At 42.4% G+C, this 72,089-nt stretch overlaps 1 pseudogene; it reads left to right on the top strand.

Annotated features, from left to right (window-relative positions):
- Positions 1–26,594: 26,594 nt before the first annotated feature.
- On the top strand, positions 26,595–55,657 carry LOC143817721 (uncharacterized; annotated as a pseudogene).
- Positions 55,658–72,089: the final 16,432 nt, after the last annotated feature.

The following is a 72,089-nucleotide window of genomic DNA, read 5'->3' as shown; positions in this document are numbered from 1 at the left end:
TCATGGCAGTTTTAAATCGGTTACATGGATACACAGGCAGCATTGTGGTCAGCGGAGGAGGATTGCAAGGAGGGACAGCAGACAGGCTAACGAAGGCCTAAAATAACAAAAATTAGTCTCATGGCAGTTTTAAATCGGTTACATGGATACACAGGCAGCATTGTGGTCAGCGGAGGAGGATTGCAAGGAGTGTCTGACACAGTTAGTACTCTCAAAAAATAAATAGATGTTAATGTCTCGCAAAACAACAAAAAAAAAAAGTGGGGCATACTTAGGTACAGGGGTGGGCTCATCTGCTGAGTTTCTGACAAAGTAATTTGGCAGTAAGTATTTACTGGTGTCAATATAGGACACTGACCCAGACTACTTTAACTAGCATCATAGATGTCAACAAATTGGTATTGTCAGTGCCAGGCATTGAATGATGTCAGCGCATAGACTAAACATTGGTGGAGCTGAGTGAGATAATTTTGCACGTGGTAGAGCTCAGTTTGAGCTTGGGGGGGAGGGGAACTCTCTTGTGGCCGGCGGTACCATCCCAGGGCCCCTCATGTTACAACGGTGTGTCTGACGTTGGGTGCGTGCCACCACCGCCAGAGACACTTCATTGTACTATGAGGGATCCAGTGGCAGTGCTGTCGACCAAAAGCGGGCACACCCACCTCTTCAGACGAACAGCACTGTAACGGGTGCTTGCGCCAAGTGGCGAGACCACAGCCCCGTGGGGGGAGTTTTCCCATTGAGGGAGGTGTAAACATGTCGTATGCTGGACAAACAGCTGCTGCAAATTAAGAGATTGGAACACTCAGTAAAGGCCCCGTCTCACATAGCGATTTACCAACGATCACGACCAGCGATACGACCTGGCCGTGATCGTTGGTAAGTCGTTGTGTGGTCGCTGGGGAGCTGTCACACAGACAGCTCTCTCCAGCAACCAACGATCAGGGGAACGACTTCGGCATCGTTGAAACTGTCTTCAACGATGCCGAAGTCCCCCTGCAGCACCCGGGTAACCAGGGTAAACATCGGGTTACTAAGCGCAGGGCCGCGCTTAGTAACCCGATGTTTACCCTGGTTACCAAAAAAAACAAACACTACATACTCACCATCTGATGTCCGTCAGGTCCCTTGCCATCTGCTTCCCGCTCTGACTGAGTGCAGCCGTACAGTGAGAGCAGAGCACAGCGGTGACGTCACTGCTGTGCTGTGCTCTCACTGTACGGCCGGATCTCAGTCAGAGCAGGAAGCGGACGGCAAGGGACCTGACGGACATCAGATGGTGAGTATGTACTGTTTGGTTTTTTTTACATTTACGCTGGTAACCAGGGTAAACATCGGGTTACTAAGCGCGGCCCTGCGCTTAGTAACCCGATGTTTACCCTGGTTACCAGTGAAGACATCGCTGGATCGGTGTCACACACACCGATTCAGCGATGTCAGCGGGACCTCAACGACCAAAAAATGGTCCAGGCCATTCCGACACGACCAGCGATCTCACAGCAGGGGCCTGATTGCTGGTACGTGTCACACATAGCGAGATTGCTACTGAGGTCGCTGTTGCATCACAAAACTTGTGACTCAGCAGCGATCTCGCTAGCGATCTCGCTATGTGAGACGGGGCCTTTAGACCAGTCCACAAGCAAGACCTTTTTATAGGAAAGCTAGGTGTCAGCCGGGAAAGGTGGGGCAAAATAATTTGAAATCCAGGAGTGGTTCATTTTAATGAAGGTGAGATTATCCACATTTTGGGTAGCCAGACGAGTCCTTTTTTCGGTTAATATTGAACCAGCAGCACTGAATACTCTTTCTGATAGCACACTAGCTGCTGGGCAAGCAAGCTCCTGCAATCCATATTCTGCCAATTCAGGCCAGGTGTCTAATTTGGATGCCCAGTAATCAAATGGGAATGACGGTTGAGATGGAACATCGATAAGGGATGAAAAATAGTTAGTAACCATACTGGACAAATGTTGTCTTCTGTCACTTTGAATAGATGCTGCAGTACCTGTCCTGTCTGCGGTCATTGCGAAATCACTCCACAACCTGGTCAGAAAACCCCTCTGTCCAATGCCACTTCTGATCTGTGCACCTCTAACACCTCTGCCCTGTAGCCCCCTGCAGCTTGTGTGAGAACCATCACCGGCGCTGTGTGCTGGGAATGCCTGAATCAAACGGTCTACAAGAGTAGCTTGTTTGGTTGCTAATATTTGTTCGAGGTTCTCATGTGGCATAATATTTTGCAATTTGCCTTTATAGCGAGGGTCAAGGATGCAGGCCAACCAGTAATCGTCATCGCTCATCATTTTAATAATGCGTGGGTCCTTTATGAGGATACGTAAGGCATAATCCGCCATGTTGGCCAAAGTTCCAGTTGGCAAATCTGCGGTTGTGCTGGTTTGAGGGGCAGTTACAGGCAAATCTACGTCACTTGTCTCCCTTAAAAAAACAGAACCCGGCCTTGCAACGTCACTAATTTCTGTTGGCCCAGGAGAAGCATCCTCATTAAAAAAGTACTCATCCCCATCATCCTCCTCGTTTTCGTCCTCCTCTTCGCCCGCTACCGTGTCCTCTACACGGCCCTGACCAGACAATGACTGACTGTCATCAAGGCTTTTCTCTTCCTCGGCTGCAGACGCCTGCTCCTTTATGTGCGTCAAACTTTGCATCAGCAGATGCATTAGGGGGATGCTCATGCTTATTATGGCATTGTCTGCACTAACCAGCCGTGTGCATTCCTCAAAACACTGAAGGACTTGACACAGGTCTTGTAGCTTCGACCACTGCACACCTGACAACTCCATGTCTGCCATCCAACTGCCTGCCCGTGTATGTGTATCCTCCCACAAAAACATAACAGCACGCCTCTGTTCGCACAGTCTCTGAAGCATGTGCAGTGTGGAGTTCCACCTTGTTGCAACGTCGATGATTAGGCGATGCTGAGGAAGGTTCAAAGAACGCTGATAGTTCTGCATACGGCTGGAGTGTACGGGCGAATGGCGGATATGCAAGCAAAGTCTGCGCACTTTGAGGAGCAGGTCGGGTAACCCCGGATAACTTTTCAGGAAGCACTGCACCACCAGGTTTAAGGTGTGAGCCAGGCAAGGAATGTGTTTCAGTTGGGAAAGGGCTATGGCAGCCATAAAATTCCTTCCGTTATCACTCACTACCTTGCCTGCCTCAAGATGTACAGTGCCCAGCCATGACTGAGTTTCTTTCTGCAAGAACTTGGACAGAACTTCCACGGTGTGTCTGTTGTCGCCCAAACACTTAATTGCCAATACAGCCTGCTGACGCTTGCCACTAGCTGTCCCATAATGGCACACCTGGTGTGCAACAGTGGCATCTGCGGATGGAGTGGATGTGCGACTGCGGTCTGTGGACGAGCTCTCACTTCTGCAGGAGGATGAGGAAGAGGAGGAGGGGGGGCGAACGCCTACAGCCAACTCTTTCCTTGACCGTGGGCTAGGCAGAACTGTCCCAATATTGCTGTCCCCTGTGGATCCTGCATCCACCACATTCACCCAGTGTGCCGTGATGGACACGTAACGTCCCTGGCCATGCCTACTGGTCCATGCATCTGTTGTCAGGTGCACCTTTGTAGTCACAGACTGCCTGAGTGCATGGACGATGCGGTCTTTAACATGCTGTTGGAGGGCTGGGATGGCTTTTCTAGAAAAGAAGTGCCGACTGGGTAGCTCGTAGCGTGGTACAGCGTAGTCCATCAGCGCTTTGAAAGCTTTGCTTTCAACTAACCGGTAGGGCATCATCTCTAATGAGATTAGTCTAGCAATGTGGGCGTTCAAACCCTGTGTACGCGGATGCGAGGATGAGTACTTCCTTTTCCTAACAAGAGTCTCATGTAGGGTGAGCTGGACTGGAGAGCTGGAGATCGTGGAACTAGCGGTGGTGCCGGTGGACATGGGTGACTGAGAGAGGGTTGGAGATGGTATTCTTGCCGGTGCCCTACATGCAGTGTTTCCTACTGCAAACCTGGTGATTCCCTGACTGCTTTGGCCTGGCGACGAAAGCTGCACAGATACTGCAGGTGGTGCGGGAAATGGTGGGTTGACAGTGAGAGAAGGGATGTAGCGTTGCTGACTAGCTTCATTGGCCGAGGGTGCTGCAACCTTTAGGGACGTTTGGTAGTTAGTCCAGGCTTGCAAATGCATGGTGGATAAGTGTCTATGCATGCAACTTGTATTTAGACTTTTAAGATTCTGACCTCTGCTTAAGGTAGTTGAACATTTTTGACAGATGACTTTGCGCTGATCATTTGGATGTTGTTTAAAAAAATGCCAGACTGCACTCTTTCTACTATCAGATACCTTTTCAGGCATTGCAGACTGAGCTTCTTTAACCAGATGGCCACGCTGTCCTCCAACTGCTTTTGGTTTTGCCACGCGTTTTTTGCCAGATACGGGCCCGGCAGATGGAACCTGTTGTGATGTTGATGCCTGCTGCGGCTCCTCCTCCTCCGCTTCAGAACTACTGCCGCCTGCACCCTGTTCCCCCAATGGCTGCCAATCGGGGTCAACAACTGGGTCATCTATGACCTCCTCTTCTATGTCGTGTGCAACTTCATCTGTGTCACCGTGTAAGCCGGTGGTATTGCGTTCGTGACGGGGCACCATAGTCTCCGCTGGTTTTGATTCTGCCTCAGTACACTGCGAGGGCAATGTTCTGGTCTGAGTCAAAGGAACAGCATAGTAATCTGGCTGTGGCTGTGCATCTGTGCACTCCATGTCCGATTCAACTTCGAATGGGCATGGCCTGTTAACTGTTTCACTGTCTAACCCAGGAACAATATGTGTAAAGAGCTCCATGGAGTAACCTGTTCTGTTGACTGACGCATCCTTCACTGTTGTTCTGGGTGAAGGACACAAGGAAGCGACTTGTTCCTGACCGGGAGCATCCACTGACGATGCACTGCTCTGACATTTTGCACTTTCCGAGGAGGAGGCGAAAGAGCTAGAGGCAGAGGCAGCAATGAAAGCCAATACTTGTTCCTCCTGCTCCGGCTTCAAAAGTGGTTTTCCTACTCCCAGAAAAGAGAGCGTTCGAGGCCTTGTGTAGCCAGACAACGAACGTGGCTCAACAACTCGAGACTTAGGTGCTGTACTGCTTTTACCACGACCACCTGATGCTCCACCACCACTACCATCATTACCAGCTGACAATGACCGCCCACGGCCACGACCTCTTCCACTAGACTTCCTCATTGTTTGCAAAACGTAACCAAAGTAACGGTATTTGTTACTGTAAAACAACTTATAAGGTGAACTAAAACTTCTGTTGTATTTATATATACCTTTATAGGTGCCTGACACTGAAAGGAAAATCAGGCCCAATGTTACACACTAGGTTTTCTGTGCCCCAATAATTTGAGACAGATGGCACACACAGGACCAGCACTCAAGCAGAAATGCCAATCTTAATCTCCCACTATTTTTTTTTCTATGGGAGAATGTAAAAAAAACAAACAAAAAAAAACAATATTACACACTAGGTTTTCGGTGGCACACAATGAGAGACAGATGCCACACACAGGACTGGCACAGCGGCAGACTTGCCAATCTTTATCTCCCACTAATTATTTTTTTTTAAAAGAGAGAATTTAGAAAAAAAAAAAAAAGGCCAGTATTACACAGTGGTTTTCAGTGGCACACAATGAGAGACAGATGCCACACACAGGACTGGCACAGAGGCAGACTTGCCAATCTTTATCTCCCACTAATTATTTTTTTTTTAAAAGGGAGAATTTACCCAAAAAAATAAATGGCCAAGTATTACACAGTGGTTTTCGGTGGCACACAATGAGAGACAGATGCCACACACAGGACTGGCACAGCGGCAGACTTGCCAATCTTTATCTCCCAACTAATTATTTTTTTTTTTTAAAAGGGAGAATTTAGAAAAAAAAAAAAGGCCAGTATTACACAGTGGTTTTCGGTGGCACACAATGAGAGACAGATGCCACACACAGGACTGGCACAGAGGCAGACTTGCCAATCTTTATCTTCCACTAATTTTTTTTTTTTTAAAAGGGAGAATTTAGAAAAAAAAAAAATGGCCAAGTATTACACAGTGGTTTTCGGTGGCACACAATGAGAGACAGATGCCACACACAGGACAGGCACAGCGGCAGACTTGCCAATCTTTATCTCCAACTAATTATTTTTTTTTTAAAAGGGAGAATTTAGAAAAAAAAAAGGCCAGTATTACACAGTGGTTTTCGGTGGCACACAATGAGAGACAGATGCCAGACACAGGACTGGCACAGAGGCAGACTTGCCAATCTTTATCTCCCACTAATTATTATTTTTTTTTACAGGGAGAATTTACCCCCCCCAAAAAAATGGCCAAGTATTACACAGTGGTTTTCGGTGGCACACAATGAGAGACAGATGCCACACACAGGACTGGCACAGAGGCAGACTTGCCAATCTTTATCTCGCACTAATTATTTTTTTTTAAAAGGGAGAATTTACCCAAAAAAATAAATGGCCAAGTATTACACACTGGTTTTCGGTGGCACACAATGAGAGACAGATGCCACACACAGGACTGGCACAGCGGCAGACTTGCCAATCTTTATCTCCCACTAATTTTTTTTTTTACAGGGAGAATTTACTCCCCCCAAAAAAATGGCCAAGTATTACACAGTGGTTTTCGGTGGCACACAATGAGAGACAGATGCCACACACAGGACTGGCACAGCGGCAGACTTGCCAATCTTTATCTCCCACTAATTTTTTTTTTTTACAGGGAGAATTTACCCCAAATAATTATTTTTTTTTTAAAAGGGAGAATTTAGAAAAAAGAAAAAAAAGGCCAGTATTACACAGTGGTTTTCGGTGGCACACAATGAGAGACAGATGCCACACACAGGACTGGCACAGAGGCAGACTTGCCAATCTATCTCCCTGCAGTAATCTCAGGAAAGTATGGCAGGCAGCTATAAAAAGGACTGCTGCACACAAAAGTGGGGACAAACACACAAGATAGCTGTGCAGAAAGGAAGGAACAACAGGATTTGTGCTTTGAAAAAAGCAGTTGGTTTGCACAGCGCACGGCGTACACACACAGCAACGCAGCTATCAGGGAGCCTTCTAGGGCAGCCCAATGAGCTACAGCGCTGAGGAAAAAAAAATGTAGCTTCCACTGTCCCTGCAAACAAAAGGTGGTGTTGGACAGTGGAAATCGCTACAGCACAAGCGGTTTGTGGCTTTATGTACCCTGCCTATCACTATCCCTGCTTCTGAAGAAGCGGCAGCAACCTCTCCCTACGCTCAGATCAGCAGCAGTAAGATGGCAGTCGGCGGGAACGCCCCTTTATAGCCCCTGTGACGTGGCAGAAAGCAAGCCAATCACTGCAATGCCCTTCTCTAAGATGGTGGGGACTGAGATCTATGTCATCCCGCTGCCCACACTCTGCGTCCACCTTCATTGGCTGAGAAATGGTGCTTTTAGCGTCATTGAAACGCGACTTTGGCGCGAAAGTCGCGTACCGCATGGCAGACCCCACACAGGGATCGGGTCGGTTTCATGAGACGCCGACTTTGACAAAAGTCAGCGACTTATGAAAATGAACGATCCGTTTCTCTCAACCCTAGTCCCGACCTAGTATGAGAAGCCTTTAGATTTCAGCATGAGTGGCAGTGCACAAAAGATGCAACAAGGACGAGATGGATGATGGTGAAGAACCGAGGGGCCAGAGAGGTGAGCAGTGAAGTGAGCATAAGGATATTATTTATATTTTACATCTTACATTTATTATGTTCTGGAATCTTCAGAGGCTCTAGATCATAATAAGGCACATTAAATTTGTGGAAAATAACTTCTCTACAAATGAAATTCCCAGGGAAAATATGCACAGGCACGCGGTTTTGAGTTTTGCCTTATCGGCTCATCTCTAGTGTAAACAAGGCCTAAGCATCTCTAGTGCAGAAAATACAGAAGATCCTCAATGTATACATAGAGCATATAATTGTGGAATAAATTTGTACCAGATAAGTAGAATGTGTCATGAAAAAAATCAAATATAATACAAATATCGACATTTCATTTTGTAGATACTATTGGAACTGGAAAAGTTGCTGCATACTTTGTCACTTTAATTTACTATTCTACAGTATGGTAATACTGGGAAACTTTGCTTAATCAATGTAAATTTACTGTTAGATTAACACAGAATTTAAAAATGCCATTTTATTCATTTATTCAAAAAGCAAATTATATTTTAAAATTAAGTGTAAAATTAATTCTTTTGGGTATAGGCATTTTTTAAAGTAAAATTATTTTATTATCCTGAGTAAACTAATGATTCTATTTTGCAACTTGATTACAGTATATAAATATGAAATAATAAAATTAAAATAATAAATCTTTTTATTTTGCTTTTGTAAAACTCTATGATATTGCTCATATTTTATCTTTGGCTCTATCCAAGTTGAATTATTTGAAAATGTAATAAATATAGTGACTGAAACAAATGTATAACAAAAACATTTTTAACCTCATTGAAACTGCTCACCATACACCTGGCCTGGGAGTTCTAGAAAATAACTTTGGAGAATGCATTGATAAGTCTTTCTTCATTATATTTTCCTTTGATCGCAGGAGCTACTCTTGCAGGCAATTATATTGACAGCTACAACCACTGTGCTAGATTGGAGAATGGCCCAAAGCCCAATTCTTAGCAAATGAATATATAAAAATCACATGGCCCTATAATAAAACTTAAAATTTCCTCTGCCCATCTATGGAGACACGGGGAATAGGTGGGTGCCCAGGTCCACTAGCCGAAATCGCATGGACCAGAAATCACCCCGACAAACACCAGCTCTTCTTTTAATGTGGGCAGAACACTACTCAGACAACACAGGGTGAGGGTAAAACAGTGTGGCAATAATTTATTGAACTAGCAACACAGAATGGCATAAAGAACTGTCTCAGCCAATACCCCAGATGGTGCAAATTACAAATTCTCACCTTTCTGTTGACTCGCTGGGATTAGAGCTGCTTACAGTGTTGCATACCCCCACCAGTGGCTCCCCACTTTTGGCAGGTACCCACAGTGACGAGGTAACAAGAAGTTTAGGAAGCTAACCAAGAGCAGTGAGGTAAGTGGCCAGGTGAACCGATTGTCCCAATCTGGATTCTTTAAGATGTCCTTGGGTTTCAGTGATGGTCAGTGAAGCAGTACTGTGTTCTACCAGCCAGGTCCATAGTACCCTAAGCTGAGATCCTGAAGTGTCATACCTACCAGAAGAAAATGTGGCATGTAATTTATTTTTAGATTTACCAAGTATCTTTTAGTCTAGCATCACAGATAAGGAGGGGAATGGTGGTTAGATCAAGTAGCATTACTTGATTATTTAACTATTTGCATCATTTTTCCCTCCCTGCTTTCAAAGTCAACAAACTGGCTCAGTAACACAATGCATAATTAGCATATCAGCAAACATCATTGTTCAGTGGCCATGCCTTAAGGTACCATCACACTCAGCAACTTTGCAAAGAGAACGACAACAATCCGTGACGTTGCAGCATCCTGGATAGCAATCTCGTTGTGTTAGACACACAGCAGCGATCTGGATCCTGCTGTGCCATCGCTGGTCGGAGCTAGAAGTCCAGAACTTTATTTCATCGCCAGGTCGGCGTGTATCGTAATGTTTGACATCAAAAGCAACGACGCCAGCAACGAGCATAGGGGGCATCGCAGCGTCTCCTTCTAGCCAGTCGGTACACTCTGGCTGTTTGACATGGAGCTAATAACCAGCGAGAACGAGAAGTGAGTTGCCGTTATGTCACTGGATCGCTCCTGCATCGTTCTGGAGTTGCTGTGTTTGACGTCTCTACAGCAACCTAAACAGTGACACTCCAGCAATCTAGTTTAGGTCGGCTCATTGTCTATATCGCCGCAGCGTCGCTGAGTGTGACGGTACCTTTAATGTTTTCCAAAGATAACAGAAGATAAACTGTAGGAGATAATATTAGGGGTTAATATTCATCCTACCAGAAAAGTCAATACTTCTCACAACAATTTATGATTTTACGTTTGGCATAATTAAGAAAAAATGTTGCGTCATCACACCATCCCAAGGGGGGCACAAAACATTTTGTTGCTAGTAACTAGTGTTGAGCATTCCGATGCTGCAAGTATCGGGTATCGGCCGATACTTGCTGTATCGGAATTCCGATACCGGGATTCCGATACTCTTGTGGTATCGGGTATCGGGTATCGGAACAACATTAATGTTAAAATGTGTAAAATAGAGAATTAAAATAAAAAATATCGCTATACTCACCTGTCCGACGCAGCCGGGACCTCAGCGCAGGAACCGGCAGCGTTGTTTGTTTAAAATTCCCGCTTTTACATGGTTACGCGAAGTCCCGGCTTGTGATTGGTCAGGGCGGCCATGTTGCCGGGCCGCGGACCAATCACAGCAAGCCGTGACGAAAATACGTCACGGCTTGCTGTGATTGGTCCGCGTCCCGGCAACATGGCCGCCATTAACCAATCACAAGCCGTGACGTCACGGGAGGCTGGAAACGCGCTCATTTTAAAAAGGGCGCGTGTCCAGCCTCCCGTGACGTCATGGCTTGTGATTGGTTGCGTCGCGGTCAACCAATCACAAGCCGGGAGGCTGGACACGCGCGCATTTCAAAATGAGCGCGTCCAGCCTCCCGGCTTGTGATTGGTTGATCGCGGCGCAACCAATCACAAGCCGTGACGTCACGGGAGGCTGGACACGCGCCCATTTCAAAATGAGCGCGTCCAGCCTCCCGGCTTGTGATTGGTTGATCGCGGCGCAACCAATCACAAGCCGTGACGTCACGGGAGGCTGGACACGCGCCCATTTCAAAATGAGCGCGTCCAGCCTCCCGGCTTGTGATTGGTTGATCACGGCGCAACCAATCACAAGCCGTGACGTCACGGGAGGCTGGACACGCGCCCATTTTAAAATGAGCGCGTGTCCAGCCTCCCGTGACGTCCCGGCTTGTGATTGGTCAGGGCGGCCATATTGCCGGGACGCGGACCAATCACAGCAAGCCGTGACGTAATTTCGTCACGGCTTGCTGTGATTGGTCCGCGTCCCGGCAACATGGCCGACCTGACCAATCACAAGCCGGGAATTCACGTAACCAAGTAATAGCGCGATTTTTAAACAAACAACGCTGCCGGTTCCCTCGCTGAAGTCCCGGCTGCGTCGGACAGGTGAGTATAGCGATATTTTTTATTTTAATTCTTTCTTTTACACATTTATATGGTTCCCAGGGCCTGAAGGAGAGTTTCCTCTCCTTCAGACCCTGGGAACCATCAGGAATACCGTCCGATACATGAGTCCCATTGACTTGCATTGGGATCGGGTATCGGTATCGGATTGGATTCCGATACTGTGACGGTATCGGCCGATACTTTCCGATACCGATACTTTCAAGTATCGGACGGTATCGCTCAACACTACTAGTAACTATAAACTATTGTGTGTCCTTCAACCACTTGAGGACAAGTTGATTTACCATTTTTTGCTCTTCTGTTTTTCTTGTCCTTTCTCCAAGAACCATAACTTTTTATTTTTACATAGACATAGCTTCTATTTTGTAGGATGAGTTGTAGTTTTGACAAGCATTTTTCACTTCACAATATAATGTATTGAAAAATGAAAGAAAAATTACAAGTTGGGGAAATGGTGAAAAAAATTGTCATTGCTTATTGGGTTTTGTTTTATGTCATATTTTATTTTGCAATAAAAATAACCATGAAGATGATTTCTCATGTCAGTAACTACAAGGCTGCCAAACTTACAAGAGTTTTTAGGTTCAGTAATTATTTCTATTTAGCAAAAATCTCCAGTCCTCCCAAGATCTGCTTTTCTCCTGCACACTTGTAGATTCCTCACCCAATCGCCTTCAAGACTTCTCCCAAGTAACCCCATCCTTTGAAATATTGTGACATTTACAGCTATCCCCCACTTTCAAACCCTTCAGATGGAACTTTGAACCTCATCCCTTCAAGAAGGCCTACATCCATCAATGACGCAGCTGCCTCCTTATCATCACCATAGGTGGCGCAACCCCTCCCAACTCACTGTCCTTCACCATTATCCTGTAAACTGTAAATCCGAAAAGGCAGGGTCCTCTCCCCTCTGTACAAGTCTGTAGTTGTTTGCTCAAAGCATAATTTATATTTTCAAGTTGTATGTAACCCCTTCTCATGTACAGCACCATGATATCAACAGTGCTCTAAAATTAAATTAATAATAATTAAAAACAGTTCAACACATTGTGAAAAATAACTTTTTTTTTCAGCATTTTTTGTAACATAACTTTTTTTAAATTCTGTAGATGGACTTGTGTGAGGCTGTGAGCTGACATTTCTATTGATTTTGGAAAACTTAGTTTGGCTTTTCAATTTTCTTTTGCAGTTAAATTACCTTTAAAATATTTCATTTTTGAAAGGATGGATTTTTAAGGACATAATGATACCAAATTTTCATTTATTTTAATTTTTACAAGTAAGAGTGTGATATAAACTTTTATATTTGTAAAATTTTGTTAATTTTTACTTCATTTTTACACTCCTTAGAGGATTTGAACCTACAATCATTTGGTTGCTTTTGTTATATGCTGCAATACACCTTTATCTCAGTATATAGCAGTAGCGTAGCTACCTGGGGAGCAGAGGGTGCGGTCGCCCGGGGCCCTGCGCTCTGAGGGGGCCCACCAGGAGCTACGCTACTGTAACTGTATCGTCCTGCACATCGAGCCAATACAGTTACATTCTGTGGCAGAGTAAGGAGAATAAATCTCCCTGCTCTGCTGCCTGGCCGCTATGGGGCCCCTGAACATGCTGCCTGTCATCGCATGTTCAACTGTATTGGCATCTAGCTGGTACAGGTGACCGCATTGATGAGAGAAAGAGTGTTGCGCTCCTTCTCCCATCTTCCTCCTTTCAGCATGTGACGTCACCAATGCCAACACTGACAGTGGGTGTGATAACGTCAATACTTGGCACCTGTGGTCTGGAGATGAGAGGGAGCCCGAAGTAGCTGAGGAACAAGGAGGAAGAAAGGTGAGTATTTATTTCTTTTTTATGAGGCTGCATTACACTATATAGGCTGACTATGGGCATGCATTGCATTATAGAGGATACCTATGGGAGTGTATTACACTATTGAGTCTGCATATTGGGCTGCATTACACTATAGAGGCTGCCTATGAGAGTGCATTACACTATTAAGTCTGCCCAGGTGGAGTGCATTATTGTTAGGGGTCGAGTTCCCACCACTGCACAGGGGGAATCTCGAGCCATGTCTGCTGCGGTCTCCCATTCTGCATCAGCAACAGTCGAGCCTGCTCAGCAGAGACGCCGGTCCCAGTGTCTTGCTTAGCCTGGTACTGTGCAACGGATTACTGCTGCCTTTCCAGGCTCTGCTTTTGTAGCCAGCACTGGTCAGCGGCGAGCAGGCTTTTCTGGGACTAAGTCCTGCTTTGCACACACTGAGCATGCCCACGGGAGGACATCTCATTGGAGGTCGAGGGTCACATGCTCAGGTCCTGTAGCAGCTCCAATTGGACCACTAGGAAGGTCCTTGTCTGCTGCAGCTATATAAGGTTTGCATGGCCGCGTGGCCATGCGCTAGTATCAACCTATGTTATGAGCTTTGCTACTTGGTGGTCATGTCTGCATGTGGTCAGGGTTGGCTGAAATAAGCCCCTAGAATGCCGGCACCTCCGGTGAGGAGTTTTGTATGCTTGGATTCAGGGCCCGGCTGAAATAAGCCCCTAGAATACCAGCACCTCCGGTGAGGAGTTGGTTATGTGCTATGCTGTCTGCATGACCACTCTTTGCTTTGTTCAAATAAGAAAAAACTTGGCACTCTGAATGAGTAATTTTCATATGCAAAAAAAGTTTATTGATGTGCATCCATAAAAGCAAGTTGAACATTTTCGGTCCACATCCGGACCTTCATCAGAACAAATATACTGGTTCAGGGAGAAACGTATATCCTGTGTGTGTCTCACACAGCGTCGCCAGTTGCATTACATGTGCACCATCGTAAACAGGACTCCCTGCTGCATCCAGGCTACCCTATTATGTTGGTATCTATAGAGATAGGATATACGTTTCTCCCTGAACCAGTATATTTGTTCTGATGAAGGTCCGGATGTGGAACGAAAATGTTCAACTTGCCTTTATGGATGCACATCAATAAACCTTTTTTTGCATATGAAAATTACTCATTCAGAGTGGGCTGGACACCCTACTTGAGCACCTACCCTATATACTGTCACGAGTGCCATGTTCTTCTACTATTTCTGTGCTTTGTTCAGTTAGGTAGCTGTGATCCTCTGTGAGGTTAACAGGGCACAGCATTTTCATATCTTTGCGATTCTGTGAAGTTAACAGAGTTTGTTTATACCACCATATAGTGCCACCATTTACTTTGAAGCAGATATCTCTGCATGGTGGACCCCGGGCTGCGACCACACCTTGTTGTTTCCTTCCTATACTCAGTGCGTTCTGCTAGCCCTAACAATTATACTATAAAGTTTGCCTATGGGCTGCATTACACTATAGAGCCTGCCTATGGGGGAGCATTACACTATAGAGGCTGCCTATGGGGTGCATTATATCAGGGGCTGCATTGTACTATAAGGGCTGCGTATGGGGGTGCATTATACTATAGAGGCTACCTGTGGGGGTGCATTATACTATAGAATCTGCCTATGGGGTTGCATTATACTATATAGGCTGCCTATGGGGGTGCATTATATTAGGGGCTGCAGTACACTGTAGAGTCTGAATATGGGGGGTGCATTATGCTTTTTAATCTGCCTATGGGGGGTACATTATACTATAGAGTCTGCCTGCGGGGAGTGCAGTATACTATATGGAGACCTATGGGGAGTGCATTATACTATATGGGTGCCTATGGGGGGTGCTTTATACAACATATAGAACTTGCTTATGGGAAATGCATGATATAATATAGAGTCTGCCTATGGGGAGTTCATTATACTATATAGAGACCTATAGAGAGTGCATTATACTATATGGAGGCCTATGGGGAGTGCATTCTAAAATATAGAGTCTGCCTATGGGGAGTGCATTATTCTATGTGGGGGCCTATGGGGAGTACATTATACTATATGGAGACCTATGGTAAGTGCATTATGCTATATTGAGGACTACCTGGTGTATTATGTTATATGCAGGCCATCTATGAAGCCATCATACAGTGTGGAGTTTATAGTGATGGGGCCATCATACAGTGTTGGAGCTATTAAACAGCTTAGGGGATATTAAAGGGTCAGTATATATACAATTAAGGGGCATTATACTGTGTATTAGAGAATAAAATCAGCGTATTTGGACTTACATTTAAAATAGCTGAGCGAAGAGATCCAGAATAAAGTCAAAATATCAAATGCTTAATGAATTGTTAAGAAATATATATAGAACAATACGACAGCACCCTAACTAAAGGGGGACACTGGGTTACAACATGTAATACTCAATATTAAAGACACGTGTCAAAAACAAGTATATCCCATATGGCATATACTGTACATACAAACTTGGCACTCAACTTTGATGAATGTGAAGATTTTAATGCAGTTCAAAAAATAACAACCATCTCGATTGGGTTCAGGTCTGGTGACTGTGGTGGCCTGGTCATCTGGTATAGCACCCCATCACTCTCCTTCTTGGTCAAATAGCCCTTACACAGCCTGGAGGTCTGTTATGGGGTCCTGTTGAAAAATAAATTATGGTCCAACTAAACGCAAACCGGATGGAATAGCATGCCGCTGCAAGATGCTGTGGTAGCCATGCTGGTTCAGTATGCCTTCAATTTTGAATAAATGCCCAACAGTGTCTCCGCGAAAGCACCCCCACAGCATCACACCTTCTCCTTCATGCTTCACGGTGGGAACCAGGCATGTAGAGTCCATCTGTTCACCTTTTCTGCATCGCACAAAGACACGGTGGTTGGAACCAAAGATCTCAAATTTGGACTCATCAGACCAAAGCACAGATTTCGACTGGTCTTTTTCCATTCCTTGTGTTCTTTAGCCCAAACAAGTCTCTTCTGCTTGGTGCCTGTCCTTAGCAGTGGTTTCCTAGCAGCTATTTTGCCATGAAGGCATGCTGCACAAAATCTCCTCTTAACAGTTGTTGTAGAGATGTGTCTGCTGTGTGGCATTGACCTGGTCTCTAATCTGAGCTGCTATTAACCTGCGATTTCTGAGGCTGGTGACTCGGATAAACTTATCCTCAGAAGCAAAGGTGACTCTTGGTCTTCCTTTTCTGGGTAGTCCTCATGTGAGCCAGTTTCTTTGTAGTGCTTGGTTGTTTTTGCAACTGCACTTGGGGACACTTTCAAAGTTTTCCCAATTTTTCAGACTGACTGACCTTCATTTCTTAAAGTAATGATGGCCACTCTTTTCTCTTAGCTGCTTTTTTCTTGCCATAATACAGTCTTTTCATTAGGACTATCAGCTGTGTATCCACCAGACTTCTGTTCAACACAACTGATGGTCCCAACCCCATTTATAAGGCAAGAAATCCCACTTAGTAAACCTGACAGGGCACACCTGTGAAGTGAAAACCATTTCCGTTGACTACCTCTTGAAAGCTCATCAAGAGAATGCCAAGAGTGCGCAAAGCAATCATCAAAGCAAAAGGTGGCTACTTTGAAGAGCCTAAGACATATTTTAATTTTTTTCACACTTTTTTGTTAAGTATATAATTCCACATGTGTTAATTCATAGTTTTGATGCCTTCTGTGTGGATCTATAATTTTCATAGTCATGAAAATACAGAAAAATCTTTAAATGAGAAGTTGTGTTCAAACTTTTGGTCTGTACTGTAATAATATTTATTTATTGTTGTAGATATATTTCACAACAATCCATTAATGAAGCGTTTGATATTTTAACTTTATTCTGTGCATATTATAATAGTATGTATTATTAAAGTGTCTCAAAAAGGTAAATCGCTAAATAAAGTGCTTAAGTGTAAATAGTTCATAATCAAAAAGATTTTTGCTACACAAATATATGAACAATAACCCATATAAAGATGACAAATTAAAAAAAATATTGCTATACATAAAGGACGTCTATTAATAACCCACATAGGTATCCCATTCCTTATACTGTATAATGGATGGGAAAAATATAAGCATATAAATTATCTCCAAAACAATGTCCAATATTAGATGATATAGACACGAAAATTATTGAACAGATCCTGGTGTTAGTGAAGAAATCAATATCATTAGTCCCCATAAAATTGACAATTCGTTCTTTCATATAAAGAAGGGATTCCTCTCCTCTGACCAAAACCGAAACAGCACCCCATAAATATCAGACAATCCTAAAGCAGAGTTAAAAAAATGTGAATTAATACACATACTAAAAACAGAAAAATATTTAAAACTTTCCATAAGGAAAGACACTTCACAACCCCTAAAAGAATGTCTCATAAAAATAAATGTGGAAAAAGGGAAAACAAATGAATATTAAAGAAATTAGGTAAAACACAAACTTTCATTAAGCCCCTGTGGGGCCATGGTGTCCAACCTATAGATCCATCGGCTCTCCAGCTCCAGCAGGGCCAAGATCTTACCTAAATCCCCACCACGTAGGTCTAAACTAACCTGGTCGATTCTCTTGATTACCAAGCCTCTGGCATTACTGTCATGGTATTTCTTCAAGTGCCTAGTTAGTGTTTTCAGTAAGGCTTCATCTTCCACTGTTTTTGCTTTGTTAATATTTCTGACATGTTCCATTGTTCTGATTTTAAGTTCCCTAGTTGTCAATCCTACATACACTTTACTACATGGGCAGTAAGCATGGTAAATAACCCTGTGAGAATTACAGCTGAGATGCTTTCTAATTTCATATATTTTAGATCCATCGAATTTAGAAAAATCCATAGATTTGATTAGATTAAGACATCCCTTGCAAAGCCCACATGGGAAGAAATCTTTATGACCATCGCGTGTAGATGTTGTAAATCCAGACTTGGGAGCTTCATAATGACTTCGTACGAGGATATCTTTGAAATTTGGGGAACGCTTAGCCACAAAAGACAGCCAGCGGTGAAACCTTCCTAAGAATTGGATCCACTAGTAATACTTCCCAATGCTGCCGAGTGATGTTTGTAAGTGATTGCCATTGGCAATTGTAGGTGGAGATGTATCTTACCTGATTTTAAACCTCATGAATGTCATTGTGTTCTTTGTTATATAGAAGTTTATCATGAGTGGTCCTCTTAGCTCTCATGTAACCCCTTTGATGCAGCGGTTACTATATCCTCTTGCTGCAAACCTACGAGTCAGGTCCATGGCTTGATCCTCAAATCGAATATCATCCAAACAGATCCTCTTAGCTTGTAAAAATTGTCCAATGGGAATACCTCTGATGGTAGATCTGGGATGAGTAGAATCTGCCTGAAGTAGGGAGTTTTTTGCTATAGGCTTTCTGAACACATCAGTGTTTAGGCGGCCATCTGAAGAAACAGTAAGGCTGAGGTCCAGAAAGTCCAGGCTTCTGCCAGAACGAAAGGTAAACTTGATGTTAATGTTGTCAATCAAGATGTTCATTAAATTATTCAAACCATCCAAAGTGCCTTCCCAAGAAAACAAAATATAATCAATGTACCTCATCCAGTTGTGAACACAGTTCACATCCTGGATGAGGTCCCCCTAGAAGATAAATCTCTCACATGCGCCACCAAAATATTGGCATATGCCGGGGCATGGGAGGTCCCCATTGCTGTACCCTGTAACTGTAAAAAAAAGTTGTTATTAAATGTAAAAACATTATGATGGAGAATAAATTCCAAAAGTTTCAGAATTAGGTCAGCAATGGGGCATGGATGTTACTTGATTGCAGAAACCATTTCCTGGCCGCCAAACCATCTAAGTGTCAAATGGACGTATATAACGCTTCCATATTGGCCATCACCATAATCACATTATATTCTAAATGCAGCTGGTCAATACTTTGGAGGGCCGATGTGGTGTCCGTGACGTAGGATGGCAAGGTAGTTACGATGGGCTTCAAAAAACTATCCACAATATTAGAAATAATCTCACATAATCCCCCAATACCTGCCACGATGGGTCGTCCAGGTTAATCCACAGGGTTCTTGTGCAATTTGCGAATGATGTAAAACATAGATAACTTTAGATGGAGAGTTTTGATACTATTCAACAATTTTTTAGAGATGATGCCCTCCTCATAGACCTTATCAAGAATATTTATAAGCTTTGTCGGGAAAGAAGACAAGGGATTGTATGTTATTTTGAGATATTATGCTGTATCGTCTAGCAATTTGTTAGCCTGTCTTTCATACATCTGAAATGGCGAGATGACAAGATTGCCACCTTTGTCCACTGGTTTAAAAACCACGTCCTTCCAAGACTTCAGTTCTCCCAGTGCCAAGCGTTCCTTCCCCTCCAAATTTGAGGAGTTTCTGCTATTCCTAGCTAAATGTTCAATATCTTTAGTAACCAGCTTTGTGAATACTTCAACAGCCGGACATAATCCCAATGAAGGGAAATTTTTAGAACTGCTGTATAGATGACTGGGGATATTGCTTACGTCCACAGGTGCATTTCTTCCTCCAAAGAGAATTTCTAATGCTTCAATTTCTTCTGGTGGGGTGGAAAATTTCTTTAGATACATTTTTGTGATGCAATTTTTTTTTTATTATATTTCTAGAAAAACGATGGGTATCCTTTATAGCTACAAATGCATCTAGATGGGAGGATGGAGAGAAAGTTAATCTCCTTTCTAATACATTCAGTTGGGTCGGTGTAATTTCATGTTGCAATAGATTTACTACCTTAAATTGATCCTTATTTTTATAACTCTTATGTGCTTTATTGAACATGTCCAGGAACTGTCTCTTACGAGTACCATTCCTTAAATTAAAGTCTCTTCGATCTTCAATATCACGGACATTAGTGTGGCTCTCTGTGCCTGAAGCACTGGAAGTCACCGATGGTTCTCTTGATCTGATTTTGTTGGGAATACTTTTTTCTTTTGCAGCCACTTGTATACCCTATCTGTATCATACTCATTCAAGTCATATTGAAATTTTTTATGTTTCCCTTGGCTCACCTCTTCCTCCCATTTAATTGTGTCAGTTCAAAATCCTTGAACCATTTCTCCAAGATGTCTTTGGGTACATAGATAGATGAATAAAGAGCATGTGATCAGAAAGATTGCTAAATAGGTACTGAGTACTTTCGGCGCATGAGAGCTCCTTCCCACTCCCTAGAGATAACATCACTTCCGGACATGCTCTCACTGGAACGCATGCTGGAACGCAAGCGGCCCAGTGAAGGAGTGCATCCAGAAGTGTATGGGGTAGGTGGAGAGCGCGTGCGCACTGCTCCGACTGCGGGTAATCATACGGGGAGTAATGGGTTTGTAGAAAGAAGAGGGATCACAAGCAACTGTTAACAGAGAATCTAAAGCTAAAGAGATAATCCCTATATGGATAAATGTGTTTACTAAGATGTATTGTGCTTACCCAAATAAAGGTATTCTAAATTAATAATTGTGCACAAATGATTTCAAATAAGTAATATAATTAATATAGAATATATAAAAAAAACAGACTAATTAAAGTGACATAGTGCCTATTGTGACCCAAAGCATCTTGGTTGATTCTATGGTAAAAAACTGAACCCATAAATATATAGTGACACCGTGCATATTATAATAATATTTATATAATAATATTTATTTATTTATTGTTCTATATATATTTCTCAACAATTCATTAATAAAGCATTTTATATTTTGATATTTTGACTTTATTCTGGATCTCTTCGTTCGACTATTTTAAATGTAAGTCCTAATATGGTGTTGTGTGAAGTGCCAGTCATGAATTATTCTTTGGACATTTGGACATTTATGAGTATATTGTATTTACTGTTTTTTAAACAGTTTGCTTGTCCACTAGCTAAGGATTATTAAGCCAAATTACATTTTGGCTTAAATATTTGTTCTACTTATACTCTTGAGATTTTTACTGTTTTGTCTTAACAAACCATCTGCTGAGATGGATTTAAAAGCCAAAGAAAGCTTTTGACGTATTAAGGCTTCAGATATTTTTAAACAGAGCACCACAACTGGTCCGCAGGATGTGTCAATGGATTATAAGGAAACCATGTATCGTTATAGGAATTACGAGTCTACCGTAAGACCACACTCTGGTGGAACCGTACTTCACTTGAAAATTATTTGTCTAAAAAATAATACCCAGGGGTTTAAGGGTTTAGCTATACCCTACTTTTGAACTACAGGAGGAGGATTTTACCAAAAGGTGGACAGTAGCAGCAGCTTCATGCTCTTCTGAGTTTATTCAAATCCTCATAGATAAGAATACTTTTTCTCTTGGGGAAATTGATGAAGAACTGGGAACTATTCAGAATGTATTACAAAAAGATGTACTCAAAGACATCTTGGAGAAATGGTTCAAGGATCTTGAATCTGACACAATTAAATGGTAGGAAGAGGCGAGCCAAGAGAAACTTAAAAAATTTCAACGTGACATGAATGACTATAATACGGATAGGGTATTATAGGGACAACAAAAGAAAAAAGTATTCCCAACAAAATTAAATCAAGAGAACCATCGGTGAATTCCAGTGCTTCAGGCACAGAGAGCCACGCTACAGTCAGCGATATTGAGGATCGAAGAGACTTTAATTTAAGGAATGGTACTCGTAAGAGACAGTTCCCAGACATGTTCAAAAAAGCACATAGCGTTACAAAAATAAGGATCAATTTAAAGTAGTAAATCTATCACAACATGAAATTACGCCCACCCAACTCAATGTATTAGAAAGGGGATTAACTTTCTCTCCTTCCTCCCATCTAGATGCATTTGTAGCTATAAAGGATACTCATCTTTTTCCTAGAAAGACAATTTTAAAGAAATTGCATCACAAAAATGTATCTGCAGAAATTTTCCACCACACCAGAAGAAATTGAAGCATTGGAGATTCTCAGTTCTTTGAAGGAAGAAATGCACCTGTGGACGTAAGCAATATCCCCAGTCATCTATACAGTAGATCTAAAAAATTCCCTTCATTGGGATTATGTCCTGCTGTTGAAGTATTCACAAAGCTGGTTACTAAAGATATTGAACATTTAGCTGGGAATTGCTGAAACTCCTCAAATTTGGATAGGAAGGAACACTTGGCACTGAGAGAACTTAAGTCTTGAAAGGATGTGGTTTATAAACCGACAGACAAAGGTGGCAATCTTGTCATCTGGCCATGCCAAATGTATGAAAAACAGGCTAACAAATAGCTACACGATACAGCATGTTATTGCAAAATAACATTCAATCCTTTGACTTCCTTCCAGACAAAGCTTATAAATATTCTTGATAAGGCCTTTGGGGAGGGCATCATCTCTAAGAAATTGTTGGATAGTATTAAAACACTCCATCCAAAGTTACCTACATTTTGCATCATTCCCAAATTGCACAAGAACCCTGTGGATCTACCTGGACAACCCATTGTGGCAGGTATTGGGGGATTACGTGAGATTATTTCTAATATTGTGGATAATTTTTTGAAGCCCATCGTAACTACCTTGCCATCCTACATCAAGGACACCACATCGGCCCTCTAAAGTATTGACCAGCAGCATTTGGAAGATAATGTAATTATGGCGCGGCCGATGTGGAAGCATTATATACATCCATTCGACACTTAGATGGTTTGGCGGCCACGTAATGGTTTCTGCAATTAAGTAACATCCATCCCCCCATTGGTGACCTAATTCAGATACTTTTTGAACTTATGCTCTATCATAATGTCTTTTACATTTAGTAACAAGATTTTTTTACAGTTACAGGGTACAGCAATGGGGGCCTCCTGTGCTCCGACATATGCCAATCTTTTTTGGGGGGCATGGGAGAGAAATATCTTCTATGAGGACCTCATCCAGGATGTGAACTGCGTTCACAACTGGATGAGGTACATTGATGATAATTTGTTTTTTTGGGAAGGCACTTTGAATGGTTTGAATAATTTCATGAACATCTTTAATGACAACAATTTACCTTTCATTTTGGCAGAAGCCTGGACTTTCTGGACATCTGCATTACTGTTTCTACAGATGGCAGCCTAAACACCGATGTGTTCAGTAAGCCTATAGCAGCAAACTCCCTACTTCAGGCAGATTCCACTCATCCCAGATCTACCATCAGAGGTTTTCCCATTGGACAAACTTTACAAGCTAAAAGGATCTGTTCGGATGACATTCGATTTGAGGATCAAGCCAAGGATCTGACACGTAGTGTCAGGACTCTGAACATTTTTTACCTTTTGTGCATTACTGCCCTTTTCCAAGATAGCGTCTTTGGTCTCATGTGCACTGTGTCTTCCTGCTATAAAACTCCACCTCAGCTTTCAGTCTGTGCTAGTGTATTCTGCCTTGCATCCAGCTCCTGACCTCTGATTACTCCCTGGCTATATACCTGCTCCTGTGAACCTGTGTGGTGATCCTGCTACTCTGCTCTGAGTTCCTGCTGCATACACCAGTTCCAGTAATCCTCCTTCATCTGCTGTTCGTATTTACTTCCATCTGCATTTGCTGGACATGTAAGCTGTTTTCTGCTCTGCAAAAACCTGAGACTATTAACCAGGCCTCCCTGGTTGAGCTAAGATATTATTTGAACTGCCTTATAAGCTTATCTATCTGTGTTTGGACTAAGACAAGGATTTATTCGTGTCAAGTATCCTCAAGAATAATTGTGCTTCATAGACTTTCTGCATGATTGCATTTTCCTCTGAAGTTTCCTATAGACTGCTGAGCTGCATTTGATATTTGCCCCAAGTGTTGTGGACTTGAGTTTCTCTCTGCACCTGTTTGAATCACTGTGTGATAATATAGACTTTACCACTTATAAAACTGTGTCCTGTAGTTGTCTTGTTCCACGCAAAGAGTATCCTGAGTTATCCCCTATAATTATTACACATAGGTTTGCAGCAAGAGGATATAGTGCCCGCTGCATCAAAAGGGATTACATGAGAGCTAAGAGGACCACTCATGATAAACTTCTATATAACAAAGAACACAATGACATTGATGAGGATGAAAATCAGGAAAGATACATCTCCACCTACAATTGCCAATGGGAATCACTTACAAGCATTGGGAAGTATTACTAGCGGATCCAATTCTTAGGAAGGTTTTACCACCAGCTCCGTCTTTTGTGGCTACATGTTCCCCAAATTTCAAAGATATACTGGTACAAAGTCATTATGAAGCTCCCAAGCTTGGATTTAAAACATCTGCAGGTGATGGTCATAAAGATTTCTTCCCATGTGGGCTTTGCAAGGGATGTCTTAATCTAATCAAATCTACGGATTTTTCTAATTTTGATGGATCTAAAATATATGAAATTAGAAAGCATATCAGTTGTAATTCTTGGGGGGTTATTTGCCATGCTCAGGGCCCATTGTTACACCCAGTCCAGCTCCGGTACCTTCCTGGGGTCCCCATCAGGACTCCCGCTCTGTGCTGGGTCCACTCTCTCTGGATACAGCTTCTGCTCCTCCTCCCTCAGCTGCTTCCTGGCATGCAGCCAGCAGGTTCCCGAGCAGAGTACTTAGGTCGCGCCCGTGCTCACTCACGGTCTCTTTAAGAGACAGCGCGCATTTTCTAAAAGTACTTCTGACCACTGGTGTGTTAGTGATCACTATTTCTAACCTCTCCATCATAGGGAGGGTACCGGAGCAAAAAGTATCCACTTTTGCTTCTTCCGGTTCCTGTCAGCATGTGCTTCTGTTTCTGAAGTTCTCTGCCAGTGCTCCACTTATACTCTCTGTCTCAACAGATCATCAGCTACCTGTTACCCGGCTATCTTGGACTACGTTCGCTCTGTCATCACCAGTAACATCTCATCCCACCAATCTGCCGTCCTCATCTCTGGACAACGCCAGTACCGCTGGATCTAGCTTCTACCCGTACACCCGGTATCACCTGGTTAGCTCCACTTTTCCCGCTAACCCTGCTTGTCCGTTTGTCCCTCTGGGACAGCTGCCATGAGTTCGGGGTCTAACTGGAGGTAGCACCCATGTCCCCCAGGCATTCCATTCTAACTGTGTTCGAGGGGACATACCACGGGTGTCTGGGACTCACGTAGTCACACCCCATTTGGAGCCCCGGGATTGTCCCGAGGTTCCAATTTAAATCTAAATAAAAATGAATGTGAACATCAACTTCTGTGCCTCTGTTTCTATTCGTTACACCCATGTGGTAAAGTGTATGTAGGTTTGACAACTAGGGAACTTAAAATCAGAACAAGGGAAAATTTCAGAGATATTAACAAAGCAAAAACAGTGGAAGATGAAACCTTACTGAAAACACTACCTAGGTGTGGTGAAATATGTATATATCTATATGTGTGTAGTGACATATGTCTAGGGTTATATGTGCAACTACCAGTAGTTGAACATCTGTCCTGAAACTGCAGGCTTCACAAAGGTCACAGCATACATATCTTGGGAAGGCAGACTACTGTTGCCACTCTTGCCAAGGGGTCGTGCTGGGAACTAAGAAAAAGGGAAACATTAGACACCTCCTACCTCTTTGTAGAGAGATGTCAATTACAGCCTGACCCCATCTATCTGTGAGAACTTTTACACAGGGAATCTCAGAGCAAATAATATATTCATTTGGGGAGCAGCTGCGGTCCAATCAAAAACAAGCAATTATGATATTAACCTGAGGGGCTGGTCTAGAAATCTGACCTCCACATAAATCTATAAATTGGGCCTGTATGCATAGAATCGTGTTCACATGTGAGGGCAGCCTGGGAAGCTGATGTGTTCCACCAACTCCATATTCACCCTACCTCAGGGAGCAGAAAGCAGACTACAAAGTTAGATGTTTCTGTAAGTTTTCTCCTGTTTATTTAATACTGTTTTGCATACCTGTATGCCTTTTTATTATCATATTTTTATACCTTTTCCTTACTGTAAGCACTGAACCTTTTTGTATTAAAGCATAAAACTTTAGCAAGTTGAACCTTGAATGTACTAAAAGAATCCATAGCCTTAAACTGTATGATCCGTATGAGTGGTAGACAGTATTAGTAATTTCCGGGACTCATTGCCAGTGTATTCTGTGACTGGTGGTGGCGTGTATGAGTGGGTGTGTGGCCTGTGTCGGTGTTTGATTTATGCTCCTATTACAACATAGGACAGAGGTTGAATGCTGGACTGAGATTGGGGAGATAGATTTCCCCTTGCAGGCACAACCCCAAGTGACGTGCTGAGAATGAGCACATGACGAATTAGTGACACCACGGAGAGGGATCCATGACAATTGGTGGCAGAGCGTTGGGATAGAATTTTTTCTATTAGAGTATTAGTACATGGTTTAAGCAATTATTCCCTGTACTAAAGAATTGGTATCCTTGCGAGGAGTGAACAAGTTCTACAAGGTTCAACTCAGTGCTTACTTAGACATACTTGCAAACAGTTTCTTCTCCCCGTTTTTCTTTTCTATCTTTTATTTGACAAAGGCTTTTCATTTTTATGGCCGCCCAGTACAAGAAGCAGAGCAAAGAGGCTCTGACCGACCTCTGTGAGCAGAGAGGAATAGAGATGGCCGACAGATCCAGGGAGCTGCTGATACGTGCCTTGCTCGAACAGGACATAGGGCAAAGTGCTGAATCATCTGGCCAAGGAGAGAGTCCACCTCAGAGAGACCCAGCAATGCCAGCTCTTGCACTGGAGATACCTGATGGAAATGCCAGTGCTGAGGAGCCTATGGACTGTAGTTTACAAATGGATTTACAATGGCTGTGAACAAGTGATCCCAATCTACGCATGAAGCTTATTCTACAGTATCAACAGGCTGCAGAATGCCGTGACCATAAGGAGAGAGAGGCCGCAGAACGCCAGGCTGAGAGAAAGGCTGCAGAACGCTGGGAGGACAGAGCTTTCCAGCTTCAGATGGCTCAAATTGAGAGGGGTATCAGTTCTCAGATAACCCCCTCCCAGAACATAAATCTGAAGAGACCACGTCCGGAAAACTTCCCTGTGATGGAGAAGGATACGAACTTGGATACTTTCCTTTGCCAGTGCTGAGGAGCCTGTAGACTATACTTTACAAATGGATTTACAATGGCTGTGAACAAGTGATCCCAATCGGCGCATGAAGCTTATTCTACGGTATCGACAGGCTGCAGAATGCCGTGACCATAAGGAGAGAGAGGCCACAGAACGCCAGGCTGAGAGAAAGGCTGCAGAACGCTGGGAGGACAGAGCTTTCCAGCTTCAGATGGCTCAAATTGAGAGGGGTATCAGTCCTCAGATAACCCCCTCCCAGAACATAAATCTGAGGAGACCACGTCCGGAAAACTTCCCTGTGATGGAGAAGGATACGGACTTGGATACTTTCCTTTGGGGGGTTGAAAAAACTTGCTGGCTATACCATCTACCCCGTGAGCAGTGGGCGCAGTATCTAACCCCAGGGTTGAGAGGCAAAGCTCTGGAAGTTTTTGCTGGCCTCTCACCAGAAGTAGATGGGAACTATGAGGCCATAAAAAGGCCCTGATCAGGAAATACAACCTAACACCAGAAGTGTATCGGAGAAAGTTCTGTAACCTACAACGTGGATCAACTGACAGCTATGCGGATGTTGTGAGCACCTTGAGGTCCACCTTCCACCAATGGATCAGGGGACTTTCTGTGAACAGTTTTGAGGACTTAACAGATCTTATGGTCTGTTAGGGCTAGCGGAAGCACCAAATAATAAAGAGACTGATACGAGGTGCGTTCGCAGCCTGGGGTTCACCGTGCAGACATGGTACCTGCTGCCATGTAATGGCGGATGGAAACTTAGCTTACACATGGGTTAGACTTCACCCCACATGAAATGATAGCGAGCTCTGTTGCTTCACAGTGTTGCACAATACGCTGCACCCTGTTAGCTGTCAGGACTCTGAACATTTTTTACCTTTTGTGCATTACTGCCCTTTTCCAAGATGGCGTCTTTGGTCTCATGTGCACTGTGTCTTCCTGCTATAAAACTCCACCCCAGCCTTCAGTCTGTGCTAGAGTATTCTGCCTTGCATCCAGCTCATGACCTCTGATTTCTCCCTGGGTATACACCTGCTCCTGTGAGCCTTTGTGGTGATCCTGCTACTCTGCTCTGAGTTCCTGCTGCATACACAAGTTTCCAGTAATCCTCCTTCATCTGCTGTTCATGTTTACTTCCATCTGCATTTGCTGGTCATGTAAGCTGTTGCTGCTTTGCAATAACCTGAGACTATTAACCAGGCCTCCCTAGTTGAGCTAAGATATGATTTGAACTGCCTAATAAGCATATCTATGTGTGCCTGGACTAAGACAAGGATTTATTCGTGTCAAGTCTCCTCAAGAATAACTGTGCTTCATAGATTTTCTGCTTGATTGCATTTTCCCTGAAGTTTCCTATAGACTGCTAAGCTGCGTTTATTATTTGCACCAAGTGTTGTGGACTTGAGTTTCTCTCTGCACCTGTTTGAATCACCGTGTGATAATATAGACTTTACCACTTATAAAACTGTGTCCTGTAGTTGTCTTGTTCCACGCAAAGAGTCTCCTGAGTTATCCCCTATAATTATTACATTAGCAGTCACAAGGTGCAGCTACAAGACACTAGTGGGATCCCTAAGAATCGCCCCCACTAATCTGGTGATTGAACTGGCTCTGACCTTTGGTGGCTTTTGAGCCCGTGCCTGAAGACGCCCTGAGTCAGATGCACAGTTCAAGCGGGAATTCCCACCCTATACTGACGGTTGTCAGGAGAGCGCACTGATGGCACACGCACGGTGCCATAGAGACAGGCACTGAAACATGTGCTTAGTGTGCAGATAGCACTGTCGGGCACTAGATAGCTTCCACCATTCACGAGCAGTCCACAACACAAGGAATGGGAATGATTAAGGAGCTTTCATCCATCGACAGTCATTCATCTACACACATTGTCAAGGTTTATATTAGCGCATGGTCGAGTGGCCATGCAAACCTTTTATAGCAGTAGCAGACCAGGACCTTCCAGATGGTCCAATAGGAACCACAACAGGACCTGAACATCTGACCCTCGACCTCCAATGGGAGGTCGTCCTGTGAGCATGCTCATTATGAGAAAAGCGGCACTTAGTCCCAGAAAGGCCTGCTCATTGCTGGTCAGTACTGGCAACAAGGGCAGAGCCTGGAAAGGCAGCAGTAACCAGCCACACAGTATCAGATTGAGCCAGATGCTGGGACCAACATCTCCACCGAGCAGGTTCCACAGCGGCTGGAGAAGAATGGGAGACCGCAGTGGACATGGTTCGAGATTCCCCCTGAACAGCGGCGGGAACTCACCACCTCACATGGTCAAGGATCAATTTCTTCACATGTGCCCCACGGATGTACGCCAATTTGTGTGTGATCGGGAGCCACAAACTGCGGATCAGGCTGGGACATGTTAGCGCTGTCTGCCCTGATAGGGAGAAACACCCAACTACAAACATAAAGCCGTCTGTGTCCCCACCGTCTGTCTTCTTTGTGGCCGGCTCTGATGCGAGGGCTAATGAGAACTGTCATTCTGTCACTGTTGGCAATAAAGTCACCATTGGTCTCAGGGACACTGGGGCAGAGGTGACCCTGGTGCGTCCAGCCAAGATAACCCCTGCCGATATCATACCAGGAAAGATTATGTCTATAACCGGGATTGGAGGTGTCAGCCCTGCCGTGCCTATGGCTCTTGTGTACCTGGACTGGGGAGCAGGGAAAGGATTGTGAGAAGTGGGAGTATCGGAGGCTATTCCCACCAATGTGCTGCTAGGCACGGACCTGGGGAGGATGGTGTCCCACTATGCTCCTCCCTTGCAAGTAAATGCTACAGAGAAGGTGGAAGCAAGTGACACACCTGAGATCCCGTGCGAGGAGGGAAAATGTCCCAATGCACAGGACTGTGTATGTGGCAGCTGTGACCCGGAGTCAGGCTGCGGCTCAGACTCAAGCCCAGAGATTAGAGGATGAGCAGACACTGAAGACTCAGCTTCAGACCAGGGCCTGGCAGTCACACTAGGCCAGGGCCTACAGACTGACAGTCAGAACTTCCAGGAGGCCCTGCGGAGAGATGTCAGTCTGGAGGAGCTCAGATGTCTTGCAGACCGACCCCCTGCTGCTTCTGACAAAGAGAGAATATATTGGGACCAGGGCAGACTGTATAAAGAGACTCTCCCCATGGATAATACCGAATCTTGGGACTATGAAAGGCTGATTGTCCCTTATCCATTTAAGGAACAATTATTGAGAATTGCCCATGAAATTCCTTTGGCTGGACACTGTCGAATACAAAAGACTAAAGCTAGCCTGACACATAACTTCTATTGGCCCAAGATGAGGACAGATATTGCCAATTACTGCCGATCATGTGTAGTTTGTCAGAGAGTTGGAAAGTCCGGGAATATACAGAAAGCTCCATTGATACCACTGCCTGTGATCGATAAGCCTTTCCTGTGAGTGCCTGTGGATATTATAGGGCCACTTGCAATCCCTAGCAGCTCTGGCAAAAAGTACATCCTCACAGTGGTGGACTCTGCTACACGATACCCGGAAAATGGCACTGTCCTCCATCCAGCAGACAAAGTGGCGGATGCTTTACTGACTGTGTTCTCTCGTGTGGGTTTCCCCAGGGAAATGTTAACCGATCAGGGAACCCAGTTAATGTCCGATCTGATGGAAAGCCACTGCGAGTAAATACAAGTGCAGCATTTTGTGGCCAGCGCCTATTATCCCCTATCCAACGGACTCTACGAGCGTTTTAACGGAACATTAAAGCAAATGCTCAAAATGATGGTGGAGACTGAAGGGAGAGACTGGGAGTGGTACCTCCCCATCAGTTGTTTGCATACAGAGAGGAACTCCAAGTGTCTACAGGATTCTCCCCCTTTGAATTGGTTTATGGAAGTAGGGTCAGTGGGCCACTTGATTTGGTTAAGGACTGTTGGGAGGATGACCCCAAAACTACAGGCGTCACAGTGTTTGAATATGTACTGAGGCTCAGAGAGAGAATGCAAAAACTGAGCAACCTGGCCCATGAGAACGTGATGCAGGCCCAAATCAACCAGAAAGTCTGGTACGACCGTAATGCCAGACTGAGGGCCTATGAAGACGGGCAGAAGGTTTGGGTGTTGGTCCCTATTTTACAGAATAAATTACAGGCCGCATGGGAGGGACCATACACTGTACACAAGCGGCTAAATGATGTTAATTATGTGGTGACACTGGATGAGCATGCAAAGTGTTAAAAAGTATTTCATGTAAATATGTTGAAGGCTCATCATGACAGGGAGACCTGTGTCTTACCTGTCTGTAGCATGCCTGAAGAGGGGGAGGTTGATTTGTTACTAGATTTGGGGGCCGGGACTCAGTACATGAAGTCCCTGGAGTCAGCAGAGTTTAAATCTGAGCTAATCCCTGTTCTGCCTTCCTCCACATATGATGCAGTGTGGATTCTAGCATACAGGTAAACCTTCATCCATTTACTCATTAAACAGACTGTATAGGTTCTTAAGTCGTTATTTATTGAGATGGTGAACGATGAACAACAATAGTAGATGATATTGTGAGATATGCGATATAATGGATGATCAGGTAAAAACTACAAAGGAAATAACAGTGCATCAGTATTTGGCACATTACAGCATGTTACAGGATGCAATAACATGAACAACAGAGCTTACAGAGCTAACAGCATAAGGCAGATACAGTTATCATGGCAAATCTTATGGCAAGTTCAGGCTGTCAGCATTGTATTACTTTATACAGGCAAGCATCTATCTGCATACAGAGAAACAGCAATATGAAATAAACATGCACTAACATGCCTAACTACACACTCTGCTACATAGTGGCTGCATAACTGTCCTAACATAACGCACACATGTAAATACATTTGTGTCTCACTGAAATCTGCTTATCAAGAGCAATGATCTGAAGGAAGAGAGAGCTAGGAACATGTGTGTAAGACTCAAGGTCCGGGGAAAAATGGCTACTCTTGCCCAGGAAACCAGGGGGGCGGTTCTAGTCAGAACACAGGCTTAAAGCAAAATGCTCCTGGATACAGGAACAGGATAAATGTGTACCTAATGACCTCTAATGGTGACAACTGACACTACATTGTGAATTAACCTGCTGCACATTAATGGGCAGAACAATCCCACAGTCAGCGGTCTGAGCTGATAGGGGTGCTCAGCGAGTTCACCAAAGTCTTCACAGGGGAGCCTGGGAGGACGCACTTAGCAGCTCACCATGCGGACACTGGTACTAATCCCCCAGTACAGCAGTCAGCATACTGGGTGTCAGCAAGGCACACATGAGGGAACAGGTAGAGGAGAACCTCAAGGCAATGCAAAAATCCCAGAGTGCCTGGGCCTCGCCTGTGGTTCTTGTCCCAAAAAAGGACCGTACTACCTGGTTCTGAGTAGACTGCAGGAAATTAAATGTACTGACTACATGTGAGGTCTACCCCATGCCAAGGATAGATTAGCTGTTAGAGCAGCTAGCTAAGGCAGCGTACCTCACCATCATGGATACTGGCAGATACCCCTGACCAGAGAAGCCCAGGAGAGGTCTGACTTCGCCATTCAGGCTGTTTGAGTTTCTGGTGATTCCATTTGGTATGAAGAGTGCCCCTGCCACCTTCCAGAGGTTGGTCAAGCACTTATTGGAAGGATGTGATGATTTTGCCATTGCTTATCTTGATGGTATAGCCATTTTTAGTAATTCTTGTGAAGAACACCTCGTACATCTTTCTCAGGTGTTGCAAATGCTTAAAATGCAACGAATCAGACTCTTCTATCTTTGATACTGGTGCTGATCCAGAACAATCATACTAACAGCCCTGGTAAGGGCTAAATCTGTGCTTTCCTGTTTGTATCAGATACATTCTGCATTTAATCTTGAGAGGGATAGTTGCAGGAGCAGGCACTCTAGCAGTATACAGCCTCAAGGCAGAGCTTAGGGTTTGGAGTCAGTTGCTAAATATATACCTGCTGCAAGTGACCCTATTTTTTGGGGGTATATAAATTGACTATATTTTCTATCCATAGAGTATTACATGCTTTGTGGTACATTTCTGTGAGATATAGCACTCCACAAAATGTTGAAATTTGTTTTTTAATTCAATTGCTCACCCATACAGCATTATCTTCTCTGTGGTACATTTTGGTGGAATATAACACTCCAAAAAAGCATTGACAATTTTTTTCTGTATTCATTTACTCATCCATACAGAATTGCGAGCTTTGTGGCATATTTCTGTGTTATATAACACTGCAAAAAAGTGTTGACTTTTTTTCTGAATTCTATTATTTATCCATACAGGGCAACATGCTTAGTGGGCTACAAAGATGGCTGAATTACACAAGACTCTCGAGGGAGTGACCAGAGGAATATAGAAGCCAGATTAAGGTGGTGGGACAGAGTAAGTGCCTGGAGGCTGTGACCTGTAACCACCAAGGCCTGAATCCAGACCGCGGCCCTCACGGCTTGGTTTCTTACAAACTGCGAAAGGGAGAGCCAGGGTTCAGGAATTAATGAGCAGACTGTGGAGCATAGACTTGTCAGCAAAGACAAGTAGGCAAGCCTAGACCTGGACTTGGCCCCCTAGCCGCAAGGTACAGAAAGTCTGGGGGGGGGCATTACATACAACTGCAGTGAAGATGGGGGTTCATCGAAGAGTTTGGGAACCCGTCATCACATTTTAATCAACCAACGGGTAGTAGAAATGGAACACATGCCTTGAGGGCTGCAAAAGCAGATGGCTGGAATCCTGGTCAAATTCCTCAAAATGTAGGGTCAACATCGCTATTATGCAGTGGAAGTGATTCAAAAAAGAAGGGAGCAAGATAATCCCTTCATGAGGAATGAAAGAGCACGGGAAAGGTGGCTCAAGACGGGGCTACTGCCACCCACGAGAGATTGAACTGTCCTTTAAGTTCCCCACCTCCTATGGAGGAGCAGGCAATGGTGCAGGTGACACAGGGGGCTGTCATCCATTTCTACATGTCGGGGACTCTGGTACTACCCGAAGCCAGGTCACTTATAGACTGTGCACATGGGAATTGGGTTACAGGAAGCAGATGGAGGCAGTCCCACTAGCCTCCTGAGGAAGGAGAAGAAGAACCCACCAAAAGGGGATTACTGTATTTACCACCTTATTATTTTTTTCCTACACTCATTTTATGAGTGCTGGAGTACAGCAACTACACTTTCAAAATATTTGAATGAGACCTGCCAGGTGTTTCCTTTCTGTTGTCTATGGTTGACTGGATTACTTAATTTTTTACTGGCTTTGCACTTTCTGCAAAGCCTTTATGAATGTAGGATCAAAGCAACTACACTTTAAAAATATTTGAATAAGGCCAGTCAATTTTTGCTTTTCAGGGTTTTATGAACGACTGGATGACCCTCCTTAAAAAATGTTCCCGTCTTTGCACTTTCTGCAAAGACTTTATGAGTGTACAAGCATATCAACTAAACTTTCTAAATATTTACATTGACATTTTTTATGGTTTCAGTTAGTCATCCATACAGGTTAATGTGTTTCTTGTTACATTATGTAGGTATGTAACACTCCAAAAAAGGTTTAAAGTTTTTTCTGGATTCAATTTCTCATCCATACAGTACTGCGTGCTTTGTGGTAGATTAAGGTGGTATATAGCACTAACATGACTTTACCAACATGGTTACTGGGACTGTCCACTTAAAGATTGACAAGTAGATAAGTGCTTGTAGCTAGGGACACTACATTTCACTGACGGCACACTGGATGAACATTGTGGAAGCCGGGGTCAAATCCCACCCTTGCACAGCACAGGTTCTATTGACCCTGAGGATTGATGGCTCTACTCTACACCTCCTACATCAGTTCCTGCACCCCTTCTGCTCCTTCTCATTCTCTATCTCTGACATGCTATCTCAGAGCACACATAAGCTTGAGGCTCTGCAGCACTGCCTCAGGGAAGTGGCAACAGGCTCTGTTAAAGCTAATTTGTCTAGGAGACAAACCGCACACCATGGCACCTTCATTAAAAAGAGTAACAGATCAGACAGATCTTTGCCTGTCGCCACCGAAACAGCAACCAGGCATGATTGTTTGTGATAACAGCCGTTACCTGGTGGCGGCCATGAAGCTTGGCAAGCTCACACATGTACTATGCTTGGCCCACATGCTCAACTTGATAGTTTAGCAGTTTTTGAAAACCTACCTATGTTGCTGCTGACAATAAAACATGAAGCTTTGCATGCGGACAAGGTGGAAATGGAAGAAGATACAAGACAGAGATACTACCAAGCTCAGCCTCATCTCATCTGCTCAGTGCAGATTAAGTAACAATGAGTACATGTAGGCTGAGGACGAGGAGAAAAAGCAGGAGCTGGCTGGCGCAACAGATGGAAGGACCCACACAAGCTTTGTCCCATCTTTCTTTCATGGATGGACTGAAGACTGAAATAAGGAAAAAGAGATAGAGGAGGAGGTGGAGAAGGATATGGAGAGAAGTCATCATGATGGTGACAGTGAAGTGTTGGCTGTAGGGACTTTGGAACATATGGCAGACTTTAGGTATGACTGCCTTTCCCATGACCCTTGCACTACATTCATCTTGGTAAAAAAAGAGTAATAGTTGTTTACCCTGCTAGACCTATGCTGCAAGGAGAACCTGCAAGGAGAACCTTGCATCTCTCCTTCCTGAGATGGAAAGGTCTATTAAATGGTGATATAGCAAAAGGCCATTGTGGAAAATATGTTGAAAAAATTCCCATTAGGCAATGTTAGTGGCAGAGGGAAAGCTTCCTTGCCAAACCAAAGAGAAAAGGCAAAGGAGACAAACAGCAGAGGCAGGGGTACAATGTCAAAAGCATGAGCCAATTTCATAAAGCCATCAAAGCATCTAGACCCCGATGACTGGTTATTTTTGACAAGGAGGGTAAAGTTTTTAAAGATGGTCAATCAGTACCTAGCTGACAAATCCAGCATATTTCTTAATTCTTCTGTGACCTTCAACTACTGGAACTCAAAGCTTGACATCTGGCATAAGCTGTCCCTTTATGCCACGGAGGTGTTGTGCTATCCTGTTGCTACCGTCTTGTCTGAGCGAGTTTTTAATGCCACCGTGGTGGTCAAAACAAACAGTTGCTTTCGCCTGTCAGCAGAATTTGTTTGCAGGCTCACTCTGAAAAAAATTAAAAAAAAAGCTTGGATTAACCCCTACTTTTCCACACCACCAAAGGACAGCAGCACACAAAGTGTTTTTAATCTTCAATATTTGAATGAGACCTGTCAATTGTGGCATTCAATGGTCTATGGATAACAGGATCGCCCTACTTATAATTTTTTCCTGGCTTTTCACTTTGTGTAAAGACTTTATCAGTGTAGGAGTACACCAATCACACTTTCAAAATATTTTAATGAGTCCCTCCAGTTGTTGACTTTAAGCATGTATGGATGAGGCTGCTTAAAGCCTATTTTTTTTCCTGACTGTGCACTGTGTGCAGAGCTTTAATAAGCAAAGGAGTACTACAACTACACTTTGTTCACAATATTTGAATGAGGTACTACAGTTGGTGTCTTCACAAAGTGTGTATGGATGATAATGCTTGTAATTTGTGCATGTTTTACGTTGTGCAGAACTTTTATAGAGTGTAGGAATACAAAACTATACTTTGTTCATAATATTTGAATGAATTACAACAGTTGGTGCCAATTTTTTGCAGGCTTTGCACTCAGTGCATAGCCTTTATTATTCTAGGAGTACCACTACATGACAATTTTAACAAAATGTGTTTGAGGCCCTCCTTTTTTTTTATTACAGGGTGTATCTGATTCCCACGTGCATTACATTTTTGGTAATTCTTCCTTCCTTCATAAATTACATTGAAATTTCCAATTATTTAATAAAAATTTCAATTTTGGTCAACTTAAATTATTTTTTTAGCCTTTTTATATTTTGACTATATGCAAGTCATTTTATAGGAAAATTTTTCTTAACAGTTTTTTCCTGTAAACTCCAATTTGTCATAGCTTTTGCATGTTTTACTGTCAGTCCTTGAAGTGAAGTAAAAGTGTCACACCATTGTTCTCAGCAATGATCTGGGAGTCAGAGATGCTTTGAGGGGTCTTCCCCATGCTTTTCTTCGATTCAGCACTTTTTTCCATCCATTTCAACATGTTCATTGACCTCCAGACCTCTTCTATGGTCTGCCAGAAAAGTTCTGCGATTTCCCATTGACCTCCATTATATTCATTAACTGGGCATTAGGAATTGCTTGATTTGAGTAACGAGCATCCTAGCATTTTAGTATTTGTTCATCTCTATATTTAATTTAAAGGAAGTGGAGCAGATTAGCCCTGAGGAATGGCCAAAATTTTCGTGGCAAGATGTTGTAAGCTCATAGAGACTTATCCATAGCGACTTGCAGCTGTAATTGCCTCAAAAAGAGGCTCTATAATATACTTACTTTAGGGGGGGAATAGTTATGCACACAGAAGTTTTCAGTTATTTTGTCTTATTTGTCGTTTGCTTCACAAACCAAATGTTCACAGTTGTATGAATGTTATTTTCATTAACTGATGCAAGCCCACAAAATGTTAAATTCCAGTTTTTAATTGAGCAAAACATGGAAAATGCCAAGGAGAGGAATACTTTTGCAAGTCACTGTTTTCCACATAACTGTAGAAAAAGTCTAATTTGTTTGTGTTGTACTTCTTCAGTGCTGAATCACTTTAAAAGTGGGAGAGAGTCTGATTCAAGTGATGTGAGGAAGTGCTATAACTGTATAGTCACTCAAAGTGACTGTGAATTGATTGATCTGTGGAATACTGCAGTAATAACATCTTATTAAAAGCTTTCTATCCCACAACGTGTTGTTAAGAAATTTTTTATCTTCTTTGTTGTAGGAGTTCAATGTGAGACCCATATATTCCACCCAAATAATGCTGTTGGTCATCATTGGTTACCATCCTTCTTTAACTAGCCAGATAGATTGCAGTCTCATAGTTATTAACAAGGCTGTTTTGGCATGAAAGAGCTCAGAACGGGTTCAACAAAGTCCCAGGAGAACTCAGATAGTTATACAAGTATGCAGCTAGCTAAGATTCACTGCAATTAAATTTTTTAAGAAAATTCATTAAAGCTGGCTGAATTGAATTTCAAATGAAGCGCCCAGTTCTACTATTGTGTAATATAAACATTACTATGCCTAAAATAGTTTTATGATAAAAGTATTGCAAAGTTTACGCTAGGGACTCTCGTTTCCTATATTTTTTGCCATATACTGTTCTATTCCCCTTTAATATATTTTCAAGTAGATTATGGGATGACTCCAAATATTTTGTAAATATGATTATATTGTACACTACACAAAGCTGTTAAATAAAAGTGTTTTAACAATATTGCTTGGTTACAGTGCAGCTCGTGATTTTATGAACCATTTTTTAATTCTGTATTTATAATATTCCCATAATTTATTTTTGCTAATAATACAATTTGTAATTGTAATTTACATTTCACCAGCACTTCCCATGAGATGACATTTACAGATGCAAAAAGTGGGAGGTAAGTGACAGATTGTGAAGAAACCCCATGATCTGTTACAGATCACATAAGCTAGACTTTTGACAAACCCAGTAATTTTAACATTCTGCAGTACTATTTTATATTTCCGATCTATTTCTCAGTGTGCATGTCATTTGTAGGCTTTTTTCTGGTAGAGTAGACTTGACATGCGTCAAAAACAAATAAGGGTAATGTCAGAGGAGTTTTGAAACTTTTAATTGTGTTTAAACAGAAATAGCCTATATATACTGTATATGGTTCATATATGGTTTTTGTGTCAGAAAAATATTCTCATTAGTGAGAAGTTAAGTTGCTCAGAAATGTTATATGCATGATGAAAGACAGATAGATAGATAGATAGATAGATAGATAGATAGATAGATAGATAGATAGATAGATAGATAGAAATAATAGGTACATAAATAACTAATTCAACAAAGGAAATATATCTACACAGTCTGGCAAAATTAAATAAATGCAAATGTACAGGTTGCTATGACTGTATTGCCGTAACATACAAATACATTAAATACAACTGTACCCTGAGCACTCTAAGGGATATGCAAATATGCAAACAATAAACATATGAAATTTGAATTTATAGACTATATGTGTTTTGGCACATTCAGATTACTGTTGCATATTTTGAAAGTGTTTATGACATTATTGCATACATACTAAATTATTTATATAAACGTACATGGCTGTGATAGTGCTTGTTTCTTTTTGCGTAGTACTATCTGTTTATACACCTGCATACGTACATTTTTGCAAGTATATGATACATATGAATTGTGAATTAGGTCTGAATTACTTTCAACCCTTACACTAAAGGTATTTGTAGCTGTTTTGTACTGTATTTTTATTTTTGTTTTTAATCTAAATAAAGTACATTTATTGATTTATTTGTGGTTGTATTCACTTTAACCACTTGCCTATGTGGCATGGTATTAGGTTTTGATTGATTATCCATTTCAGTGACACTGTATTGCATATGGATCACCCCCTGCTGATATAATTTGTTAAATATGTATTTTTTTCCTTTTTGTGATTTGGAACAACACAAAAAAAAACTGAGAAAAAATGGTAAATTGGACATAACTTCACACAAAAATCCCCAAATTGATGACACACTTAACTTAATATTTGGTTGCACCCCCTTTGAAATAAATAACTGCAAACAAACACTTCCTATAACCATCAAGAAGTTTCTTATACCTCTCAACTGGAATTTTGGACCACCCTACTGAACCTCTACCATGTTTGTGTTCTTTTATTTGTACACCTCAATCAATTTTTGGTAAACAATTGAATGATGTGTTTTACCAAAAAGCTCTATCTTGGTCTCATGTGTCCACAAGACGCTTTGCCAGAAGGATTTTGGCTTACTCATATACATTTTGGCAATCTGCAGTCTAGCTTTTTGTGTGTGTGTTTTCTTTTTTGTGTTGTTCCAATACACACAAACGAAATAAACATGTGTATAACAAAACTTATGTAATTGCAATCATTTTCTGGGAGAAATGCCGATGAGCATTGATCGGTGACACAAATCGCTGGGCAGCATGGTGGCGCAGTGGTTAGCACAGCAGCCTTGCAGCGCTGGAGTCGTGGGTTCAAACCCCACCAAGGATGACATCTGCAAAGAGTTTGTATGTTCTCTCCGTGTTTGCGTGGGTTTCCTCCGGGTACTCCAGTTTCCTCCCACATTCCAAAGACATACTGATAGGGAATTTAGTTTGTGAGCCCCAATGGGGACAGCGATGATAATGTGTGCAAACTGTAAAGCGCTGCGGAATATGTTAGCGCTATATAAAAATAAAGATTATTATTATTATTATCCGCAATCGTGCTCACTATTTTCCACTTTTTTTTCCACTCAGCATTTTTCCCTACGCACATCACTGACCGACCTCCAGCTGCTGCTTTTTTTCTTTAGAAAAAAGATAAATGTCTACACAAAGCACTCACACACACTCACACACAAATAATGTTTGGTACACAAACCCCACATACGTAAAAAAAAAAAATCCAAAACTGGGTATTCAGCAGAGAAGGGAAATGCTTTTCTTGCCTTCGACACCGACAGTGAGGAAGTGGATCCCACTTTTCTTTATTCCTCCTCCTCTTCCTCCAGTGATAACAAACCATCATATAGACGCCCCAGAAGAGAAACTGAACCACCGCCCACCGTTTCTGACCCTGAATGGACCTCACCCCTCAATGATTATGAACCAATGATTTCTGATCAGTTGCTTTACAAACATGACACCCATAGACTATTCCATGGAAGTCTGCATTTCAAAATATCAATCCTTCCCTTCTGAGCCCTTCATGCGCCCAAACAGTAGTTTTCTCTCACATATGGGGTAACCATGTACAAAGAGAATTTGAGCAACACATTTTGATGTCCATTTTCTCCTGCTAACCTTGTGAAAATAATATTTTGGTGGCTAAAATACCATTTTTGTTGAACAATTGTGATTTTTTTTATTTTCACAACTCAACATTATAATTTTATGTGAAGCACCTGAAAGTTCAAAGTGGTCACCACATACAGTAGGCAAAAAAGTATTTAGTTAGCCACCAATTGTGCAAGTTCTCCCATTTAAAAATATGAGAGGGGCCTGTAACATCAAAGGTAAACCACAACTATGAGAGTCAACATGAGAAAACAAATCCAGAAAATCACCTTGTCTGATTTGTCAAGATTCATTTTGCAAATTATGGTGGAAAATAAGTATTTGGTCACCTAAAAACATGCAAGATTTCTGGCTCTCACAGACCTGTAACTTCTTCTTTAAGAGGCTCCTCTGTCTTCAACTCATTACCTGTAGTAATGGCACCTGATTGAACTTGTTATCAGGATAAAAAATACCCTTCCCCAACCTCAAACAGTCACACTCCAAACTCCACTATGGTGAAGTCCAAAGAGCTGTCAAAGGACAACAGAAACAAAATTCTGGAAAATACTTATTTCCCACCATAGTTTGCAATATAAATATTGCCGAATCAGACAAGGTGATTTTCTGGATTTATTATCTCATTTTGACTCTCATAGTTGGGGTCTATCTATGATGTCAATTACAGGTCTCTCTCATCTTTTTAAGAGGGAGAACTTGCACAATTGAGGGCTGACTAAGTACTTTTTCCCCCACTGTATCTAAATAAATTCCTTGGGGGCCAGGGGCTAGTTTCCAAAATGGGGTCACTTGTGGGGGGTTTCCACTGTTTAGGCACATCATGGACTCTCCAAACACAACATGGCGTCCCCTCTCAGTTCCAGCCAATTGTGCTTTGAAAATGTCAAACTGTGCTCCTTGCCTTCCGAGCTCTGTCATACAGCCAAACAGTGGTTTCTCCCCACATATAGGGTATCAGCGCACTCAGGACAAATTGCACAAAAACTTTTGGCATCCAATTTCTCTGCTTACCCTTGTGAAAATACAAATTGGGGGCTAAAATATTATTTTTCCTTAAAAAATTGTATTTTTAATCTTCACAGATCTATGTTATAAACTTCTGTGAAGCACTTGCAGGGTCAAAATACTCATCATAAATTTAGATAAGTTCCTTGAGGGCAATGAAGGACCAATATGATCTAAAGTGCAAATTTATTATAAATCACAAATAGTACGTATACAAAGAAATATCATTATAAATGTATTGTACAAAAAATACACAAAATACATATGAAATAATGTTACCTAGGAAGGAGATTGGCTGTAAATAATAAAAAAAAAATAGGGCCACACATTTATAAGTAATTGACACTTTTGTTAAAGTGACATATCAGACCCACCAAGGAGACACTAGAGACAATCTCAATCCTGTATTAAATGTGTCTCTGACCTCTGGGCTCTCTGACCTTTCCTGGCGCCTGCGCACTGCAGTACTTTGCTCTGCCCTCAACAGGGCAGACAAAGTATGCCTGCGCAGGAGCCGAGGCAGGAAGAAAAGAAGAGAACATCATCGTATGAAGATGGGAGGCACCAGACCCGGACCGCGACACCCATCGGACCCGAACCGCATCGGGACCGCCCCTGGGTGAGTATAATATAACCTGTTTTTCTTATCTAGCAGGTTACATCAGGGACTTATCTACAGCATTACAGAATGCTGTAGATAAGCCCCTGATGCCGGTGGCCGCAGCTTATAGGCGAATTTTGGGATGACAGATTCTCTTTAAGAACCCATTTACAACGTGCAAAGCATTTTGCTTATTTACCCAGCGATCAGTTGGGAACCTGCTTAGACTACATGGTTATTGAGAAAGAAAAGTTCCAAAGAACTCTTGTTCACAGTAATCGTACAGTGTAACTCACGCAGTGTAATCGTACAGCGCAAATTGGAGAGAGATTGATATAAATATTGACAATATTGACAACGTGGTATAATAGGTTGCCTCTTTAAAAATTAAATAAATAATATACTAGCCATTATACATTTAGTAACCAAAGTTCCCTTCTATGCTTGATGATAAAGTCGACTGTTAGTAGCTTCACGATCATGATCCTTCCTCTGGTGCAATTCATGTCACTACGGATTTTGTGTTGCTGGATAACTATTGTTTTATTATGTTTGCAATTTCTGAATGAAACTGGGTGAATTTGAAGCTAAAATGCTATTTTTCCTTAGTAATTTTTATAGCTGGGCAAATTTATTTGAGTGCAATTTAAATGTACTCGAGTTTTACAAAAACTGGCCACTATTTTGCTGCCTTGTAGACGGTTGGTAAAAGATTAAAAAAGAAAAAAACAACTAATACTAACCTTACCACTTACCTTTCTGATCCTATGCTGCTTGCTATCCACCATACGGTCCTCAGTGCCTGTTATTACTGTCATCACACTCTAAAAAGTTTCTGCGCATGGTTGTCATAAGGTTGCATTGTTGTTCTGTCACAACGTGCACCAGGACTTTGCAATGCGCACTCTAAGCCAGGATTTCTGTCCACTATTAAGCATGGGATGTCCCTCTATATCATGTTCCACGACTTGGGAATCATACAGCATTGTATTGTTGCTATTATATTATACTGCTTTGCAATCAGATATGCTCCTTTTCAAAGATTATCCTATGTTTCTTCCTGTTGTCCAGCTCTGATATAAAACTTTTCTTCCTTCTTCCTCCTGTCTTAGTGTTTGTAAGCCATATTCGTCTGAGGTCATTCTCTATACATCTCTGATTATTTTTTTAACTACTGAAATTGGGCATAATACAAGAATTCAGCTTGAGAATAAAACATCTTCTGGAAAATTCATAGGTGCCTCTGCAGTCGAGTTAAGCTATCTGACGACATCCTTCATGTGAGTAACAGTTCATACAGACATCCATAGATTCAATAACCCCACACTCACAGTCTAGTTATTGAGTAAGAATACTGTGTATGCATATAGTAAGGTCTCGATCTTGTGACATCACAACATGGGCCGTGACCTTACAATGTTCAGTCCCAGTATGAACAGGTTGGGGTTTCAGCATGTAGTAGTGAAAGGAAGAGGTGCTGGGATCATATGCAGTAGCAGTAAGCAGTGGGGGTGAGTGGAGAGGTAAGCAGTGAGGTTTTTTTTAACATTTTACATTTATTACTCTCTGGGGTCTTGTCAGACATGAGAATACACTTTGATACATTCAATTTGTAGAGAAAAAATTTGCTGCAAATCAAATTTCGTGTAAATTCTGCATGATTTGGTGAATTCAAATATTGCTAGATCTGCTTATCTCTTTCTATTTCAGATAATAGAATGTATAAGAGACAAATATGCTTGGTAATTTGCATAAAGTGAAAATTAATGGTTTTCCTATTATTAAAGGAAAATAGAAAATCACATAGGTTTACATAATTATGTTCAGTGAATTTATAACTAAATTGTTTCAATGCATAATAGTTTAATCATCATGAGTTGTTCTGTGATATAATGGACACCTGTGAAAGATATATTTATTGTAATTAAATTGAGAAATATTAGCAATGCTCATTACGAATGAATAAAGAGCAAGAACAGAAAGGGTGATAATAAGTGATAAGAATGAATAATAAAATACAAATATTACAGACTGAAATAGCCATGAAAGAATTAATAATGCATTACTAGTACTATCTGTATTAGTTATTGATAATTTCTGGTTGAAATTGATTTTCTTTTGTATGATTAAAATGCGTCATTTATATCCATGATCTAAATATCTAGAGATAATATGATCTAATACAATAATACAATCTTGTACCCTGATAATTTTATTTGCTTCTAATTAATTTTTTTACAATTCACAATTAAAAATTAATTTAGTATAACCTGTGTTTTAATAATTTAAACATCTGCGCTTTCTGTAATTTTTGGTCCTGCATGGTGATGTCATGATTGCTCCTACTGAGGCGCTGAGAACAAACACTTATTCATTTTAAAGGAGTTTATTCCTTCTGGCAGAACAGGGGTTGATTGGCCAAGTTGGAAAACTCTGTGCTTGCAGCTGAGCTCAGTTAGCCACTCCTTTTCCCTTTAAAATCTGGGCTCTGATACAAATCCTTGTCAGAGCTAACCTCTGCTGCATGGCTTAAGGAGGGAGAGGTGCTCATTTGAGAAGGAGTATTGGAGGAAGTTATCTGTGACTGTTGATTAGTTTGAAAGTAAGGTAATTCCCTATCCTTCTCTACTTTGGTTTATTTCCCTACCTCCACTCCACCATGCATTCCCCTGTTACATGTGAGTGAATATTTTGTATGCCTGGAGTTTTCTGTTAACCCTTATTTGTGTTGCCTTGTTTGTTGGGTTGGTGTGTTCTCCAAGCAAATGTGCCCAGACCTCCCTCCCCATCGTCCTTATGATTGAACCATTAATCTTGTACCTGGAGCCAAGCTGCCAAAGAATAGACTCTATAATATCTCTGGTTCAAAGAGACAGACAATAAAGGACTACATTACAGAAAGCCTGACTAAAGGTCATATCAGACCATTCTGGGAACTCAATACAATCACTGTCCATGATCCTTATCCACTCCCTCTCTTTCCAGACCTCTTTAATCATATTGCAGGGGTAAAATTGGGGCATATAATCTCATCTGCGTTAAAGAGGGGGATGTGTGGAAAAAAGTGTTCAATACGCCTGAGGGACACCACGAGAATCTGGTGATTCTTTTTGGGTTGACGAACACACCCGCCGTCTTTCAGCACTTTATAAATTAGATCTTTAGTCATCTGATAGGGAAATCCATGGTTATCTATCTGGATGACATATTCATTTATTCACCTGACCTTGAGTCACATCAGGTACATGTGAGGCAGGTCTTACATGTACTCTGAAAAAATAATTATATGTCGAACCCGAGAAGTGTATGTGTTTGAGGTGTTCGCAACCTGGGGTCCACCGTGCAGAGATGGTATCTGCTGTTAGGCAACGGCGGAGGCTGTATGGCGGTAGAACACCTAAGACACATGGGTTAAACGTCACCCAGTGTGAACAGCAGCGAACCCTGTTAACTCACAGAGCTGCAATAATTACTAAATAAGGTGCTGTTCGCTGCTTACTGTCACAGGACTCAGTGAATTTAGCGCAAGTGAGGTCACTTGGCTCAGCCCCAAGAATGCAGGGTCTGAGCCTGACCGGACCCACTAAGTGCACAGTGTCGCACTAGCAATGCCCCTACCTGGTGCTGACTCTACTCCAATCTCCCTAATACTAATTCAACAACCAGAGGGTAGGGGATCATTAGGAGCTTTTACCAGACTCAGTCACACATGCACGCACACTGATGTCATGATCTACACTAGTGCACGGCCGTGCGGCCATGAGATCCTTTTATAGATTTGAGTCTGCAAGGACACTGCTAGTAAGCCAATATGGACTCACTTGAAGACCTGGGTATGTGACCTCCGACCACCAATGAGTGGTGCTCTCATGGGCATGCTCAGAAGGGAAAAAGTTGGACTTGGTCCCAGGAACGTCTGCTCATCGCTGTCTAATGCTGGTTGCTATAGCTGGACCTGTAGAGACAGCAGCAACCAGATACATAGCTCGAGACTGAGCAAGACGCTGGGACCGATGGCTTTGCTGAGCAGAGCCCTCTGCGGCTGAGACAGAATGGGAGACCGCAGAAGACATGGCTTGGCATTCCCCCTGTGCAGCAGGAGAATCCCGATGCCTTACACCCTTTCCTAGTATATGCGTTGTCTTCTACTGGTTTTCGCATGGATCCAGCAAAAGTCTGGGCGGTATTGGATTGGGATTGTCCTGAGGATTTGAATGTGTTACGAAGTTGTTTAGGTTTAGACAACTACTACCATAAGTTCATAAAGAACTTTTCGGTAGTAGCCAAACCTCTTACAGATATGACCAGGAAGGGAATGGACTACTCTAAATGGTCCAGTCCTGCCAGGGAGGCATTTGAGGTGGGAGTGGGGGCTGTATTGTTGCAAGGTTCGTCTCCTGGTAAATGCCAACCATGTGCTTATTTATCTAAGAAACTGACATTTGCTGAGAACAATTAAGACATTGGTAACAGTAACAATTAATTGGGCTTTTGAAGAGTGGTGTCATTTTTGGAGGGAGCATTTCACCCAGTTATGGTAATCACGGATCATAAGAATCTGGTATGTTTGGAATCGGCAAAACGCCTAACACCTCAACAACCAAGATGGGTATTGTTATTTACCAGATTTAACTTTTTTGTCACATATAGGCCAGGGAACAAAAACATTAAGCCAGAGGCCTTATCTCATTGCTTTCCTGGGGGAGGAAATAAGTCTGAACCAGTACCTATTCTTCAAAAAGGGGTGGTTATGGTGTCTATGTGCTCCGATATGGAAAGAGAGGTTATTGACGCTCAGGGGGATGCCTCTGCTGCCTGTCCATTTCATAAACTGTTTGTTTGTGTTAATCTCCATCTTAGAGTCTTTAGCAAACATCACGATTCAGTGTTGGCCGGACACACTGGTAATAAAGCCACTGCTGATCTTCTTACTCTGAGTTTTTGGTGGCCAGGTGGTCATCAGGATGCCCAGGAGTATGTAGCCGCCTGTAAGGTCTGTGCATGTTATAAGACCTCTCATACTCGCCCATCGGGGGCTCTCCAACCGTTGGACATTCCCAGTAGACATTGGAGTCACCTGTTGGTTGATTTTATCACAGATCTTCCCGTGTCAGTAAGGAATACTGTAATACTGGTGGTGGTAGATAGATTAATTAAAATGTCTCATTTTATCACTTTACTAGCTTTACCAAACGCCAAATTCTTGGTGCAAGTTTCGTCAGGGAAATAGTTTCTGATTGTTTCTGATCGGCGTGTGCAGTTTGTCTCCAAGTTTTGTTACGCATTTTGCACCTGTCTGGGGATCCATTTGCCATTTTCTTCCACATTTTGCCCGCAGTCTAATGGGCAGACTGAACGGGTTAACCAGAATCTAGAGACTTATTTTAGGTGTTTTGTATCTGAAAATCAGGAGGACTGGGTTAGCTATTTACCGTTAGCCGAATTCGCTAAATATAAGAGTGTGGCTGATCGGAGATGTTTAGTGAGTCCGAACCTGTGTGTTGGTGACTTGGTGTGGCTGTCCTCTAGGAACATTAAGCTGAAGGTTCCATCTTGTAAACTGGGTGCCAGGTTTATCAGTCCTTATAAGATTATAGCCATCATCAATCCTGTAGGATTTCGCTTTGCTTAACTGCCTATCTTTTAGGATCCATAATGTATTTAATTGATCTCCCTCAAAAAATATGTTGCATCTTCAGTACCATCACCTCTACCACCATCTGTTGTCACTGTGGATGGAAACTTGGAGTTTCAGATTGTGAAAATCTTGGATTCTTGGCTTGTTCATCGATTGCTTCAGTATCTGGTACATTGGAGGGAGTACGGTCCTGAGGGAAGGATGTGGGTACCAGCATCTGATGTTCATGCCGCCAGACTGGTCCAGGCTTTTCATGTGGCACACCCCAATAAATCTGGTCCTGAGGTTCCAGAGGTCCATCATAGAAGGGGTAGTATTGTCCCGGGGTTACTGTGACAGTTTGGCGTCTGAAGACCACAATGTCTGATTGCTCCTACTCCAGTGCGAAGAAGAAACACTTCTTCATTTTAGTGGGGTGTATTCCTTCTGGCAGAAGAGGGGTTAATCAGCCATGTTGGAAATCTCTGTGCTTGCAGTTGAGCTCAGTTGGCAACTCTTTTGCCCTTTATAATCTGGGTTTTGATACAAATCCTTGGCAGAGATACTCTTTGCTGTATGGCTTGAGGGAGAGGTGTTCATTTGAGAAGGAGTGTTGGTGGAAGTTATCTGTGACTGCTGCTTGGTTTTTAAGTGTGGTAATTCCCTATCCTTCTCTATTTTGGTTTATTCCCCTACCTCCACTCCCCGGTGCATTCCTCTTTTATATGTGAGTGAATATTTTGTATGCCTGGAGTTTTCTGTTAACCTTTGTTTGTGTTGCTTTGTTTGTCGGGTTGGTGTACTATGGTGCACAGTAGTTCCCCTCTTCCCTGGATGGGGAAGAAAACAGACAGAAAGCTAATAGATAAGGCAAGGGTGGAGTCCTTTGCATCTTCACCTTCATAAGTTTCCAGGGAAGTAGGGCGAGCTAGGGCGCCCCCTAGTGTTAGGGACAGAAAACGAGCTCCTGGTCCCGAGTCACTCGACAGCTGTGTTGTGACAGGTGCCTGCAGGTTGGACTGCATTTTCCCAATAACAGATTCCTTTTAAACTCATTCCAGTCAATACCAAATGATTGTTCCTGGCCCAGTATATAAAGATTGTGTTCATATAATGAACATTTCTACAACTGTTTTCAAATAACTAGTTTTTAAATTCAAAATATCTTTCCTGGGTTTTTAGATGGAGATTGGTGCCTTGCATGTAAGGATTCATGCAGATGTTCAAAGAAATACAGTCATGGCCAAAAGTGTTGGAACCCTTGAAATTGTACCAGATAATAAAGTACAGGATGGGCCATTTATATGGATACACCTAAATATAATGGGAATGGTTGGCAATATCAACTTCCTGTTTGTGGCACATTAGTAAATGGGAGGGGGAAAACTTTTCCAGATGGGTGGTGACCAAGGCGGCCATTTTGAAGTTGGCCATTTTGTATCCAACTTTATTTTTTTCAATGAGAAGAGGGTCATGTGACACATCAAACTTATTGAGAATTTCACAAGAAAAACAATGGTGTGCTTGGTTTTAACATAACTTAATGTGCACATCTCTTATCTTCACAGCATAGACCACCACATTATGGGAGTCAGGTCTGAGCATTCCTACATGAACAGCTTCCTGGATAGTGGATTGGTCATCGTGGGCCAGTTGAATGGCCACCAAGTTCTTCCGGTCTGACCCCCTAAGACTTTTATCTTTGGGGTCATCTGAAGGCAATTGTCTATGCTGTGAAGATATGAGATGTGCAGCATCTGAAACAATGGATACTGGAAGCCTGTGTTAGCATTTCTTCTGTGGTGTTGCTATCAGTGTGTCAAGAGTGGGAGAAGAGGGTTGCATTGGCAATCCAACACAATGGGCAGCACTTTGAACACAGTTTATAAGTAGTCATAAACTTGTAAATAACTCATGAAAGACTAAAGTTACGTTGCAACCAAGCACACCATTGTTTTCTTGTGAAATTCTCAATAAGTTTGATGTGTCACATGACCCTCTTCCCATTGAAAAAAATAAAGTTGGATCCAAAATGGACAACTTTAAAATGGCCGCCATGGTCACCACCCATCTTGAAAAGTTTTCCCCTACCAATATACTAATGTGCCACAAACAGAAAGTTGATATCACAAACCACTCCCATTTTATTTTGGTATATCCATATAAATGTCCCACCCTGTATTTCTACAGGAAAATTATTGCAATGGTATATGTTTTTTTACACGTTTATTTCATTTATGTGTATTGGAAGAACACAAAAAAAGCAAGTTGGACATAATTTCAAACTAAATCCCCAAAACTGGCTTTGCAAAACTGTTGACACCTTTCTAAAGTAAGCAACATTCAAGCATGTGATGCTCGTTCAAACTCATCTGTGGCAAGCAACAGTTGTGGTCAATATGAATATCAAATATAAATCCTATAAAATAAGGAAGTACCAAAAATAGAATGTATAGGTAAACCGTAGAATGCTAAAAACGAGTGTCACTCCCTGATGATGTTCTTGCCTTTATGGGGTTTTTTATGCATGATTATTTGCTAAATAGAGTGAGTATTTAATATACATTTGTTCTTCCTTTTTTTAATACTTCTTTTGAGGTTCTCAATATGAAAATCACACCTAAAACTAGATAAAAGGGGGAGAAGTTGACTCAAGCTTTGCATTGTGCCTGTGTGTGGCACGCTAAGCATGGAGAACTGAAAGAGGAGAAGAGAATTGTCTGAGTACTTTAGATCTAAAATTGTTGAAAAATATCAACAATTTGAAGGTACAATTCCATCTCCAGAGATATAGATGTTCTTTAATTCACAGTTCACAAAGTAATCAAGAAGTTTACAACCCATGGCACTGTAGCTATTCTCCATGGAAGTAGCTGGCAGGGAAAAATTCATAAAAGGTTGCAACACTGAATGATGGTTAATTAAGCAGCCTCAATCAAGTTCCAAAGAAATTCATTCTGTTCTGCAGACTTAGCTAGCCCTGACACTGATACACCCTATCTGTTGACATTGGAAGGAAATGAAATGCTATAGCAGGAGACCAAGGAAAACCTCACTGCTGACAAAGTTACATAAAAAGGCTAGACTGCAGTTTGCCAAAATGTATGTGAGTAACCAAAAATCAGCTTAGGTTCCTCTGTATGTTTGATAACCAGCCAGTCAAAACTCACAGCTGGGGGCAACCCTCAGCTGTCAGCTTCAGCAAGTCTGATTATCAAGAATAGAGGGGTGGCCACTCTGATTTTTTTTAACAATTTAAATAAATAATTAAGAAAAATGGCGTGGGGTCCCCTCTTTTTTGACAAGCAGCCTTGCTAAAGCAGACAGCTGGGGAATGAGAGGTTTCTGCATGTGTGCATGACAGGTCTTAACATCATGCCGCTGCTGACCTTACATGCACTTGCTACAGGACTCTCTTGGGTGCCATCTCTGGAAGTTCGGCACATTACGAGAGGACCAAAGATTCCAATGCAAATGAAAGGGATCCGAAGGTATGGCAAAGACCAGATGGCTGACGATGAGTAGAAGAGGGGACTGATAAGGTGGGTATATGCATTTTCTTTTTTTTTTTACAATATTATGTTTTTATGCAATAATATTAAGGCATAATAAGCCTAATAAAGGATGTTAAATTACCTGGGAATTTGAATTTGCAGGAACCAGTGATTTAGAATTTTGGTTATCTGCTAATCTTTAACAGAGTGCTTGTGTAACCATCGCAAGATCCAGGCAGATTTTTAATAACAAAGGGTAAACAATTCACAGAGAGCCAGCGGACAAATTGACAGCCACCAGGAGGTGAAAAAGAAAAAACTTCAATACATTTAAAATAATCTTTCAGAATTTTTAATATTGTATAAAAAGGAATTGACTTCAATTTGAAAATATTATATTCATTAAGAAGAATATGCCTCGTCTAATACAAAAAATTAGTTAATATTACCTTTGCGACAAATTCTTGTACATTCTTCATTCTTTTATTAAGAATATAAAACAAACTTAGCATAAAATCTTTGCAAAACATATACAACTTATTTCAAGTCATTATACTGAATGTTTTACCATCTGTATATGCCTGGGATGTAATCCAGAGACTATAAGCTTCACTGATTATTCAGCCGTTTATTGGCAATTTGGACAAGTGTCATGTTTCTAATGACAAAGCCAAAGTGATCAAGGATAATCGCTTAGCTGATCGAGAATAGACACATATATAGGATTATATTATTTACTTTGTATCTGTTTCATAGATAGTAAAGTCACACAGTAAATCTTAAAAAAAGTGGCATACATGTAAGGAAGAGTTAACCTGTGGTCAGATATAGGAAAAAAAAATATATTGAATAACAATCCATCAGTGCAAAATCACCAGTGGGGTCATCAATGGAATATGAATACTTAGAGTAAACAAAAACTAAGGCAACACTAGAAATTATGCCAGAACGGGTATTAAAGCAGTCCAGAGAAAGTTCAATTCCGACTTGAAGACTATACAAGAGATTTCAAGCAGATCAGTATCACAAACGCAACGCCCCCAAGGTCAAAGTGTATACTATCAATAAAATGGTTGAGATCTAGAAACTAATATCTAACAAAAGAATCATAAGCTAGATGGGGAAAATACAGTGCTTCTCTCAATTGATTTAATTGGCATATATACACTGCTCAAAAAAAATAAAGGGAACACTAAAATACCACATCCTAGATATCTCTGAATGAAATATTCCAGTTGCAAATTTTTATTCATTGCATAGTGGAATGTGTTCAGAAAAATAAAACATAACAATTATCAATGTAAATCAAAATATATATCCCATGGAGGTCTGGATTAGGAGTGAAACTAAAAATCAAAGTGGAAAATCAAATTACAGGCTGATCTAACTTCAGTCGAAATGCCTCATGACAAGGAAAAGATGCTCAGTATTGTGTGAGGCCTCCACGTGCCTGTATGACCTCCCTACTGTACAATGCCTGAGCATGCTTATGATGAGGCGATGGATGGTCTCCTGAGGGATCTCCTTCCAGACCTGGACTGAAGCATTCGCCAACTCCTGGACAGTCTGGGGTGCAACATGACATTGGTGGATGGAGCGACACATGATGTCCCAGATGTACGTAATCGGATTGAGGTCTGGGGAATGGGCGGGCCAGTCCTTAGCTTCAATGCCTTCATCTTGCAGGAACTGCTGACACACTCCAGCCACATGAGGTCTGGCGTTGTCCTGCATTAGGAGGAACCCAGGGCCAACCGCACCAGCATATGGTCTCACAAGGGGTCTGAGGATCTCATCTCGTTACCTAATGGCAGACAGGCTACCTCTGGCCAGCACATAGAGGGCTGTGCGGTCATCCAAAGAAATGCCCCCCCACACCAATACTGAGCCACTGCCAAACCAGTCATGCTGAAGGATGTTGAAGGCAGATCACTCTCCACGGCATCTCCAGACTCTGTCACATGTGCTCAGTGTGAACCTGCTTTCATCTGTGAAGAGCACAGGGTGCCAGAGGCGAATTTGCCAATCCTGGTGTTCTGTGGCAAATACCAAGTGTCCTGTGCGGTTTTGGGCTGTGAGCACAACCCCCATCTGTGGATGTCAAGTACTCAGACCATCTTCATGGAGTTGGTTTCTAACCATTTGTGCAGATGCATTGTTACACCCGGTCAGGTTCCCGTACCTTCGCAGGGTCCCCGTCGGGACTCCGGCTCTGTGCCGGCTCCACATTGTCCGGACGGGACCTCTGCTTCTCCTCCCTCCTCTGCTCCTTGGTGTGCAGCCAGCAGGTCCTCGTGCTGTGTGCTTAGGTCACATGCGCGCTCACTCCTGATCTCTTAAAGAGACAGCGTGCATTTTTCAAAAGGTGCGTCTGACCAATGGCTTGTGAATGATTGCTATTTCTAGTTCCTCCACCATAGGGAGGGTGCCGGAGCAATAAGTATCCTCAGCTGCTAACTTCCTTTTCCTGCTAGCATGTGCTTCTGTTCTGAAGTCTCTGTCAGTGCTTCGCTTATGCTGTTTGTCTCCACAGACTATCTGCTACCTGTTACCTGGCTATTCTGGACGATCTCCAGTCTGCTTACTCCGGTTCCGTCTCATCCCGCCATTCAGTCACCTGAACCTCAGGACAACATCGGTACCACTGGAACCAGTCTCTACCCGTACCCCTGGTATCTACCGGTTAGCTCTAAGTCAGCTGCTAACCCTGTTTGTCCATCGGTCCCGCTTGGTCAGCTACCACGAGTCCAGGGTCTAACTGGAGGTAGCACCTGTGTCCTCAGGTGTCCCATTCTGACCCTGTTCGTGAGGTCTTACTACGGGTGTCTGGGGCTCACGTAGTCACGCCCCCTTCGGAGCCCCCCCAGACCGTGGTCCAGAGGTTCCACACTCTATGACAATGAAAACAAATGTGAACTTTACCACCTCTGCCTCCGTTTCCATTCGCTACAAATTGCTTCGACCATGGAACCCGCTGGATCCCAGGTACCACTGGCCATGGAGCTATGTCTGGAGGTTACCCGTCTGAGGAGTCAATAGGACAAGCTTATGATTTTTTTGCACAACTGGTGTACTCGCATGGAATCCCTGGTCTCTTCGCCTGCACCCGACTCTACTACTGGCATCCAGGTATCTAGCTGCAAAACAAGTAGAGGTCCTCGCTTGGCAGCTCCCACTCACTTCCATGGCGACCCCGTTCAGTGTCAGGGGTTCATTAATCAGTGCATGCTGCACTTTGAATTCCTGGGGCATATGTTTGCTTCTGATCGGGCCAAGGTGGGCTTCATCATGTCTCACCTTGACGGAGAGGCTCTCGCCTGGCTGAATCCGCTGTGGGAGAGAATGGACCCTCTGGTTACTAATCTTCAGTCTTTTCTCGAGGCATTCCGCAGGACCTTTGATTAACCTGGTCATGCTACGTCGACAGCTTTGGCTCTTCTTCGACTACTCCAGGAGGCTTTTACTGTTGCTCAGTATGCAGTGTGGTTCCATACCTTCTCGTCTGAATTATCCTGGAACAATGAGGTCTTGGTGGCTATCTTCTGGGAAGGTCTTTCTGGAAGAATTAAAGAAGAGCTGGTGGGATGGGACATGCCTACAACACTGGATGACCTAATTTCTCTGGTAGTCCGGATTGACTTATGGTTTCAAGAACGATCCAGGGAGATCGTACGTGAAAAATCTTCCTACCACCTTGTTGATAGTACTCTAGAATCAGCGAGTTCTCTGACTTCGATCTCCTTGCCCATGGCTATGGGAGTAGATTGGGTAAGCTTGGGTAATCGCCACCAGGAGGCGCATCGCCAGGAGGAGAGCTGTTTAGGCAATTCCAAAGAAGCTGGAAGATCCAGTGCATAGGGTCTGTAGGAGAGGCAGTCCTTGGTAAGGTTCATCTCTTTCCACTACTACAAATAACAGTTTCCGTGGTCTTTGCACGGTAAAAGTTTCTGAACTCTGTCACCTCGACTCTGGAGCTGCCGGAAAACTCATTCAGCAGGCGGTCGTGGATCGTTATCACATACCAGTTCAACGCCTTCCAGAACCATTGCAGGTGACATCCGTGGATGGCAAACCCCTGTCCTTGTCCATTTGGTTCCAGACTGAGCCAGTGGAGCTCCGGGTAGGTTTAACACATTCAGAAAGAATTTGCTTTTATGTCCTGCCTGGTTCTTCTTACCCCTTGCTTTTAGGTCTACCCTGGCTTCGGATGCATGAACCAGTCTTAAATTGGAAGACGGGAGAGGTTCTGCACTGGGGTGACTCCTGCTTGGATAGATGTATCATTCCGGTGTGACCTGTTCATCCTTCAATTCAGCCCACTGCTCTGCCGGGTCTACCCTCTTCTTACTGGGCCTTTGCAGGCATCTTTGGAAAAAAGGAGGCAGAGAAATTAACTCCTCACAGGTTGTATGATTGCCCGATTGATCTGCTCCCCGGAATGTCTCCTCCTTGGGGGCGAATCTATCCTCTTTCTCAAACAGAGACCCAGTCCATGTCGGACTACATTCAGGAGAACCTGGCCAGAGGAGTTATCCCGAAGTCTTCTTCGCCAGCTGGAGCAGGATTCTTCTTCGTGAAGAAAAAATATGGATTTCTTTGGCCCTGTATCGATTACAGAGGGCTGAACCAGATTACGGTAAATAACAGGTATCGTGGAGATCTGGTTTGGCTGATTGAGAGGCGTCTGTCCGGGATCCAAGAAGTATCGTTTCTCCTTGCAGAGAGTGACAAGGCTCGTTAAAGGGTCGACATTGACTGTTAGGATTGTTACTTCCAATAGGTGGCACTAGAGTTCTAGTCCTCTTCTTCTCTGAAAAGACAATTTGCATATTTCCCAGATGAGCATTACGGCTTTAAGTCTCCTCACCTCGACATGCTTAACATGTTACTCTTGCAAGGAGAAATTATACTTCTTGGATCCGGGTCAGACGCTTCTCAATCAGCCAAACCAGATGACCATCTAAGTGATAATGCAACTACCAGAGCCTCTAGTTTTCAGTCATAGGCACAGTGCTGAAAGTGATTATTGTGATCCCTCAAAGCATCTCTCACTGTACTGTGTGCTGCAACTGCAAGCATGCACTAGCATTTTGATAGACAGACTGGTAGCATATCAAACTGATTGCAGCCATCGCTCACACTACAGTATAACTGAAAGCTCAGGGGTCAAGTGAGGAAACAAGTTCACTTTGTCCGGTATCCCCACTTTCACTAAGATGGTCACACAGCATTGTAACATTATTGTATCTTCATGTAAATAGTGATTTTAAAGATGACAGGTTCTCTTAAAATATTGGAAAAAGATTAACCCCTTACCATTTCACCAATGTTCTGTGTGAAACAGTACATACATGACAATGGTAAATTATACTTTTCAAATTTTGCTAATTACAACTGATTATCTCTTTTAAAATATTTTAAAATAAGTGTATTATTCTTTTATTAATTTTATACATTTTGTCATTTTCATGACTAAATTTGGATTGATTGTTATGAACATGCTATTATACTTACAGACTATAATTAATAGATTTTTTCCTCTATATTTCTTAGCTTCTCGACATCATTTGAATGCCCCCTTATCTATATAAGTGCACTGAAAGAATTCAAGCGTCTTTCCTTTGCATAGCATTATATTTGAAGACATGTTCCAGCCTTTTAGTGGAGTTTAGCTGACCTAATCTGTGCATATAATATGAGAAATAAAGGTGGCTTAACAATCATTTCCACAGTGAATACATGGAATGCTGTACATGAATATTAAACAGATGATTTTCATGATTTCAGCTGATGGAGCTGATGAAGTTACAGTTTCTACTGGACCAATATGATTTCTAATTATATTCTTCTTTTTATCCCCTTAATGTATCCATCATGGAGCGGGCTAGGGTGTTTGAAGTTAGCTCAGTTGCTGAACCCACGCAAATCATGGCAGACGCAAGCTAAGCTAAATAGACTGCATCTGTGCCTAACAGTCTGGCCGCAGATGTTGTCTGAGTCTAAGGCTGATGTTCTCTGTTAGAGCTAGCAGAATGCACCAAATAATAAAGAGGTAGATATGAGGTGCATTTGCAGCCCGGGGTCCACCGTGCAGAGATGGTACCTGCTGCTGAGTAATGGCGGATGGACACTTGCTCACACGTGGGTTACACTTCACCCAGTGTGAATGGAGGCGAACTCTGTTGCTTCACAGAGTTGCCAAAATATGCTGCGCCCTATTAGCAGTCACAGGGTGCCGCTGCAAGACACTAGTGGGATCCCTATGAATCACCCCCACTAAACTGGTGATTGGACTTGCTCTGACCTCCGGTGGCTTTTGAGCCCGCGCCTGAGGATGCCCCGAGTCAGATGCAGAGTCCAAGCGGGAATTCCCACCCTACACTGACAGGCTGTCAGGAAAGCGCACTGATTGTGCATGGTGCCGTACAGACGGGCACTGCAAAATGGCACTGTAAAGTGTGCTACATGTGCAGGTAGTACTGTCGGGCACTAGATAGCTTCCACCATTCGCGAGCAGCCAACAACACAAGGAATGGGAATGATTAAGGAGCTTTCATCCATCGACAGTCATTCATCGACATAGACATTATCAAGTTTATACTAGCACATGGCCATGCGAACCTTTTACAGCAGAAGCTCTCCGGGACCTTCCTAGTGATCCAATAGGAGCCTCTACAGGACCTGAGCATGTGACCCCCGACCTCCAATGAAATGTCGTCCCTTGGCCATGCTCAATAGAGAAAAAGCTGGACCTTATCCCAGGAGCATCTGCTCGCCGCTGATCAGTGCAGGTTACAATGGCTGGACCTGGAAAGGCAGCAGTAACCAAGCACACAGTATCTGCCTGAGCCAGATGCTGGGACTGACATCTCTGCTGAGCAGGCTCCACTGTGGCTGAAGCAGAATGGGAGACCACAGTGGACATGGTTCGAGATTCCCCCTGTGCAGCAGTGGGAACTCGACACCTAACAGTTCTATGTGTCTAATTTGGCTAGCACAGTAAACGCCGTAAATCAGAAAAAAAAATGCCAGAATTGTGTTTTTTCAGACTTCGCACTTCCATAAAAGGAAAGTTAAAAAGTGATCAAAACATTGACTCTACCCCAAAATGATGTCTATAAAACCAACAACATATTGCATTCAGACAGAAAGGAATTTATTTATTGTTTTACAAACTTCTGATTTGTTTTTTGCTATTTAAATAAGAAAGAAATCTATGAAAGTTTGGCATTGTCGTAACTGTTCTGAACTGAAGAATCATGTTTTGACGTAATTTTTACCATAGAATGAACATCTTAAAAAGAAAACCCTCAAACTATGGCAGAATTGCATTTTTTCATAATTTCATCCCATTTGGAATTTTTCATGATTTTCAGTGTATTGTAAGGTATAACAAATCATGTAATTTTAAAACTACAACTTGTTTGTCAAAAAACAAGCCCTCATATGTCTGTGTTCATGGAAAAATAAAACTTTATAGCTTTTAGAAGGTGAGAAAAAGGAGAGGAAAATGAAAGGGATTAAGGGGTTAATTTCAACATTACTGAAGAGAATCTACCAGTTATCTTTAAGGTATACGTCATTTCATAAGGATATACTCTATTATGACATTTTGAAAAGCTAAAATTTCCAACGTCTCAAAACAAAAAAAAAAATCAGAGAAGTGATTGATGTTGTGGCAAATTGCTAACATTACAAGTGGCATTCATCCTTTTCTACTTCTTGACAATTTATGTATCATTAGTTACATCTTCATTTTTTTATTTTTTGCTTTGTTTGGGTAACATTGTATTTTACTAGACACTATGGAGAAATGCAATGTATTAAATTTAGAGAAAAGATAATTAACCCTTAAGCAATGGACTTCAAGGTTTTACAGCTGTGTTTACAGATGTTGGCTTTACTATACTTTATTTAATTATGAGTTTATTTTAATATGTATACACGTAGTTCAAAGTAATGTTTTTAGTTCCACTGTAGGTTGTAATGACATGTTAAAACCATTAATTTGCAACTAAGCACCTGTTTTATTAACTATTGTAAATGGTGGTTGGCAATTAGCCATGTTAATAAACATTAGGAGTATTATATTACTAAAGAATGAATGGATAAATTGTAATCATTCTAAATATTTCTTTATATAGTAAATGGAAGGAGCCAAATAGATTTTAAACTCATGTGGTACAAATATACATTTTGGTCTGTTTTTTTTCGAGGAATAAAATAAGTAACAGGGAGTGTGCATTTTCTTCAAAGGATATTGATTAATAATCACATTCTGTTTCTGAAGCTGGTCCATGATAGTGGTGAGAATCTGGCAACCCATGTAGCACAAATGACCTCCTTGATCTCTCATTGTGTCCCAGGCACCTAGTCTTTAATGTACATAATATATAATGTGTGCATTGCACAGCTTTGTGATTCTTTGTATTATAATTTCCAGCAAAAAAATATTTAAAAAAATAAACTGCGCAGTAATGATTTAACTTAATTCCCATAATCTCTTCTTAAAATTATAACCTAGCTCCCACACTCATATGTATCAAATAATATGCTTATGAGTGAAACCTTTAATTATTGGCATACAATCTTATATATTTCAAAGAGTTTTGCTCATAAATAAACAGAAAGATATCAAAAATACAAAAATGTAACACCTAGTATGTGCGTGTGTGACAATTTTTACAAATTGTGACATACACAATTTTTTCCAAACTAAAGGATGCACTTTAAAATAAATGCATCCCAGGTTTAAATTGCAGAAAAATTAGGAAAAACCAAAACATATTCCAACTTATCAAATATTCCCTGGTGGTGTAGAGGGGATGGGTTAATATTAGTGATGAGCGAACATACTCGTTACTCGAGATTTCCCAAGCACGCTCGGGTGACTTCCGAGTATTTTTTAGTGCTCGGAGATTTAGTTTTCATCGCCTCAGCTGAATGATTTACAGCTATTAGCCAGGCTAAGTACATGTGGGGGTTGTCTGGTTTCTAGGGAATCCCCACATGTAATCAAGCAGGCTAGTAGCTTTAAATCATCCAGCTGCGGCGGAAAAAACTAAATCTCCGAGCACTAAAAAATACTTGGAGGACACCCGAGCATGCTCTGGAAATCTCGAGTAATGAGTATAGTCGCTCATCACTAGTTAATATAACTAATTTTAATGCAGTAAAGTAGAATAATTAAGTAATAAATCTATTAATAGTGTTTCTCTGCAGCACGTGTATTATACTCATATAAAGCTAGAACATCCACATTTATTTACACACCCTCTCTGAAACACACATATATACACAACACTGTTACATGTAGAGTACATACACATTATTATTATTATTATTACTTATTGTTATAGCGCCATTTATTCCATGGCGCTTTACATGTGAGGAGGGGTATACATAATAAAAACAAGTACAATAATCTTAAACAATACAAGTCATAACTGGTACAGGAGGAGAGAAGACCCTGCCCGCGAGGGCTCACAATCTACAAGGGATGGGTGAGAATACAGTAGGTGAGGATAGAGCTCGTCATGCAGCGGTTTGGTTGATCGGTGGTTACTTTCATCTCTGCTGTATACACATGCATTGTTAAATACAAACAACTCTCATACATACATACACACACATAGCCCTGCTACATACACACACAGTTGTCACATATACTCAGCTCCCCTACAAAAACACACCCAGCTCTGCTACATGCACACATAGCTCTCTTACATACATACACATCTCTGCTAATTACACATTTACATACAACTTCAATTACAAAAAGATTGGAAGGTGTGTAAAATGTAATGAAAACTAGAATATGATAAGTTGGAATTCTAATATAGCCATATTTTATTCACAAAAGAACATAAAACATGTATCAGAAGTTGAAAGTTAGACATTATCCAATTGTATTTGAAAAAATTAACACATTTAGAAAGTGATAGCAGCACTACATCTCAAAAAAGTTGATATAGGGTTAGCAAAAGGAATGAAAAGTAAGTGGTACTGAGTAGGGTTGAGTGACTTTCATTTTTTTAAGATCGAGTCGGGTTTTGTGAAACCCGACTTTGTCCAGAGTCGAGTCGAGTGCAGTCTGCCGATTATCGCTGAAAGTCGGGGATCGACCGAAACACGAAACCCAATGCAAGTCAATGGGGAAGCATAGTCGGCAGTGAGTGGAGGCCAGGAAAACACCTACAGTGCCCATTTTAATGCCAAAAACATCCATTCTTGTTTCTGAAGCTTGTCAATCTTAATTAACTTTATAATAATAGTTGGGCATTGGAAATTGAGGGTCATTTGGCAAAAGTTGTGGGGGGAGTAGGGCTGGCTCAAGTTTTTCGTGGGCCCAGGAAACGCGGACTACGTCACGGCAGTGGAGCAGGGAGAGGTAAGTATTTCAACGTTGCAAGTGCTGTGATCCTGAGCAAGCAGGGGGGGCCCACTCGTTCGCATTGGCACTGGCACAGGGCCCCTCAAAGTACGGCGGTGTGTTTGAATGGCGGGGGCGCCTCCCACCAGCAGCGACACTTTTGCGTACTCTGAGGGGCCCTGTGCCAGTGACGTCGCCAACGAGTATGCCCCCCCCCACCTGATGAAGGAACCTGCACTTTCATCTGCACCTTCCTCTTTGTCCCTGTGTAAGGTGGTATAACATGCGGGAAGGGGAACCCTACTTTCAGCAGGGTCAGATTCTGGCTGTGTAGAGTGCAAGGGGAATGTAGTGGTCTAGGTCAATGTACCAGCAGACTCATCTAGCAGTGGCTGGGCAATGGGCAGGATGAAGAGGAAACAGATATAGGGCCAAAGAATAAAGTAGGCTAAATGCAGTTCAAAATTGGTAACAGGACTAAACAGGCGGCATTGCTTTGTTCAGTGGAGTAGCAAACCCAAGAGCAGCAGACACTGTTTCAAGGGCCCAACCACACTAGTAGGCCAAATGCAGTTTAATATCTGATAGTATAGGCCGAAAGCCAGAAGGTAGAAGCTCAGCTTTATTCAGTTGAGGACAACGCCAGGCAGGGGCAGACACCGTTAGTAGGCAGGAACCACCAATTTTTTAAAAAACAGCAGTTAATCAGAGCCAGAAGGTAGAAGCTCAGCTTTATTCAGTTGATGACAACACCAGGGAGGGGCAGACACCGTTAGTAGGCAGGAACCACCAATTTTTTAAAAAACAGCAGTTAATCAGAGCCAGAAGGTAGAAGCTCAGCTTTATTCAGTTGAGGACAAACACCAGGGAGCAGCAAACAGAGGTTTTAGGCCCCATCCAGCAATTAAAAAAAAAAAAAAACTTAATCAGAGCCAGAAGGTAGAAGCTCAGCTTTATTCAGTTGAGGACAACACCAGGCAGGGGCAGACACCGTTAGTAGGCCGGAACCACCAATTTTTAAAAAAACAGCAGTTAATCAGAGCCAGAAGGTAGAAGCTCAGCTTTATTCAGTTGAGGACAACACCAGGCAGGGGCAGGCACCGTTAGTAGGCCGGAACCACCAATTTTTAAAAAAACAGCAGTTAATCAGAGCCAGAAGCTAGAAGCTCAGCTTTATTCAGTTGAGGACAAACACCAGGGAGCAGCAAACAGAGGTATTAGGCCCCATCCAGCAATTTAAAAAAAAAAAAAAAAAAACTTAATCAGAGCCAGAAGGTAGAAGCTCAGCTTTATTCAGTTGAGGACAAACACCAGGGAGCAGCAATCAGAGGTATTAGGCCCCATCCAGCAATTAAAAAAAAAAAAAAACTTAATCAGAGCCAGAAGGTAGAAGCTCAGCTTTATTCAGTTGAGGACAACACCAGGCAGGGGCAGACACCGTTAGTAGGCCGGAACCACCAATTTTTTAAAAAACAGCAGTTAATCAGAGCCAGAAGGTAGAAGCTCAGCTTTATTCAGTTGAGGGCAACACCAGGGAGGGGCAGACACCGTTAGTAGGCAGGAACCACCAATTTTTTAAAAAACAGCAGTTAATCAGAGCCAGAAGGTAGAAGCTCAGCTTTATTCAGTTGAGGACAACACCAGGCAGGGGCAGGCACCGTTAGTAGGCCGGAACCACCAATTTTTTAAAAAACAGCAGTTAATCAGAGCCAGAAGGTAGAAGCTCAGCTTTACTCAGTTGAGGACAAACACCAGGGAGCAGCAAACAGAGGTATTAGGCCCCATCCAGCAATTAAAAAAAAACAAAAAAAAACTTAACCCCTTAATCCCATATGACGTACTATACCGTCGAGGTGGGGTGGGCCTTAATTCCCAGTGACGGGATAGTACGTCATACGCGATCGGCCGCGCTCACGGGGGGAGCGCGGCCGATCGCGGCCGGGTGTCGGCTGCATATCGCAGCTGACATCCGGCACTATGTGCCAGGAGCGGTCACGGACCGCCCCCGGCACATTAACCCCCGGCACACCGCGATCAAACATGATCGCGGTGTACCGGCGGTACAGGGAAGCATCGCGCAGGGAGGGGGCTCCCTGCGGGCTTCCCTGAGACGATCGGTACAAGGTGATGTACTCACCTCGTACCGAAAGTCTTCTCCCTGCAGGCCCCGGATCCAAAATGGCCGAGGGGCTGTATCCGGGTCCTGCAGGGAGCACTTCCGGGTCGGAGCAGGCTGCAGATGAAAGCTGCAGCCTGCTCCGATGAAAGGATGATCGCAGATCTGATAGAGTGCTGTGCACACTATCAGATCTGCGATCTGTGATGTCCCCCCCTGGGACAAAGTAAAAAAGTAAAAAAAAAAATTTCCACATGTGTAAAAAAAAAAAAAAATAATTCCTAAATAAATAATAATAAAAAAAAAAATATTATTCCCATAAATACATTTCTTTATCTAAAAAAACAAACAAAAACAATAAAAGTACACATATTTAGTATCGCCGCGTCCGTAACAACCCAACCTATAAAACTAACCCACTAGTTAACCCCTTCAGTAAACACCGTAAGAAAAAAAAAAAAAAAACGAGGCAAAAAACAACGCTTTATTACCATACCGCCGAACAAAAAGTGGAATAACACGCGATCAAAAAGACGGATATAAATAACCATGTTACCGCTGAAAACGTCATCTTGTCCCGCAAAAAACGAGCCGCCATACAGCATCATCAGCAAAAAAATAAAAAAGTTATAGTCCTCAGAATAAAGCGATGCCAAAATAATTATTTTTTCTATAAAATAGTTTTTATCGTATAAAAGCGTCAAAACATAAAAAAATGATATAAATGAGGTATCGCTGTAATCGTACTGACCCGATGAATAAAACTGCTTTATCAATTTTACCAAGCGCAGAACGGTATAAACGCCTCTCCCAAAAGAAATTCATGAATAGCTGGTTTTTGGTTATTCTGCCTCACAAAAATCGGAATAAAAAGTGATAAAAAATGGTCACGTGTCCGAAAATGTTACCAATAAAAACGTCAACTCGTCCCACAAAAAACAAGACCTCACATGACTCTGTGGACCAAAATGTGGAAAAATTATAGGTCTCAAAATGTGGAGACGCAAAAACTTTTTTGCTATAAAAAGCGTCTTTTAGTCTGGTTTCACACTTGCGTTTTTATCTGCATGCATTTTTTTAAAAAACCGCATGTGTGAAAAAATGCATGTAAACGCGGTAAAACGCATGCGTTTTTATAGAAAAACACAAGAAAACAAGAAAAAAACAAAAAACCCTAACCCTACCCCTAACCCTACCCCTAACCTGAAATACGTGGCACTGAAATACGTGGCACTGAAATATACGTTTATATACGTATATACGTATATAAGTGCCACGATATTTCAGTGGCCACGTATTTAAGTGCCACGTATTTAAGTGCCACGTATTTACGTGCCACGTATTTACGTGCCACGTATTTTTCAGTGCCTGAAATACGTGGCACTGAAATACGTGGCACTGAAATATCGTGGCACTGAAATATCGTGGCACTGAAGTATTTATGTGCCACGTATTTTTCAGTGCCTGAAATACGTGGCACTGAAATACATGGCACTGAAATACGTGGCACTGAAATACGTGGCACTGAAATATTGTGGCACTGAAATATCGTGGCACTTAAATACGTGGCACTTAAATACGTGGCACTTAAATACGTGGCACTTATATACGTGGCACTTATATACGTGGCACTTATATACGTGGCACTTATGACTGTCAGAAAATGTTCAGTAAACGGTTAGGGGTAGGGTTTCAGGTAGAATTGGGGAGTTTCCACTGTTCAGGCACATCAGGGGCTCTCCAAACGTGACATGGCGTCCAATCTCAATTCCAGCCAATTCTGCGTTGAAAAAGTAAAACAGTGCTCCTTCCCTTCCGAGCTCTCCCGTGCATCCAAAAAGGGGTTTACCCCAACATATGGGGTATCAGCGTACTAGGGACAAATTGAACAACAACTTCTGGGGTCCAAGTTCTCTTGTTATCCTTGGGAAAATAAAAATTTGGGGGGCTAAAAATCATTTTTGTGGGAAAAAAATATGTTTTATTTTCACGGCTCTGCGTTGTAAACTGTAGTGAAACACTTGGGGGTTCAAAGTTCTCACAACACATCTAGATAAGTTCCTTGGGAGGTCTAGTTTCCAATATGGGGTCACTTGTGGGGGGTTTGTACTATTTGGGTACATCAGGGGCTCTGCAAATGCAACGTGACGCCTGCAGACCAATCCATTTAAGTCTGCATTCCAAATGGCGCTCCTTCCCTTCCGAGCTCTGTCATGCGCCCAAACAGTGGTTCCCCCCCACATAGGGGGTATCAGCGTACTCAGGACAAATTGGACAACAACTTTTAGGGTCCAATTTATCCTGATACCCTTGTGAAAATACAAAACTGGGGGCTAAAAAATCATTTTTGTGAAAAAGAAAAATAATTTTTATTTTCACGGCTCTGCGTTATAAACTGTAGTGAAACACTTGGGGGTTCAAAGTTCTCACAACACATCTAGATAAGTTCCTTGGGGGGTCTAGTTTCCAATATGGGGTCACTTGTGGGGGGTTTGTACTGTTTGGGTACATCAGGGGCTCTGCAAATGCAACGTGACGCCTGCAGGCCAATCCATTTAAGTCTGAATTCCAAACGGCGCTCCTTCCCTTCCGAGCTCTGTCATGCGCCCAAACAGTGGTTCCCCCCCACATAGGGGGTATCAGCGTACTCAGGACAAATTGGACAACAACTTTTGGGGTCCAATTTATCCTGATACCCTTGTGAAAATACAAAACTGGGGGCTAAAAAATTATTTTTGTGAAAAAAAAAAATAATTTTTATTTTCACGGCTCTGCGTTATAAACTGTAGTGAAACACTTGGGGGTTCAAAGCTCTCAAAACACATCTAGATAAGTTCCTTAGGGGGTCTACTTTCCAAAATGGTGTCACTTGTGGGGGGGTTTAATGTTTAGGCACATCAGGGGCTCTCCAAACGCAACATGGCATCCCATCTTAATTCCAGTCAATTTTGCATTGAAAAGTAAAATAGCGCTTCTTCCCTTCTGAGCTCTGCTACGCGCCCAAACAATGGTTTACACCCACATATGGGGTATCGTCGTACTCAGGACAAATTGTACAACAACTTTTGTGGTCTAATTTCTTCTATTACCCTTGGGGAAATAAAAAAATGGGGGTGAAAAGATCATTTTTGTGAAAAAATATGATTTTTTATTTTTACGGCTCTGCATTATAAACTTCTGTGAAGCACTTGTTGGGTCAAAGTGCTCAACACACATCTAGATAAGTTCCTTAAGGGGTCTACTTTCCAAAATGGTGTCACTTGTGGGGGGTTTCAATGTTTAGGCACATTAGGGGCTCTCCAAACGCAACATGGCGTCCCATCTCAATTCCAGTCAATTTTGCATTGAAAAGTCAAATGGCGCTCCTTCCCTTCCGAGCTCTGCCCTGCGCCCAAACAATGGTTTACACCCACATATGGGGTATCAGCGTACTCAGGACAAATTGCACAACAATTTTTGTTGTCCAATTTCTTCTCTCACCCTTGGGAAAATAAAAAATTGGGGGTGAAAAGATAATTTTTGTGAAAAAATATGATTTTTTATTTTTACGGCTCTGCATTATAAACTTCTGTAAAGCACTTGTTGGGTCAAAGTGCTCACCACACATCTAGATAAGTTCCTTAGGGGGTCTACTTTCCAAAATGGTGTCACTTGTGGGGGGTTTCAATGTTTAGGCACATCAGGGGCTCTCCAAATGCAACATGGCGTCCCATCTCAATTCCAGTCAATTTTGCATTGAAAAGTCAAATGGCGCTCCTTTGCTTCCAAGCTCTGCCATGCGCCCAAACTGTGGTTTACCCCCACATATGGGGTATCAGCGTACTCAGGACAAATTGTACAACAACTTTTGGGGTCTATTTTCTCCTGTTACCCTTGGTAAAATAAAACAAATTGGAGCTGAAATAAATTTTGTGTGAAAAAAAGTTAAATGTTCATTTTTATTTAAACATTCCAAAAATTCCTGTGAAACACCTGAAGGGTTAATAAACTTCTTGAAAGTGGTTTTGAGTACCTTGAGGGGTGCAGTTTTTAGAATGGTGTCACACTTGGGTATTTTCTATCATATAGACCCGTCAAAATGACTTCAAATGAGATGTGGTCCCTAAAAAAAAATGGTGTTGTAAAAATGAGAAATTGCTGGTCAACTTTTAACCCTTATAACTCCGTCACAAAAAAAAATTTTGGTTCCAAAATTGTGCTGATGTAAAGTAGACATGTGGGAAATGTTATTTATTAAGTATTTTGTGTGACATATGTCTGTGATTTAAGGGCATAAAAATTCAAAGTTGGAAAATTGCGAAATTTTCAAAATTTTCGCCAAATATTCGTTTTTTTCACAAATAAACGCAAGTTATATCGAAGAAATTTTACCACTAACATGAAGAACAATATGTCACGAGAAAACAATGTCAGAATCGCCAAGATCCGTTGAAGCGTTCCAGAGTTATAACCTCATAAATTGACAGTGGTCAGAATTGTAAAAATTGGCCCGGTCATTAACGTGCAAACCACCCTCGGGGCTTAAGGGGTTAATCAGAGCCAGAAGGTAGAAGCTCAGCTTTATTCAGTTGAGGACAACACCAGGCAGGGGCAGACACCGTTAGTAGGCCGGAACCTCCAATTTTTAAAAAAACAGCAGTTAATCAGAGCCAGAAGGTAGAAGCTCAGCTTTATTCAGTTGAGGACAAACACCAGGGAGCAGCAAACAGAGGTATTAGGCCCCATCCAGCAATTAAAAAAAAAAAAAAAAAAAAAACTTAATCAGAGCCAGAAGGTAGAAGCTCAGCTTTATTCAGTTGAGGACAACACCAGGCAGGGGCAGACACCGTTAGTAGGCCGGAACCACCAATTTTTTAAAAAACAGCAGTTAATCAGAGCCAGAAGGTAGAAGCTCAGCTTTATTCAGTTGAGGACAACACCAGGCAGGGGCAGGCACCGTTAGTAGGCCGGAACCACCAATTTTTAAAAAAACAGCAGTTAATCAGAGCCAGAAGCTAGAAGCTCAGCTTTATTCAGTTGAGGACAAACACCAGGGAGCAGCAAACAGAGGTATTAGGCCCCATCCAGCAATTTAAAAAAAAAAAAAAAAAAAAACTTAATCAGAGCCAGAAGGTAGAAGCTCAGCTTTATTCAGTTGAGGACAAACACCAGGGAGCAGCAAACAGAGGTATTAGGCCCCATCCAGCGATTAAAAAAAAAAAAAAACTTAATCAGAGCCAGAAGGTAGAAGCTCAGCTTTATTCAGTTGAGGACAACACCAGGCAGGGGCAGACACCGTTAGTAGGCCGGAACCACCAATTTTTTAAAAAACAGCAGTTAATCAGAGCCAGAAGGTAGAAGCTCAGCTTTATTCAGTTGAGGGCAACACCAGGGAGGGGCAGACACCGTTAGTAGGCCGGAACCACCAATTTTTAAAAAAGCAGCAGTTAATCAGAGCCAGAAGGTAGAAGCTCAGCATTATTCAGTTGAGGGCAACACCAGGGAGGGGCAGACACCGTTAGTAGGCCGGAACCACCAATTTTTAAAAAAACAGCAGTAAATCAGAGCCAGAAGGTAGAAGCTCAGCTTTATTCAGTTGAGGGCAACACCAGGGAGGGGCAGACACCGTTAGTAGGCAGGAACCACCAATTTTTAAAAAAACAGCAGTTAATCAGAGCCAGAAGGTAGAAGCTCAGCTTTATTCAGTTGAGGACAAACACCAGGGAGCAGCAAACAGAGGTATTAGGCCCCATCCAGCAATTAAAAAAAAAAAAAAAACTTAATCAGAGCCAGAAGGTAGAAGCTCAGCTTTATTCAGTTGAGGACAACACCAGGCAGGGGCAGACACCGTTAGTAGGCCGGAAGCACCAATTTTTTAAAAAACAGCAGTTAATCAGAGCCAGAAGGTAGAAGCTCAGCTTTATTCAGTTGAGGGCAACACCAGGGAGGGGCAGACACCGTTAGTAGGCAGGAACCACCAATTTTTTAAAAAACAGCAGTTAATCAGAGCCAGAAGGTAGAAGCTCAGCTTTATTCAGTTGAGGACAACACCAGGCAGGGGCAGGCACCGTTAGTAGGCCGGAACCACCAATTTTAAAAAAAACAACAGTTAATCAGAGCCAGAAGGTAGAAGCTCAGCTTTATTCAGTTGAGGACAAACACCAGGGAGCAGCAAACAGAGGTATTAGGCCCCATCCAGCAATTTAAAAAAAAAAAAAAAAAACTTATTTAGAGCCAGAAGGTAGAAGCTCAGCTTTATTCAGTTGAGGACAACACCAGGCAGGGGCAGACACCGTTAGTAGGCCGGAACCACCAATTTTTTAAAAAACAGCAGTTAATCAGAGCCAGAAGGTAGAAGCTCAGCTTTATTCAGTTGAGGACAACACCAGGCAGGGGCAGACACTGTTAGTAGGCCGGAACCACCAATTTTTTAAAAAACAGCAGTTAATCAGAGCCAGAAGGTAGAAGCTCAGCTTTATTCAGTTGAGGGCAACACCAGGGAGGGGCAGACACCGTTAGTAGGCCGGAACCACCAATTTTTAAAAAAGCAGCAGTTAATCAGAGCCAGAAGGTAGAAGCTCAGCTTTATTCAGTTGAGGGCAACACCAGGGAGGGGCAGACACCGTTAGTAGGCCGGAACCACCAATTTTTAAAAAAACAGCAGTTAATCAGAGCCAGAAGGTAGAAGCTCAGCTTTATTCAGTTGAGGGCAACACCAGGGAGGGGCAGACACCGTTAGTAGGCCGGAACCACCAATTTTTAAAAAAACAGCAGTTAATCAGAGCCAGAAGGTAGAAGCTCAGCTTTATTCAGTTGAGGACAAACACCAGGGAGCAGCAAACAGAGGTATTAGGCCCCATCCAGCAATTAAAAAAAAAAAAAAAAAAAACTTAATCAGAGCCAGAAGGTAGAAGCTCAGCTTTATTCAGTTGAGGACAACACCAGGCAGGGGCAGACACCGTTAGTAGGCCGGAACCACCAATTTTTAAAAAACAGCAGTTAATCTGAGCCAGAAGGTAGAAGCTCAGCTTTATTCAGTTGAGGACAACACCAGGCAGGGGCAGACACCGTTAGTAGGCCGGAACCACCAATTTTTTAAAAAACAGCAGTTAATCAGAGCCAGAAGGTAGAAGCTCAGCTTTATTCAGTTGAGGACAACACCAGGCAGGGGCAGACACCGTTAGTAGGCCGGAACCACCAATTTTTTAAAAAACAGCAGTTAATCAGAGCCAGAAGGTAGAAGCTCAGCTTTATTCAGTTGAGGGCAACACCAGGGAGGGGCAGACACCGTTAGTAGGCCGGAACCACCAATTTTTAAAAAAACAGCAGTTAATCAGAGCCAGAAGGTAGAAGCTCAGCTTTATTCAGTTGAGGACAAACACCAGGGAGCAGCAAACAGAGGTATTAGGCCCCATCCAGCAATTAAAAAAAAAAAAAAAACTTAATCAGAGCCAGAAGGTAGAAGCTCAGCTTTATTCAGTTGAGGACAACACCAGGCAGGGGCAGACACCGTTAGTAGGCCGGAACCACCAATTTTTTAAAAAACAGCAGTTAATCTGAGCCAGAAGGTAGAAGCTCAGCTTTATTCAGTTGAGGACAACACCAGGCAGGGGCAGACACCGTTAGTAGGCCGGAACCACCAATTTTTAAAAAAACAGCAGTTAATCAGAGCCAGAAGGTAGAAGCTCAGCTGTATTCAGTTGAGGACAACTTTAATTAGGGACTGCAGACAGACTTAGCAGGCTGTCCCCTGTGTGGACCATGCATCCAATACATTAACCCATTGCGCCACAAAGGACACGTAACCTTCCGTGGCCATGCCT

Source organism: Ranitomeya variabilis, chromosome 3 (assembly GCF_051348905.1).
Source record: "Ranitomeya variabilis isolate aRanVar5 chromosome 3, aRanVar5.hap1, whole genome shotgun sequence".
Lineage (NCBI taxonomy): Eukaryota > Metazoa > Chordata > Amphibia > Anura > Dendrobatidae > Ranitomeya > Ranitomeya variabilis.
This window is presented reverse-complemented; position numbering and strand designations above follow the sequence as displayed.